The 72,089-nt window shown below is 39.5% G+C and overlaps 1 protein-coding gene across 1 annotated transcript; it reads right to left on the minus strand.

Moving 5' to 3' along the window:
• Positions 1 to 9,307: 9,307 nt before the first annotated feature.
• On the minus strand, positions 9,308 to 56,792 carry LOC118800550. The gene is made up of 13 exons (XM_036560814.1): positions 56,624 to 56,792; positions 44,696 to 44,755; positions 38,809 to 39,168; positions 36,213 to 36,569; positions 35,808 to 35,897; positions 34,234 to 34,399; positions 33,221 to 33,394; positions 29,377 to 29,550; positions 26,559 to 26,732; positions 25,505 to 25,678; positions 22,992 to 23,165; positions 22,672 to 22,712; positions 9,308 to 9,918 (listed from the first exon to the last, which is right to left on the minus strand). The coding sequence occupies exons 2-13, from the start codon at positions 44,751 to 44,753 to the stop codon at positions 9,914 to 9,916; spliced, it is 1,947 nt and encodes a 648-aa protein (XP_036416707.1). The 5' UTR covers positions 44,754 to 44,755; positions 56,624 to 56,792; the 3' UTR covers positions 9,308 to 9,913.
• Positions 56,793 to 72,089: the final 15,297 nt, after the last annotated feature.

Below are 72,089 nucleotides of genomic sequence, written 5' to 3' on the forward strand. Positions count from 1 at the left end.
TGACAATTTAACCTTTAAGTAAATTTAGTCTTTAAAAAAACAACTCAAGTAAAACTCCAAAAGGTATTACCTTGTTTTTCTGTGGATCGAGAGGTTTGCCATGGGGGCAGTGTGTACATATATTTGTGTACATATATTTTATTTATTTATTCATTATTGTTTAGTGAGGGCAAAGCTGGCAGGATAGATTCGAGCATTTTACTCTTCGGGGCTTCTGGTAGAACAGTTGGAATATTAGGCCAATCTGGGTCCCATCCACACTTTCTTTGTTTGGAGGTTTTTGTCTCATCTTTCTCTCTTTCCTCTGCCTTCTCCTCTCCTCTCCTCTCCCCCCCTGGCCTGAACATTTTCCTCTCCATGTTCTTCTCTATGTTCCCTCTCTGTCTATGTAGGTAAAAGTGCACAGGGGGAGGTGAGGGGGGCAGGAATGGGGCCATTGTGCTTCTTATTATGAGCTGAGCTGTAACACTTTCTATCTTGAAATTCTGCTCTCTGAAATCGTTAATGGAGTCAGAACGGAGAACCAAGTAACTATTATCCACAGCAACCCTGTTCATTTTTCAGATAACATCTTAACGTCGAAGCCACAAGTGCGAACATAGGAGAACGTTTCCAAACAGTTCCAGTTTCCTATTTGCCTTGATTTCTCCACTGACATGTGCCATCACTCACAAACAGTTTCAGGAGGTAGTTCTCTGTGAACCCACAGAGCAGCTGGAGGAAGGATTTCTGTTGAAATGGAAAGTTTACACAAAATCACTTTATTTAACTGTTCATAGAGAACAAGTTTGACACAAACATTGGAACTTGGAAGTGTGGAAGTGCAGCAACCGGACAGTCTGTAGCGGCACACTACATTAAATACTAGGTCAACGTTCATGTTCATGTGATGCGTATTGTTTGTGTGATGTTCATGTGGCTGAACCTGTTGGTGTGATTAAGGGAACTGATTCAGTTTTGTTACATTTTATTGCTGCTATTTTGCACATCCTTGATTTTAAACTTTGATGGGAAGAATATATTGTTTTATTTATCTTTTATATTAGCAGGAAAGTCCATTAAAACAGTGGGTTTTTAAATACGTTATTTATCTTTATTGTCTTCATTGAAAGTTAGCAAATGCATAAAACAACTTCAAGCTAAATGTAAAAGCTGATAGCTACATAGGAGTTATTTGGCAATTGAGCTATTCATAATCTGAATAATCAATTATTTGTTTCAATAGTCGATAGATTATTTGACTATCAAAATAGTCGTTTGTTGCAGCCCTAGATTAGATGATGGATTGTTTGAATTTTCCTTTTTGCCATGGCAGCCTAGATTTTGCTGTAGCGGGCAGCCATGGAGAAATGTTACCAGTGGAAACTCTGGGTATTTTACAGTTACATGTCAGAATTGTTGGCAGGGCTGTAACTAGGATCAGAATTTTAGTGAGGTCCATTTTGCGAAATGTGACCTACATCTCATAGTGAATTAGTTCACAGCTGAATATGAGAGTTACACCAACCATAAGTTTCTCCTTCATTTTTTTAACAAAATCATTGCTCCTTTTTACTCATCCATAACTGTAATGCACCTTTTCCTTTCATTGGTTCCCTCCCTCATCCCTCCATTCTTCCATGAACTGCTATTACTGTTCCGCAACTGATTTGACTCCATTACCCTGTTTAAGTATATTTAATTAATAACTTAACAGTTTATTTATATGTTTAGTTTCAGCTGAAAATACATATTAAAACCTTCAGTATATCATATCATAGCTTGAAATTGATTTTACTTCATTTGCCTCCCTTCTTCCTCTCTCTCTCTCTCTCTCTCTCTCTCTCTCTCTCTCTCTTTCTCTCTCTGTCTCTCTCTCTCTCTCTCCTGCATCTCTGTCCTCACTAATTACTGTAAAAGCACACACTAAACATGTTATAAAAGGCTGTCTGTGCTGAACACCAGCTAACGGGAAAGGCAGCTACTCATACAGTAAATGAGACAAACTACAGCCTAATCGGCTGCTGGTTTATTAATAATGTTAGCTACATTATAATATACCATCAATATGCTGGTTAACAGTGAACTTCCTCCCGTTGCCTGTAGTCTGTTATGTGTAGGTAACAAAATACATCTTTAATTTCTAATCTAATTGCTAATATAGCCGACTGTGAAGCCTGTAGCCTAAACTGAGCAGCTACTGGAGCCAGACTAAAGCATGCTGGTTTAGCCAGGAGCACTGTGAATGCTCCAAATAAAGAAAATATTAATGGAATTCGCATTTTACAAGCATAATATGTAAATTATGCTCACAAGCTCTTACATTTTTACCATAGCAGTGCTATATGTTAGCGTATAGCATGTGTGCGGCATACCTGAACATCTCAACAAGTCAAAGTTACTCTGGTACTCAGGGCAGAGTAGCGCCTCGTACAGAGATGAACAGAGAGAGTAGTTCAGTCTGTGGCCGAATCATAGCTGTCCCAAGGTCAGCTGAGAACGTCTCACTGCTCATTCGCTAGTTATGTTGTTTTTTTCCACACTGAATCTCTTAAAACCCTTTAGACATTTCCGAGGAACTCTGTGTCCTAACGCTAGTCATGACCATGACAGGTTGGGAAGCAGTGATTGGAGGGTTTAGAAAATAACACAGAGCTCGGCAGTTTTGATTGGCCATAATACAGTGACCGCGCTCACAGACAACAAATCACATTCCATCATCCCAGAAATGCAGCGTACTAAATATTCTGTCCCCATTTGATTGGGTGGCCTGTGACACTGTGGCTGCGGCCCTGAGTAGTTTGAATTGAGCCACATCCTCCAGAGTTAGACCCTCAGTTTTGTACTCTTCTCATCTCAAAGTTTTTCAGTGGGGTTTAGTTCTGGAGACTGGGATGGACATGTTAAAAGCTTGATTCTGGGGTCCTTTAACCATTTTTTTGTGAATGTAGACACATTCAGTATGGATCATTGTTGAAAGTTCCAACCCACAACCCAGTTTTAGCTATTGAACTACAGAGATTAATTGAATCTATGATCATGCGACTCCTAACAAGGTTCCCAGGGCTTTCTGAGAAACGACAGATTTTGGCCTTTTTTTCTACATACATACCTTGAAAGCAGACATGTACATGCAGGGTGCTGTAAGTCATTTTACGACTCATCAGTACATTACATATAAGAACTCAGAATTCACATGTAGGTTTTGGATAGTGAATAAAATGGTTATATTTATGTAGATATTGTGATACCTGGTTCCTATCAACACCACGGTTAAGAAATCCAAGTCAGTAAATTTCTGTATAATAAACCATTTCAAACAGGCACACACAGTTAGAGATGTGCAATCCAGCCCAAGTGAATTTGGCCTCCGTGTCAACTCAGATTTGTATTGGGTTATTACTAAATACAACCCTATTTCCAAAAACGTTGGGACGCTGTGCAGAATGTGAATAGAAATAAAATGCAATGATGTGCAAATCATGTAAACCATTTTTTAAAAGAAAGAGTTTTACTACATAGAGTAATATCCAAAAACACAGGTGGATTCACACAGAAGTTAAACCATATTACTGTTCAGAGTGTGGAAATACTTTTAGAGATGCATATGGTCTCAAAACACACCAGTGCATTACACAGGAGAGAAGCCGTATCACTGCTTAGACTGTGGGAAGAGTTTGAGGCCTTCAGATACTTTGAAGACACACAAGTGCATCAAGAGCAGTGATGGAAGTAGGCAGTAATGGGTGTACCCATAACGCCAATCCAGAGGAGAAAGTCTGGAGGAAATGTTACAGTGGCTCAGGTCCAAAAATGGTTAAAATTCCAAGTACATGAACTACATGAATTTATATATTTTCTTGTTCTGAATGCCAATTCTGGCCTACAGTTCATACACCCAATGAGGAGGTGTGGTACATCCCCCAACCCAGTTCCCAAAGTAGACTCAAACATTTTGCTCCCTTATTTAGTTTAATCGTTTAGTTTAATCAAAAGGATCCACATTATTAAATGAATTGTATTCTACAAAAAAAAAAAAATTGTGAGTAGTTAATTAATTTGCCAGTCTAACCTTTTTCTTTTATTGGGTTAAAAAAGTTGGGACTACTGTGTTTCATCACCTCTTCTTTAACAACACTCTATAAGCGTTCGGGGTCTCCTTTGTCGCATTTTATAATGGGCCAGATGTTATCAGTGGTGACAGATCTGGACTGCAGAGAGGTCAGTTTAGCACCCAGACCTTTTTACTACAAAGCCTTGCTGCTGTAATGCATGCAGAAAGTGGTTTGGCATTGCCTTGCTGAAATAATCAAGGCCTTCCCTGAAAAAGACGTTGTCTGGATGGCAGCATATGTTGCCAAAACATGCATATGTCATTCAGCATTAATGGTGCCTTCACAGATGTGCACGTCACCCATACCATGTGCACTAATGCACCCCTATACCATCATAAATACTGGCTTCTGAACTGTGCATTGAAAACAAGCTAAGTGGTCTTTAACCCTGAGGACACAGTGTCCATGATTTCCAAAAAGAACTGCAAATGTTGATTCATTGGACCACAGGACACTTTTCCACTTCCCCTTTGTCAATCTTAAATGAGCTCAGGCCCAGAGAAGGCGGTGGTGTTTCTGGATCCTTTTCATATGTGGTTTCTCAGTGTTCTTCAGAAGTGTTTCTGAGCCCATGCAGTGATTACCACTACAGAATCATGCTTGTTTTTAATGCAGTGCCGCCTGAGGGCCCAAAGATCACTATAACCAGCATAAAGATGCTACATTTATCTACAGTGAAAATGGTGGTTTGACTTGTGAGGGTTATTTTTCTAAAAGCGTTTTAAAAGCCCAGATGCTGCAGACTTGATCTCCACCATACTCTCTTATTTCCTTTGTGTGTTATTATTGAGAAAAATTTGTCAGATGAAATATTACAGTGATGGTCGTGAATAATGAGGAGACAGAGCTGAACGTGTGTCTGTTCATTAGAAGGAATAATGTTAGCACGCTCGGCTAAAGCGTTTGGAAAATGAAACTGAAAGTGGAGACTGCAATGCTCTGATAAACAGTCATAACATTATAAACATGAAGTTTATAGCGCTTTAGTTTTGTTTAAACCTTTTTAAATCGGTAACCGTAGCTAACGTTAGTTAGCTGTCTGGCTAACTAGCTTGATTACTTTGATTATTTGTTTACGTTTCAGCTGTGCACGAATGATCGATTACTAGGTAACAGACGTGACAGCTGATTGTTGACTTAGATCGAGTAAGTTAAGATTTCTTAACTTGAGAGTTAGACTGGGGAAATGCTAACGGGCTAATCCAGTAATATTCAGAGTTAGACAGGGGAACCGCTAATGGGCTAATGAGCTAATCCAGTAATATTCAGAGTTAGACAGGGGAACTGCTAATGGGCTAATGAGCTAATCCAGTAATATTCACAGAGTTAGACAGAGGAATCGCTAACGGGCTAATGAGCTAATCCAGTAATATTCATAGTCAGACATAGGAACTGCTAACGGGCTAATGAGCTAATCCAGTAATATTCAGAGTTTGACAGAGGAACCGCTAATGGGCTAATGAGCTAATGCAGTAATACTGAGAGTTTGACAGAGGAACTGCTAACAGGCTAACAGGCTAATCCAGTAATATTCAGAGTTAGACAGAGAAACCGCTAACGAGCTAATCCAGTAACGTTCATATTAAGGCAGAGGAACTGCTAACGAGCTAATCCAGTAATATTGAGAGTTAGACAGAGGAACCGCTAACAACCTAATCCAGTAATATTGAGAGTTAGACAGAGGAACCGCTAACAGCTAACGAGCTAATCCAGCAAAGTTCAGAGTTAGACAGAGGAACTGCTAATGGGCTAACGAGCTAATCCAGTAATATTCAGAGTTGGACAGGGGAACCGCTAAAGGGCTAATGAGCTAACGAGCTAACAAGATAATCCCGCTAGCTGTGAAATAACTTGTTAGCTATATCTTAACCCCCTAGCTGCGAAACAACTTGTTAGCTATATATTAACCCGCTAGCTGTGAAACAGCTTGCTAGCTATATATTAACTCGCTAGCTGTGAAACAGCTTGCTAGCTATATATTAACTCGCTAGCTGTGAAACAGCTTGCTAGCTATATCTTAACCCGCTAGCTGTGAAATAGCTTGTTAGCGCTATGCTAACCTGCTAGCTGTGAAATAGCTTGTTAGCTCTACACTAACCCGATAGCTGTTAAATAGCTTGTTAGCTCTACGCTAACCTGTTAGCTTTGTGATAGCTTGTTGGCTCTACGCTAATCCGTTAGCTGTGAAATAGCTTGTTAGCTCTATGCTAACCCGTTAGCTCTGTAATAGCTTGTTAGCTCTACACTAACCTGCTAGCTGTGAAATAGCTTGTTAGCTCTATGCTAACCTGTTAGCTGTGAAATAGCTTGTTAGCTATATGCTAACACACTAACTGTGAAATGGCTTGTTAGCTCTATGTTAACCTGCTAGCTGTGAAATAGCTTGTTAGCTCTTTGTTAACCCAGTAGCTGTGAAATAGCTTGTTAGCTCTTTGCTAACACACTAACTGTGAAATAGCTTGTTAGCTCTATGCTAACCTGTTAGCTGTGAAATAGCTTGTTAGCTCTATGCTAACCCGTTAGCTCTGTAATAGCTTGTTAGCTCTACACTAACCTGCTAGCTGTGAAATAGCTTGTTAGCTCTATGCTAACCTGTTAGCTGTGAAATAGCTTGTTAGCTATATGCTAACACACTAACTGTGAAATGGCTTGTTAGCTCTATGTTAACCTGCTAGCTGTGAAATAGCTTGTTAGCTCTTTGTTAACCCAGTAGCTGTGAAATAGCTTGTTAGCTCTTTGCTAACACACTAACTGTGAAATAGCTTGTTAGCTCTATGCTAACCTGTTAGCTGTGAAATAGCTTGTTAGCTCTATGCTAACCTGTTAGCTGTGAAATAGCTTGTTAGCTCTTTGCTAACCCGGTAGCTGTGAAATAGCTTGTTAGCTCTATGCTAACACACTAACTGTGAAATAGCTTGTTAGCTCTATGCTAACCTGCTAGCTGTGAAATAGCTTGTTAGCTCTATGCTAAACTGTTTTCCTCCTTTCAGTTTCACTTTAAGCTCAGTTTGTTTCGTCTATTCAGGTGTAAATAAATCATTTTTTTAATGATCAGGATTATGTGAGTTTAATCAGTTCTTTATTGATCTTCCACTGATTCTGTACATCATCTCCATCTGAATCACCTCCAAACCAGAGAAACACAGACTGAACTGCTTTATAAATGAGGCACAATACAGCACAGCCAATCAGAACACAGCTCATTTACATATATCAGTCTTAAAGGCACAGAAAAAATACAGACTGTTTAATTATAAAGAATAAAAAAAAGATAAAAAAATGATCATATAAAAATGAATAATTACTGTTTATACATAAAACCACACAAACACTATAAACAGAGCTCAGAGTGAAAAATACAAGAGTCGAATACAGAAAAGAGTAATAAAGAGAAAGAGAGAGAGACAGACAGAAAGAGAGAGAGAGAGAGAGAAAAGACAGAGAGAGAGAGAGAGAGAGACAGACAGAGAGAGAGAGACAGAGAGAGAGACAGAGAGACAGACAGAGAGAGTGTGTGTGTTTGTTCTGTGTGTGTGTGTGTGTGTTGTGTGATTTTCACTCAGGAGGTTATTTTATTTTAAACACACTGAGGAGCCAGAATAAACATAAAACCCAGCGCAGAGCGGTTCAGTGAATGTGGTTTTGAAAGTGTGTAGGTGTGTCAGTGTATGTGTATCAGAGGAGACTCTGTAGAAGGACAGAGAGCCAGCTGGACAGTCCACATACACTCCTACTGTCTCAGAGCTGGAGGGACGAGCAGAGAGATCAGTCTTGTTTTTATTGTGCCAGACAGAGTATCTGTTATTAGAGCAGATCAGAATCCAGGACTTTACATTCCCTCCAAACAGACAGTTAGCACTGTATCCTTTCCTGCTAATTGATTTATATGTTACTGCTATATAAACACTTCCGCTCCACTCAGCCTCCCAGTAACAGCGTCCAGTCAGACTCTCTCTACACAGAACCTGACTGTATGAATCAAATCTCTCTGGATGATCAGGATACGACTGTGAAGATCCTACATTCTCCACCTTTCTGTTCCCGTCAGACAGAAAGAGAGAACTGTGCGCTGTGTTTGGATCCAGAGTGAACTCACAGGAATCTGCACACAAGAAGACACATTAGAGCGAGTGTGTGTGTGTGTGAGACAGTGTGTGTGTATGTGTGTGTGTGTGTGTGTGTGTGTGTGTGTGTGTAAGTGTTTGTGTGAGCGTGTTGGTTTTTGTAGTTTACAAGGACCTTTCAGCTGATTCGATTTGTGCTAGTTTAGTCGTCACATTCAGAAACTCACAGCTAGTTCAAAAATAAAAGTGAGACTTCAGCTGTAATAAGACTGTCTTAAGCTCCTTTTAGCAACAGTCAATCAAATAAAGAGACTAAAATATTTCATATATGAAAAGAACAAAATAAAACTCTTATTTTTCTATAAAGAGTGGAGCCATCATGGAAAATGGCTGCCATGGAGCTGAGAAAGAGAACTGAATCCAGAAGAAGAGGCAGCAAATGTTACACCTGTTTATAAAGACAAAGATGGGTTTTGTGTGAAATATATAAATCCAGAAAAAGGTAATTTAATATTCATATTTAATTGGCTGTATGTATTTATTTGTTTGAGGTTAATGTGGTTTGATGTGGTCAGCATGTTCTCTGTTTTCTCTCGTAGACTGTGGAGTATTCAGCTGTGTCCATTCTGATAAGGGAGATTTTCTTTTGGATCACAGAGGAACTAATAACTAAACATGAACCTGAAAGGAGACAGAAAATCTATCATGATGTCCTGAAAGTGTTCATGTCTGAATTTCAATACAGTGGAAAGGTTTTTGGTATGAATGATATCACTCTCTCATTTAGCTGGACACTGGACAGCCACTTCATTAAGTCCACCTCCTTGTTTCTGCACTCAGGGTGACAAAGTATCAGAGAAACAGATGGACTACAGTCTGTAACTGTAGAACTACAGAGTGAAACTATGTGGTCAGTGGAGCTGACAAAGTGGACAGAGTGTAGAAACAAGGAGGTGGACTTAATGAAGTGTCTGGTCAGTGTAATATGTGAGGACATGTTGATGTGCAAATTTTTAAATGGTTTTCTGTTGTTTCTCTGGTTCTAGAACTAAAAATGATCTGTTATGCTTTGTTTATATGGTTCAGTGTTGATGCTGCTCTGGAAGACGACTCTCTCTGGAGACTTGATGAATGTTGTCCATGTTAGCCCAAAATGAACCACAGTAGTGGGAAAAACCCATCTGTGTTTATTTGCTATAAGGAGCATTAATATGGAGATGCAGGGTATTTAAAGATGAATATTCACTGTGAATGAAAACAAGATTAACTGATGTTTTCATTTATAGTCTTTTTTCTGAAACTTCCACATTGATTCTCATAATTATATATCTACAGATGGCAAACGAAAAAGACCAACTACAACCACAAGAACAGCGTCTAACGCAGCAAATCAGATCATGGTTGGAACCACATTTCTGAATTTTATTTCTGTTTCTGGAACATTGCTGAGACAGATGTTCTGGTCACAACTAACCCTCTGGTGACCGAGAAGGACCAGTTCCAGCCTGAGAAGCAGCTTCCACAAGTTCCAAGAGACGCAACACAAAAGGCAATTTAGAGAAACTGTGACTGTCAGAAAAATGTTATAGATGTTTTGTCAGAGTCACAGTGAATGGAAGTTCACTCACCGTTAAGTGTTCTATTAAAGGGCCCAAATCATGGAGAGCTGAATGTTCTTCACTCTTTTTAAATAAGAGCTGGATGTGGTGTTTGAACACTGTCAGAGTCGCTCCCAGACCATTCAGTCACTGGAAACTAAGCTGCAAAAACAGCCCTTTTTGAATTTGTTTTTTCTGTGATGTCATGAAAACCTACACATTTACATACATCCACCTATTCAGCCTACAGCAGTTTAGCCCCGCCCACACACACTGAAGTTATAAGAGTGTTTCAGCCTGGACTGCTTTTTGAATGAAGCACAATACAGTGCAGCCAATCAGAGCAGAGCTCATTTATATGAAGATTAAAAGCACAGAAGCAAAAACAGCCTGTTTATTTCAAAAGGATAAAGAGAGGCTCAAAAATGATCACTGAAAAATGAATGATGACTGTTTTTGATACATAAAACACACAAACATTATAAGTGAAGCTCAGAAGAAAAATAAAAAAAACAAGAAAAATGTAGAATAAAAAACAAGAAAAATGTAGAATTTGGGCCGTTTACATACCCAGCTGTCACTGTGTCTTAAGATGTCTTGACAGTATTTATAAGATGTCTTGAGACATTTTTTTATGCCAAGACATCTCAAGAACGTCTTAAGACGTATGACTGAAGACACTGTCTTTGTCTTGAGACATGAAAGTAAATGTCTTAAGACAAAGAAGTAATAATTTTGTGTGTCTTAAAGATGAGGCATGACTTAAGACATCACTTTGTCTTAAGACATAGAGATGTTGTGTCTTAAGACAGTTCAGTTGAGTCCAAAGAGTGGTCCATTGCAAAAAGTCCTGTGGTATGAGTGTGGTATTCCTGTGATACTGCCAAACTGAAAATTACTACTGAGGATTACCAGGATTACCACAGCACTGCCTAATGTAAAATATAATGAAAATATAACAAGAATGTCCTCAAGAAACGGCCTGCTGTAATCTTATGAGTTTTGTGTGATATTACTAAAAGAACATTCACTAAGTTTTTACTTGCTGTACTTTTGTGATTCTGTATGTTTTGTTTTTTGATTATTGCAGAAATGTGTTTACAATAGCAAAACAGCAAAAGAAAAATTCAATTCTTAAACCATTTACCTTACCTTAAAATGTTTAAACTCATTTCCTTATATCATTGAAGTTCATGGTAGAATAACTTTTAATTTATCTCCACTGGTAAATGTTACAATCACAGTCAGTCACAGCCTTTTGCTCATTTGCAGAAAACATGCTATGATTAAAACAACATTGATCTATTTTCAAATGTACAATTGTAACCAGATACAACAAGCTAGGAACCAAGATAAAACAACTTTGAACTAATAGGAAGTAAATGTACTCAACAGCTAAGCTGGGTACTTTAGAGATCACATACCCCAAAACTTAATGCAGAAAAAGCACTTGGTTTAAAAATCTCCAGGTATTTGGAAAACATGAACAATAATAAACAAATGTATTTGAGTAGTAATATATAGACCTATATTGTTTCACCACGTAAAATTACATAATAAACAGATTTTTGTTTAAATGTCCAGCTTCATACTTTGACTTTAGTATATTAAGACATGGCCTCCAGTGATGCTGTATAATAATCCTGTACAGCTGTCTTATGTATTTCAAGAGTTTGCAGTTTCCTACTCTGTGTCTAGATTAAAACAAACAAACAAACAAAAAGAAAACAGCACAGTTCATTCAGTACAGCAGAGACGCGAAACGGAAAAAAAGCTCTATGCGAGGACAAACAAAAGACTTGCGGGAGTTTCAGACCAATCAGAGCGCGCGACTCCGCCTCTTGTACGTTCGGGTTTGAAGCACGAGCGCCGTTCCTCCGTTTAAAGCCAAGCGCGACCGTTACAGCCGTTTACAGTGAGCGAGTCTCTCGGGTTGCTAACGCAGGCAGTTTATCGAGTTTGTTTAGCGAGTGTTAAACCTCGATAAGACTCTCTTACACTCTTTACTGAGACAGCGCCGCCTGCCGGGTGACGCTTTCAGCTCCCAGAAACGAGGATTTTCAGCTGCGTAGCTGACTGACGATAACTGACTGGACCGAGCGGAGTGGCGACTGGAGTTACGACTGCAACGGTCAGAATCTGCTTTTAAAAGGTGAGTAGTGACTAAATGAGATGAGTATCCTCACTAACAGTCAGCCGGAGTACACTTTTATTTCTGTAACGTTATTTCTGGGTGGATCTGCCGAGTGAAGACACCAGCGTTAGGTTTGCGTATGTAGTTAGCTAGCTAGCGGCTAAGCGGCGTGTCTGCGCCTCGCGGGTGCGTCAGATGTCGCTTAGCACCGCTCCAAATGAAAGACTGCCTCAGAAATAAACATAAGACTGATCACAGCGCAGCAGGGTCAGCACACTGAACAATACAACAATGAAACTGAACACAGTCCGTCAGTCTGTGTAGTTCAGAGAGGGTAGTAATGATCTTAATTTGCTCAGTTACATTTACTCTAGTAACATCTTGGTGGATTTGTACTTTCTAGAGTATTTTTAAAATATATTATTTGTGGTTTATATTAATAATCTATGTTTTACTTAGCTACATTTATTAGTAATATATAATGACCAGTTTGTTTTGTGTTTAAGTTCATTGTTATGCTTTGCTGTTATTGTTTTGCTGCATTTACCTCATGTGTCTGTTTTGTTTTAGATGTTTCTCATCAGAAATCATCTGAAGCTGAGCAACTGGTGAGACTCAAGTTTTAATTTTTTAAATAAAACTATATGAATGTCAGACAGATGTTTAGATTTGGTGGGTGTTCCAAACAAATATATTTCATGAAGTATTTATTGTAATACTAAAGAGCAGAATGTTTAGGTAAAGCTGGGTTAGAGTACTCAAATATCTGCGCTTTGTTCATTCAATTTATTAATATGTTATTTGCCACTACAGCTGTGTTCAAAATATCGATATGGCAATATCACCAACACTGTATCAATATTTATGAATTTACTTCTTCACAGTGCTTTAATGTGTAATACTGCAAGTCTCAGAGGGCTACAATTTATAGCATACAGCATGTGGTAAACATGATCTAATAGAGTTTAGCTCTTATTAATAATCATTTCATGTAATAATTCTCTGTGAGAGAGATTAGAGGCATTGAGCTCTTCAAACGTCTGGTTCTTGTCACTGCCACTATGAACAACTCTGACTCTGTTTTTCCACAATGGAACATTTTGTATCAAACTACTTTTTTGCATCTTAATGATGAAATTGTGCTTAAAAATCGTGTAATTCTCCTTTAACACAGCTTTTAACAGATACAGATATCAGTACTAAGCTCACTGCAAATGATCATTTCTGTCACGTGTTGATTTAGGCATGTTAGAGGATGAAAACAATAGAACTGTGAATTATCTAATCAACTTTGTTGTTTTTAATCCTTCTAAAGGACCATCCTCTCTTTGGGCCTCATCCAGTATGATGGCAGTCCATATCATTCTCAACACTCATTTGTGCTCTTACACAAGTGGCCTCATCCTGATGCTTCTTTCATTACACTGAACATCATTGTCTGAACATCAGCTATGCGTGTGAGCTGGGTGCCCGCTGGAGTTCATGCATAGGTATTATTTAAAGCCTTGTCACATTTCTTTGTGTACTAAATGCCTGAGTTGATTTTAGATGAGTAAAATTATGTATACTGTACATTATATTCTACTTATAAAGGGAATATATAACGCTTTCCCTTTTATTTACTGTGTTATGTAGCTTTTTGTGCGTGTAAGATACAAAGCTGAAAGTATATGCCAGAGGGAGAAACTCTTTCCCACAGAAACCACTTTTCTCAGCTGCCTGAGGGCTGGAGTTCCCCAGCCCTTTTCCTTTGTTACAAGATGATGTAATCCCATAACAAAATCCTTATTGCCCACCTACCAGTGAGCTTGGCATGCTCTCACACAACGCAACGCATCTACCGGAGGCCATGTATTGGCGGAACCGCTCTGGCACTTGATCAGTCAGAACCAAGTGAGCGAGCTAACTAATCTGAGCGTACTGGGCTCATCAGGAAGGAGGGGCTTAAAGACACAGGAGCTCTAACAGAGCGTTTCAGACAGAGGGTGAGTAGACATTTACAGTATGAGAAAAATAATGTGTTTCTGGAACACTGAAGCATGTAAATGTATTATAGTAGACCCCAAAAAAAAAATTATGAACATTGGAAATTAGCATAATAGGTCCCCTTTAAATTCAGCCTGCTTGTGTATGCAGATCCAAAAGTAATTTCACATTTATTGTCTTAAAATTGATTTTTCAACAGATGCATTTTCCTCATATCTCTGACAAATAAGACCAACACTGAGAAAAAACAGGAAGAAGCGATGGGTTGTGTATCTGACAGTTCTCTCACTCATCATGGATTTAACTCTAAAAGGAAAGATCGGTAACAGCATTAGCAGTGTGATATCAGTAATGTTAGTGTTAAGGCATTATGGCATGGACATATGCACATCGAGTTATCTGTGTCCTGTTTCCTGTGTCCACATATGTCCACATAAAATGTCCACAGCTTGGCTCTATTCCAGCTACCAGCACATCTGAGTCTGGTATTAATTGTTTGACAGCTGATCATTATCTGGCTCAGGTATGTTATGAGTGCTGCTGGGTTCAGACCTCTGTATTACTCTGTTGGTCAGTTTTTCAGTAGTCCATATGAATTCGTCTTAAAATTGTTTCCCATCATTTATAATTGTTCATAGTACTACATTGCTAGTAACTTTAGCATATCTTACATACGGAGTAACAGCAGACCTTAAAATCAGATTCATTGGTCGGAACTGTGTATTTATTGCAGTATATTTCAAATTTCTACACAAAGTCAGTTAACATGTTTTTCTCTGTAGAACATCAAGTGTGATGACGCTATTGTACTATGCATATACACAGTTGTAAAAACAATAAACTAACTGTAATCTATATATTTTGAAAGCTATGTAGGTGCTTTTTCATGGGCTATGCTTTGGATTGCAGAGTAAATTATTTGAATGTGGAAGTATTCTGAATTTTTAACAGATTAACAAGGAAATACAAAACTGTAAAATAGTGATTTTTCCATACCACTTTAAATCACATTACTGTAATTTATGCATACTTATTATTGTTCTTTGTTCTCCTTCTTATTATTATTTTAAAAGTTGATGAAATGATACGTTCATTAAAAATGAAGCAACTGTAAAATAGTAATTGTAAAAAAATGTATTTTTAACATATTTTTAAAACATTAAGAGTTAATTACTATATAAAGGTATTTAAAAGAACTGAATTAGATTTTTAAATTTTGCAGCAATGCTGTATTACAAAATAGTTGCAAAAGAGTCTTCCCTCATATTACCACCATGTTGAAGGCATGGTCTGAACTCACAAATATATTTTCCATAAGCTTTTCTAATGCAACAGAAACATTTAAAGGCGAATTCCACGTTTTTGTACACTTGATTCTGTCCTTGCTATGTAAACAAAGTCATTTAGTGGTTTCATATAAAATGGCTTATTGTAGAGAAAGTTACAGACTGGGAACCATGTGCCTATTATTATTATTATTATTACTTTTGTTGTTAAATTTGTTCTGAAATGTGTAAATGTAGTATGTACTAATGTATGTAATGTTTGTGTGTTTATAAAATAATATACAATATATATATATATATATTAAAATAAGTGATACCATTATGCATCCTACATAGAACAAAAAAATTAAATAATGAAAAAAATTTAATCACTAGAATTTTTGCTATAAATAATGTTATGTTTTAAAATTTCCTTAAAATATTTAAAAGTAAAAGATTTATTTTAAAAAAATGTAGGTCAAATTTAAAAATACGTATTATGCATCCTACATCTTGAGACATCTTGGGATGTTATTATTGCCAAGACATCTTAAGATCCGTGTCTATAGACATGTCTTAAAGACATGTCTTCATTTCTTAAGACATGCCTCAAGATGTCCTAAGACATCAAGTCTTCATAATGTGTCTTTAGACATGTCTTAAAACATCCCAAGACATGGTAATGGCTGGGTATGTAGTAAAAGAAAGGCGTGTGGAGTTCAGGAGGACAACTGCTTCTCGCTTGACAGACCCAGCTGTCAAAGTCATTACAGTGGACAGGACTGTTTGAGGTTCTATGCAATGCAGTGTGGTGCTCAAATCCAGAACTCCAGAATCTCAGATCAACACACTTGTGTAAACATGTGGCGACTCTCACAAATTCTTCATCTGGAAAAACAATGAACTGGATCAAGTTGCAGACTTTTTGGGACATTTTTGAACATAGAGTTTTACAGGCTTCCAGAAGAAAAACTCAGCTGCCTAAAATATCAAAACTTTTGCTGGCCATGGAAAAAGGGCATCTCCCTGATCTACAAGGCAAATCACTAATCACACTGAGATTGAAGGTATGTATCTGTGTATGCACTATATCGGTACTTATGTCGAAGCAAATATGTGTGGAGGACACATTTAATGCTTTCATGATGAAATTGTGAGATGGCAGTTATATATTTTCAGAGTGGAAACAAAACCTTGTCTCCTTTTTTTCTTTCATGATTTATAAATGTTCGCTGCTCTTTACATGACAAAATTTAATGATGGACTACTTGAATTTAAACACTGTTACATTAATGTACATTAAAAGTTTAAAGTGATTTTCCTCATCTCATAAAGTTACTATTTTGGAAATATAAGGTTTTGATCCAGCAGTGATGATGTAGTGCATGACTAATGTAACATGTAGAATATTGGTTGCAGATTTAGTTTTGCTTGCTGCTGCTTTAAGATAAAATCAACACAACTGATGACAGTGATGGAAGAGATCCTGAAAATGAAGCTGTGGATGATGTCATGAGCGTCCCAAGACAGACAGGTGAGTTTGTTTAACAGCAATAATGTATAATGATTGTTACATGGTTTGATTCTCTTTCAATCTAAAGATATAATTTTACATACATGATACTGTACATTTCATCCGGTTATCTCTTGATACTAACATTCTGCTTGGCAGTGTTGTTTGAACTCCCTGGCCACTTTATTAGGTACTGTTATCTGCCCCACTCACCACATAGATGCACTTCGTAGTTCCACAATTACTATTATCTGTTTTCCTACAAAATTTGTTAGCCCCCCCTTTACCATATTCCTCAGTGGTCAGGGCCCCCACAGATGTCAGAGAAGCAGAAAAATCAGCTTTCTGTAAGGTTTGTTAACTGTGCAGTAAAGACAATGTGCACCCATTGTTTTAATTTGTTGTAACAATTTCTATTCTCGATAATAGGCATGTCACAGTTATTACATATCGCCTGATTGCAATTATTTAAGCTGATCAGAGTTATTTTCCACAGTTGTTAGCTTTGTCACAACAAACACAATGTGATTTGGTTTGAAGCAAATACATGTAAATATAAAAAAGGAGAAAACACTTGGCATGTCATGGTCTCTCTCTCTCTCTCTGTATATATATATATATATATATATATATATATATATATATATACATCACACACATGACCTCACAGTCGTTGCATCACTGCACGGATTTGTTCAGTTCCATCAGCAGCACTGACTAGATAAGAAATCAAGTCACACAAATCGTTGAATACCTGCTGACGCATTCACTTATTGGGCTTTCTCATATTAAGATACAGCCATTTTGGAGTTCACACACAAATGATTAATGTCTGGTTTATACTTATTTAAAGGCTAAATATGCACTCTTAATGTTGTGTATATTTTAATTAATGCAGAAAATGCATTCAAGGAGATCAACAGAAATTAATTGCACTAAAGAGATAGTTCACTGAAAAATCTCATTCACCCAATTTTCCCTCTCACCCAAAACACAGCTTCTGAGCCAAGAGCTGTTTGGTGTCTGAAGTTACTAGCTTTAGCACTGGAGTTATGAGGCTAATTTAACTTGTTAGCTACATTAGCTTTATAGCTCCGGTTCTAGGCTTGGCTTATAAGATATGTACATTTATTTTCTGCTGTATAAAGGAGCATTCAGACCCCTTTTAAACTCTCTCACGCACACGTTTCATTGTTGTTTGTGAAGCACTGGGACTGAAAACTGTGTTAACCTGGTGTGTTTGCACATAAACACATCTCACAAGGTAGCTTTGTTGTTGAATACCGTGGTGAGTTAATCACCAGCAGAGAACCCCAACAAAGGAGAAGGATGTACAGCAGTGAGCAGTCAGTGTACATGTTTGATTTTAAGTAGAAGGAGAGAACATGGATGTAAACAGTCTGACTAAATTTGAATTTTTTTATTTGCTTAAACTATAAAATATAAATGTCTATTCTAGACTAACAGAGTAAACAGTGACTCAGCAAGAAGTTTGTAGATTTTGTTCCACAATAGTGTTCTCCTTGTTCTGTAGTCATTTGACCTCACAGCTGTGGTCTTGGGCAGGACGTTATATAATTATTAGCGTAGTAATGCTATACTCTATTCTCATATACATGTCAGAACCAGTTTACATGCTAAATGTAATTCGAATGCTACCAAATCCGCCCAATGACAGCTAGGATAGGCTCCAGCACCCCACCGTGACCCAGAAGGATAGGTGGTTTAGATGATGTGTGTGTGTGCTACCAAATCTGATTGGTCAAGTCACATTCTTATACTCTTATTCTGTCTTCTTTTTCTTTTTGTTTGTTTTAATGGTGTCCAGAATTGATGCTGCAAAGGAGGATGGGTCTTTAAGAAGACTGGTCAGTAATGACCATATAAAGCCAAACTGCAAGATGACAAAAATATGTGCAGATGGATCTCCACACCTGTGTCTGTGATTCATGACATCCAATCAGGTGATGAAATCAAGTATGATTATGGAGAAAGTGTCTGGATCTGGAGAACTCAGGTTTATAAAATAAAGGTATTTATCCTCAAATTACTGCCAAAGGCATTTTTGAGCTTTAAATCATGAATGTAATCTTTAGCGTTGCAAATTAGTGATATGATTAAGTTGAATGGAAATGTTTAGCCACACAAAATGTGCATAAATGTCTTAGATTAAACAATTGAGTGTAGTGTTTTTAGAAATGCATATTTAAGAACTACAATTTGATACTTTTAACTCGTTGATATGCATATTCCAGCACATTATGTAAATTATTTTATAATGAAGATTTTGATAATTCTTAGGTTTGGTTATTTCATCTGTAATGTGTAAAATCTCAGTTTTATTTTAATAAAAAATATCTTATAAATGTTTCTACAGGTAATGAATGAAATCACTTCTACTGTGGCAGCTATATTAGGTGGCAGTCCAGCATTCAGCTGTGACCAAGCAGGGAAGAAACAGGCACTGAAAGCCACTGAAGTGGTAAGTTGGTCATTCATTCTCTATTTTAAAATAAGCTCTAAATTTTTCAGTAACATTATTTTTATTAGAAATCAGTGATCCATTATATACTAAGGGCAAGGAAATGCAAGAAATGTTTGATATGAGCTTTGCGTTCAGTCAGTAATTGACGACTGAAATGATGGATTAGGTGTTTTCAAACCTTTTAGATAAAACAGCAAATCATCTTCATTAAGACCTTAACAAATCTTTCTGACATTGACAATGTTAGTACTTGTTGAGAAGCATTTCTAACTTTGCCCCAGTAAAGAATAGACAGCCAGTGTAAAGACATCCTGATTTAGTCCACTGGGGTTTGTATATGACTTTAACTATTGTACCTTTAGAAATAGCTGTAGGGAAGTTGTGTCCTACATTTTGGAACAGGAATAGTGTTACTAAGGGAGCTACAGGTTCAGCTAATTACAGGGAATTACAGGGATTTCAGTCATTCCTTAACTGTTACTGTAAAGCTCTACAACTACACATACTGCAGATTCATACGGGATTAAAATCACTCCACAATTATAAATGTCAGACTGTAAAACTACACACACTGCAGATTCATACTGGATTAAAATCACTCCACAATTATTACCATCCGACTGTAAAACTACACACACTGCAGGTTCATGTGTTGTGGCCTTTACGCTAAATACTTTTGTGTTGTGAACCCTTTCAGTTTCAGTATTTTAGTTTTAATTGCAAAAATAAATATTTACACCAAAGTTAGTGTTTAGTTATTATTCTTTTTTATGAAGAAAGTGATTAGATGTAATTTGACAAAGCTAATTTTATAAAAGGGGCATATTACTAAGAATAATTTATGAAATGTTTCCATAGGTAATGAAATAAATAGTCCTATTGTGGCAAATGTATCAGAAAGTAGCCCATCTTTTAAGTCCAGTCCTAGTCCACAAAGACGAGTTCTGCAAAGTACTTAAGAGGTAAGCTGCAATCTTGTCTTTTCTAGAAATTTGTGAAACAGTTTGAAGAGGTCTAGATTTTTGTTGTGAACAGCTTGTGTTTGGCTTTTGCCTTAATTCCCCAGCTGCTGCTGGAGTTTTTAAACACCTCAGTGTCACTGCTGGACTGAGAATAGTCCACCAACCAAAAATATCCAGCCGGCAGTGTCCTGTGACCACTGATGAAGGACAAGAGGATGACCAACACAAACTGTGCAGCAACAGATGAACTATCATTTCTGACCTTACATCTACAAGGTAGGAGTGTCTAATAGAGTGGACAGTGAGTGGACACAGTGTTTAAAAGCTCCAGCAGCACTGCTGTGTCTGACCCACTCTGACCAGCACAACACACACTAACACAACACCACCCCGTCAGTGTTACTGCAGTGCTGAGAATGATCCACCACCCAAATAGTACCTGCTTTTTGAGGGTCCTGTGGGGGTCCTGACCATTGAAGAACCAGGTAATTCTAGAAAAGTCTGTAATCAGTCTTACCATATACTACAGAGTGCACCTATACGGTAAGATGAGCTGATAAAATGGACAGTGAGTGTAGATACAAGGAGGTGATCATAATTAAGTGGTCAGTCAGTGTACATGTAGTGTAAGATATAAGAAAATACAAGTTTAAGCCAATTTAAAGGACAAAAAGTCTGTGAAACAGTAGATGAGCCAACATTGGAGTCAGGCAGTGCAGCATTATTTGAAGATGAGGTTGAGGGTGTAGGAGTGTTATAGAGGAATTGATGATGTCATTGTGTGTCATTGATGTGAGTGTGTGTATGTTTGTGTGCTTGAATACACTAAAACATACACTGTAATACACTGAAACACTTGCACATAATCACACACTACCTGGACACGCTTGTGAGACACTTGCACACTCTACTGAAACACACACACCACTGAAACACACACACACCACTGAAACACACATACACACCACTGAAACACACACATATACATTACTGAAACACACACCACTGAAACACATACACCACTGAAACACACACCACTGAAACACACATACACATCACTGAAACACATACACACCACTGAAACACACACACCACTGAAACACATACACACCTCTGAAACACGCACACTACTGAAACATAAACACACCGCTGAAACACCCACACCACTGAAACACACACACATCACTGAAACACATACACACCTCTGAAACACACACGCTCCTGAAACACGCACACATCACTGAAGCACACAAACACACCACTGAAACACACACACCACTGAAACACACACACCACTGAAACATAAACACACCTCTGAAACACGCACACATCACTGGAACACCCACACCACTGAAACACCCACACACCACTAAAACATACACACCACGGAAACATATACACACCTCTGAAACACACACACATCACTGAAACACACACACCACTGAAACACCCACACACCACTGAAACATACACACCACTAAAACATATACACACACCTCTGAAACACACGCTTTCTGCTCAGGGGTCGCATCTCCTTGCAGACTGAAGGGAGCCATCTTCCACTGACAGTCAGAAACTCTATGACCCCCTCTTTCATTTTGGAATGTGATTGATTCCTGTAGGCACCTCATGGTGGTAAAAATATGGTGCTTTGAAATCGGATGAATCTTTTTGAATCACCCCGTACTGTCTGGGTTTGATTTCATCCAGAGATACTGTTAAAATACATAAACAACCAAACACAACACACAAGACTAGTACTGAATATTGATGAAAATTTGTATTGCTCTTCACATTGTAACATCAGTCAGTGAACTTAAAGTTGAGGTGAGTTTCACTAACTGTGTGTTATTTCTAATTTCAGTGTGTAAGCTGAAAAAAAACTAATCAGCTTTTCAGTATTGTTGGCAATAGAGAGGATGTTTTCGTTTTTTTCTACTGCATCCTACAGTGTGTAGAACCATACAAGAACCATAGATACTTCTAGACAGATTCTTCACTGAACCGGAAGACCACACAAAGCCATTCATTCCTTCATAACTGTAGTTCAGTGTGGAGAAGAGCCTGCAGTGAGATAACGTACAACTCCACTGGAGTCATTATGTCAGCATCTAATTCTGCTTTTACAACAGTTTAAAGGCTAAAGACAGCATCAGAACCATGGGCCACCAGGACTTGTTGTTGGGACTATGAGAGTATTCCCAACAACAAATCCTGGTGGCTCATTGTTCTGATGAATTTTCATACAGGATGAATTATCCTATTTTTTTCCAGAAATCATTTTCTTTGTGCTGCTGAGCATGCTCTTATTTTGTGAAACTCTATCTTCCTGTTACAGTGAAATGACTTCCAGGCATGCTAAAAACTCTCATGCACACACCAGTGACTGCAGCCTCTGTACAATCATCCACACACACACACACATACACACTTGTTTCATAGGTGTGTGTATGTGCAAGTATTTCAGTGGCATGTGCAATTGTTTCAGTAGTGTGAGCGTGTGCAAGTGTTTTAGTGTATTTTACCCAAAATGGCCCCACATATTGTTAGTGTTGTGTGTTTGTACTTACATTTCTTTGGTCTGATTCTCATCTCACCCTCATGTTCCACTCTAAAGAATACAAACACAGATCAGTGAGAGATGTTTAGTGCAAAACTATTTCTCTCACTCTCTGTATGTGTGTATATATACATCTTTGTTTCTTCCTTTGCCACTTTCTGTCTTACTCTCTGTCTTTTTCTCTCTCTCCATGCTGTTCTCCTTGGTTACTCACAGTAAATTTTTAAAATTCAGTTTCTCTTTCTTTTTGTCTCTCTCACAAACACACTCTCACACACACACACACACACACACACACACACACACACCTGTGAACACAGCTGTTCATACCTGAGTGTTTTGAGTGAGCAGTGTGGATCCTCCTGTCTAGCAGAGAGCAGCTTCACGCCTGACCTTCCTGGGAGATTATAGCTCAGATCCAGTTCTTTCAGGTGTGAGGGGTTTGAACTCAGAGCTGAAGCCAGAGAAGAACAGCCTTCCTCTCTGACCATACATCCTGATAATCTGCAGAGTGCAGAAAAAGACAAACAGACTGAGAGAGAGAATGCACAGAACTTAGTAGACGTTTGAATAAATAAAAATGTAAAAGATGGAAATAAAAAGTAATATTTCTTAAAGATGACACATTTCTTTACTATTTTAACTTTATGTCTTTTAGAAATCAGGTCATCTAATACTCAATTAGCTAAGCTTTTCACAGTAACAGAAATTTTGACCAGGGATCCCCAGTCTTTTGCTTGCCACTGTAATAGCAAAGTAGAGTCATTTTAATATGCTCATTTTGTATCAGTTCAAGCTTTATTCCTGTTACAGCCTAAAGAAGATTACTAAGAATATTTTTAATGTTTACCTCTTGTTAATAAAAATGCACTTGATTTAAAAATCTGTACACTCAGGGAGTGTTTTAGTGTTCCTCACAGCTCTGTTATCCATGTGATCTTTAGCTGTTTCTACGTTTCACACTTTTTGCTGTTCAGCCTATTGTTTCCGCATGGGTTGAGTTAAATTCATTGGGTTTGTTATTATTGTACGTGAGAAGTTAATGACTGTTGACCATGTCAAGTCAACTTTAGTGGATTTGCTACTGATGGAGGCTGAAAGATGATTCAGTGATAAATAATCAGTGAGTAGGTTTCCAGTGAGTGATGTTAGTTCTCCTTGATTGCCAGTTCATCAGAATTGTTGTTTTGGTGATTGTTAGCACTTCAACAATTATTCTGCTGTTTCCTTGATGATATTTCTGTTGGTATGTCTCAGAATAGAGTGATGGGAGTAGTAAGATGGGCTGATTCAATGGTGCAATTAATTAAACAAACATTTGTTGGCAAAAGTGTTTGATTGGTGTGCAGCACCATATCACACGAGTTTAACTGTCAGGAGTGTCTAATGAGCAATGAGAGAAGATTTAGATCCTATGAATCCCATTTTATTATTTTTTTTCCAGTGCAGTGCATACTGTGAATAATTTTATACTATATTAGGTACAGGCTGGTGCTATTAGACATATCAAGTATTAGCAGTGGGAGTAATTAAGAGATCTTCTTCCCACTTCCTAGACTGTATGTATGTTGTTTAGTCTGATTTGGATGCTAAATAATACATTTTGGACAAAGGTTTATTCATAGAGGATACTTACTCCTTCTAAATTAAATTTGGTTATGCTTGACTTTTTAATTGTATGCTATTTTTTTAAAGTAATTATATCTTTAATGTCAAATCTTATTAGGCCCCACTATGGGCACTGCTAGGTAATTTAGCGCCCCCTTCCCAAACAAATGTATGTTATTATTTCAAATCATCTACAGTTTATTCTCATTTGCAATATCCTGTGATAGCAAGGCATGACCTGGGGGAGGCGCTGCTGCTGCTCTTTTGCAGTGCTGCCTCTGCTGTGCTACCAGCAATTGACTAACATTATTTAAAACGTGGAAACCCTGGCTTGTCCAATCACATCAGACCTCCTATGTTTTAAGCCAATCATATCAGACCCTGTAAGATCAAAAATCACTAAAATAAACATTGGAACTTGTTCAAAATCTATAATATACAGAGTGAAACAGTCAGCAGTGCAAGAGCAAATCTATCCACCCACAATATGGATGTGTGGTAAATTATGGTCAGTATAGCTGGCTGTCAGGTTTTTGCTCAGTTGCTTGTTAGCTAATGCTAGCTAATTTAGAGTTTAAATGATGCAAAGAAAAAATGGTTAGGTTAACACTTACATTGACAAAGTTGACAAACCAAATATTTTAACTCCACTTCATAGTGAAGTTAGAGTGTGAACAAGCAAGAGAGATAGAAATAAGATAACTTTTTATATTCTTTGCTTTGTATTTCTCTTCAGTATTTGGAATAAATGACTCCCAAATTTGTTATATATTGTTGTTTATAATAAGTTAATGTCAATGAAATGGCCATAGTGTTGATCATAACACAATTTTATATCCCTAAATTTCTTAATCTGTAGATGGAAATTGAGAGGCAGCAACTCTGTTGCAGGCCAGTAAGCTGGGATTTTTTTTTACCAGTTAAAACAAATATTAAAATAAAAAAAACTTAATTGATTGATCTCTCAAAATAGTCCCTAAAGATTGTTTAACTACTACTTTACTATTAAAACTACATTTAGACATTGTTACCCTCACCACTGCTATGAAGAAAAAATAAGTTTTGCTAGAATGGTGGATTTCACATTGAACGACATCTCATCAAATGAATAAAGAAGAAACTTAGAAATATCAGAGAAATCTCCCTTAAATACATTCAAACCCACATGTTGTTGTTGATATAAGCAAATAGCATCAAGCTTTAACATTTCATTCCAAAATGAAGAGAAAGCTGACCTGAGTGTCTCCAGTTTGCAGTGTAAACTCTTCAGTCCAGCAGACAGCAGCTCCACTCCTGAATCATGAAGCTCATTGTTACTGATGTCCAGCTCTTTTAGGGAGGAGGTTTCTGTTTGTAAAACTGATCCCAGATTTTCACAAGACTTTCCCCCAAAATGACACAAAGCTAGTCTGCAACAAGAGAGCATTACAAATCTTTTATTATGTGATTTTCTAATGACAGCTACAACTTTCAAATATTTTTATATTACTATGAAACAGAGATACAGTAGTATTCAAAAACCACAAATAAATAAATAATGACCCCTCTTTCTCTCTGTCTCTCTCTATGTGTGTGTATATGTGTATATATATATATATAGATAGATAGATAGAGAGATATAGATATAGATAGATAGATAGAGAGAGATATAGAGAGAAGCGGTGAATAGTTAATTCTGTTTGACGATATTGAATGTTTTACCTTTTACTCTATGAATGTTTTTTTTCTCTTTTTTGGAAATGTATGTATATATATATATATATATATATATATATATATATATATATATATATATATATATAATTTGAAGAAGCTAGTAAATAGGAAGCCAGTTTCAGCCTCACCAAACTTAAATCTAGAATCAAACAACTAAAATCCGTACTCAGTCTAGGTTTGAAATTTGCAATGAACTTCAGGTTAACTTTAACTTGAGGTCATATGTGCTAGCTGTGCTCTGTCCAATCAGTCATGTGATGCTTCTCCAGTGGTATGTGGGACTATTGCTAACTCAAAATAGTCCCTAAAGATTCTTTAACTACTACTTTATTATTAAAACTACATTTAGACTTTGTTACCCTCACCACTGCTATAAAGAAAAAACAGGTTTTACTAGAATGGTGGATTTCACATTGAACTCTGAATGACATCCCATCAACTGAATAAAGAAGAAATTTAGAAATAACTGTGGAATCCCCCTTAAATACATTTAAACCCACAGGTTGTTGTTGTTGAAATAAGCAAACAACATCAAGCTTTAATATTCCATTCCAAAATGAAGAGAAAGCTGACCTGAGTGTCTCCAGTTTACAGTGTGAACTCTTCAGTCCAGCAGAGAGCAGCTCCACTCCTGAATCGTGAAGCTCATTGTTACTGATGTCCAGCTCTTTTAGGGAGGAGGTTTCTGTTTGTAAAACTGATCCCAGATTTTCACAAGACTTTTCACCAAAATGACACAAAGCTAGTCTGCAACAAGAAAGCATCACAAATCTTTCATTACATGATTTCCAATGACAGCTACAACTTTCAAATATATTACTATGAAACAGAGATACAGTAGTATTCAAAAGCCACAAATAAATAAATAATGACCTCTCTCTCTCTCTCTCTCTCTCTCTATATATATATATATATAGTATCTCACAAAAGTGAGTACACCACTCACATTTCTGCAAATATTTTATAATATCTTTTCATGGGACGACACTATAGAAATGAAACTTGGATATAACTTAGAGTAGTCAGTGTACAACTTGTATAGCAGTATAGATTTACTGTCCTCTGAAAATAACTCAACACACAGCCATTAATGTCTAAATAGCTGCCAACACAAGTGAGTACACCTCACAGTGAACATGTGCAAATTGTGCCCAGTTGTATCGCTGTCCCTCCCTGGTGTCATGTGACTCGTTAGAGTTACAAGGTTCCAGGTGTGAATGGGGAGCAGGGCTGTTAAATTTGGTGTTTTGGGTACAATTCGCTCATACTGGCCACTGGATATTCAACATGGCACCTCATGGCAAAGAACTCTCTGAGGATGTGAGAAATAGAATTGTTGCTCTCCACAAAGATGGCCTAGGCTATAAGAAGATTGCTAACACCCTGCCACTGAGTCATGGTGGCCAAGGTCATACAGTGGTTTTCCAGGACATGTTCCACTCGGAACAGGCCTCGTCAGGGTCGACCAAAGAAGTTGAGTCCACGTGCTCAGTGTCATATCCAGAGGTTGGCTTCAAAAAATAGACGCATGAGTGCTGCCAGCATTGCTGCAGAGGTTGAAGAAGTGAGAGGTCAGGCTGTCAGTGTTCAGACCATACGCCGCACAATGAATTGACTCAGACAAGCAGTCCAAGGACATGGATTACTGGAACCATGTCCTGTGGTCTGTTGAGACCAAGATAAACTCGTTTGGCTCAGATGGTGTCCAGCATGTGTGGCGGCACCCTGGTGAGGAGTACCAAGACAACTGTCTCTTGCCTACGGTCAAGCATGGTGGTGGTATCATCATGGTCTGGAGCTGCATGAGTGCTGCCGGCACTGGAGAGCGGCGGTTCATTGAGGGAAACATGAATTCCAACATGTACTGTGACATTCTGAAGCAGAGCATGATCCCCTCCCTTTGGAAACTGCGCCACATGGCAGTTTTTCAACACGATAACGACCCCAAACACACCTCCAAGATGACAACTGCCTTGCTGAAGGTAAAGGTGATGGACTATGTCTCCAGACCTAAACGCAATTGAGCACCTGTGGGGCATCCTCAAGCGGAAGGTGGAGGAGCGCAAGGTGTTTTACATCCACCAGCTCCGTGATGTCATCATGGAGGAGTGGAAGAGGATTCCAGTAGCAACCTGTGCAGCTCTGGTGAATTCAATGCACAAGATGGTTAAGGAAATGCTAGATAATAATGGTGGTCACACAAAATATTGACACTTTGAGCACAATTTGGACATGTTCATTGTGAGGTGTACTCACTTGTGTTGCCAGCTATTTAGACATTAAAGACTGTGTGTTGAGTTATTTTCAGAGGACAATAAATCTATACTGCTATACAAGTTGTACACTGACTACTTTAAGTTATATCCAAGGTTCATTTCTATAGTGTTGTCCCATGAAAAGATATTATAAAATTATTTGCAGAAATGTGAGGGGTGTACTCACTTTTGTGAGATACTGTGTGTGTATATATATATATATATATATATATATATATATAATATGTAGAGAGAGAGAAGCAAGGATTAGTAAATTTTGTTTGACGATATTGAATGTTTTACCTTTTACTTTATGAATGTTTTTGGGGTTTTTTTCTCTTTTTTTGGAAATATTTTGTCATATTTTGCACTGCATAACGCACCACACATTTTAAATAGGAGACAAGCAGGTCAGTCTAGTGCCTGCACTGATTATGCAACCATGCTTTTGTAATATGTGCAGTATGTGGCTTGGCGTTGTCTTCATGAAATAAGCATGGATGTCCTTGAAAAAGATAGATGCATTTACAAAGCAGCATGTGTTGCTCCTAAATCTGTATATATTTTTCAGCATTAATGGTGCTTTCACAGATATGCAAGTTATCTATGGAATGGACACTAAATCAACTCCATAACTTGACAGACCCTGTCTTTTGAACTTTACACAGGTAACGATCTGGATGGTTCTTTAGTTCTTTGACCCAGAGAACACAGTGTCCATTATTTTCATTAACAATCTGAAAGGCTGACTTGTTGTACCACATCCTTTTGAGATGAGACTGATCCTAGAGAAGTCGGCAGCATGTCTGGATGTTGTTTACTTATAACTTCCACTGTGCAGAGTACAGCCTTAACTTGCATTTGTGGATGCAGCAACGAACAATGACAATGGTGTGCCTTTGTTTTTGCAACTTCCAGTACTGCCATTCATCATCTTTTCATCACCACACAAAATTAAATTAAGCTTAAATTAGCTTCTTATCCACAAAGTTGACATCCCATCAACTGAATAAGGAAGAAATTTAGAAATATCAGTGGAACCTCCCTTAAATACATTCAAACTCACATGTTGTTGGTGATATAAGCAAACAACATCAAGCTTTAATATTCCATTCCAAAATGAAGAGAAAGCGGACCTGAGTGTCTCCAGTTTACAGTGTGAACTCTTCAGTCCAGCAGACAGCAGCTCCACTCCTGAATCATGAAGCTCATTGTTACTGATGTCCAGCTCTTTTAGGGAGGAGGTTTCTGTTTGTAAAACTGATCCCAGATTTTCACAAGACTTTTCCGCAAAATGACACAAAGCTAGTCTGCAACAGAGATACAGTAGTATTCAAAAGCCACAAATAAATAAATAATGACCTCTCTTTCTCTCTGTCTCTCTCTCTCTCTAATATATATGTATGAATATATAATATATATATATATATATATATATATATATATATATATATATATATATATGTATATATATAGTTAGATAGTTAGATAGATATAGATATAGAGAAAAGCGGTGATTAGTTAATTCTTTTTTTGGAAATATATATATATATATGCTTATTACAGACATGATGCCTGTGACACGCCCCAAAAAACAGATATAAAAGCATGTTTATCACTGTGTTACATCGCCTTTTCTTTTAAAAGCACTTAATAAATTTGTTTGAAGACACAGATTGAACCAGTTGTAAAAGTGCAATTTCTTGCCATTTCTCAGGTATACAAGTCTGTACCTGCACAACCATATAGGGCCTTTGTTGTCATATTTTGCACTGCATAACACACCACACATTTTAAATAGGAGATGAGCAGGTCAGCCTAGCACCTGCACTCTGATTATGCAACCATGCTTTTGTAATATGTGCAGTATGTGGCTTGGCGTTGTCTTCATGAAATAAGCATGGATGTCCTTGAAAAAGACAGATGCGTTTACAAAGCAGCACATACAGTTTACAGTTTACTCTATAAACCATCAACTTTACCAAAGCAATCTAGGTCCACGACAAGCTGTAATGTATATTCTGAATCAGTGGCATAACAAAAAGTAACCAAATATATATACCCTGTCACATATGCCATTTGTCTTTGGTGTCCTAAAAGTGTCCGTAGATTTTCTATGCATAGTTGCACTTTGCCTGTCTGATAGCTCAGGACAGGTTTGCTGTGCTGACAGTTGCCTTGTCATCCGACCCAAAGTCATCTACAACTTCTGTTTAGCATGTGTGCTGATGATCTTAAAGGAAGTCACATCATCTATGCACTAATGTAGCCAGTCACGGATGCTGTATATTCCTCAAAATCAGTTGAAGTGTTATATGCAGCCCCCTCCCTGAACATGGTCCAGTCTGTATGCCCAAACCGGTCCTGAAGCGCTGAGATGGTTTAGCTGTTATACTAGTGCAGATGCCTCTCTTATGTTTTCGACACTTTTTCTCCCAGCTAGCAACACCATCCAAGGTGTGGTTTCACAAAGCAGCTTGAGGTTCATGTAGCACCTCCAACAGTCTATCGGATACTGCAGTTGAATTCTGTTTTCTAATGACAAGCAGGGTGTGGCAATGATATTCATGTACATGTTCACCAGTGTTTCTGATGCACATCTTTGGCAAATTTGTTTTGCAAAACTGACTACCAGAAACAAAACCACCATATGTTCAGCCCTAAAGGTGCCACCATCTTGGATAAAAAAATATCATAGCTAATTACAGTAATAATACAGTAATAAAACATGGCTATTGCTCAGTAGAAAAAATAAGAACATACTGAATACTGATGGTTATAGGAACCGAGCAGTTGCCACTGACTCATCTCTATACTGACATACAGTATATTCAACAGTCAAACAGAATGTGTTTTGTAACTTTCATTTCTTTGTGCACTTTTGTGGTCAAAGATGTTTTGTTATATTTATGTATAAACATATAATGTAACATAATCATGAATAAATTAAAATCTATTCAGGGAATAAATGATACTAAGCCCACACTAAACCTACTTAAGAAATATCCAAATTATGCTTGTTATTGTTACATTTATAAAGGGCTGGTTTCCCAGACAAAAAAACCTTAGCTGGGTGTGTAAAGATCTGGTCCTCAGCCCAGTTCACTGTATATTCTGGCAGATCATCACTCAGTATTTTTTAAATTAACCTGTAAAACGTGCAGTTACTTTACTATTTAATATAAAGATTTATACATAAACAAAACATGCAATTCAGTGTTGCTGATTAGGTGTTATGAACCATAAAAAAAAACACAAAATAAGAAAGACGCAACTCTAGCAAAACTCTAATGATTTTATTCCGACATTGGAAATTTGTTTGCGACAGTGAAATCGCTTTAAGAGTCTCGTGGTGTGAGGCCAGCATTACTCTCTGACTGTTTGCCTTCTGACTTTGTTTTGTGTCCTTTGACACCTTTTAGCTTCACCTATAGATTTGCTTCTGGTACACTTTGTAACAACTTCACCAGGTGTAAATAGAAATTGGGCTGTAATTTTGTTTTGGGGTTTGCCTCTGTTTTTGTGTCATCCAGGGTGGCAGGCTATCTATTTGTGTTTTTGTTTATTCTTTTTTGTATTGGACAAACCCAAAGTCTAACTGGTTTCTACTTCTGGGTCTGTGTACCTTCTGTTCATTTGATGTTCGTTTTAAAAACCAGTATGGGTCAATTCTCATTTCTGGTTCTGTTATTGTTAGTGGAATCAAGAAATAGCTTCGTTTTACAGTTTCACAAACTAATCATAAAATCAAATAACAAACAAACAAACAAACAGCAATGGAGTAAAGGGTCATATTCTAATCATCCAAATTTACAGGCTTGTCTTTCAGTTATAATGACCAGTAATGTTGCCTCTTGGTGAAGGAGACTCAGGAGAGACTGTCGTTCTGCTAGAGAAATGCTCTTTATTGACACCTGCAGAAAAGGCTCAAACAGGGCAGCCCGTTAGCAATGAAGGTGACCTCTGTTCCCTCCGCTTCATCGTGGACACTTAACCCAACATCCAGGTTATCACCCCTGAAAAATGTTGAATTCCCTCGTTTGATTCAGGCCATCGTAAAAAAACACACAGAAGCGAACTGAACACAGAGTCCTGAGCACAGAGACCCCCGACACAGCTCTAACACACCTCTAAAGCTCCTTTCCACCAAAAACCGGAGGCAGTGTACTCTATGAACCAACATGGATCACAGGACAGCGCACATGGCGGGAGTTGTGTTGAGTTTTAGTGCAGTTTTTATAATAGAAAAAAGTCAACAAACACATATAAAACGTTATATAGCCTACCACAATGCCAGATCTAGGCTGACCTTTTCAACACTCATACTCAATGTCCCTGTCCTCATCATTTCTTAACCGCGACAGCCTGAATTCTGAGCTCGATCATGGGTGCACTCTGCACGTTTATTGTTGGTTAATGTAAATCAGTTAAAATCAACCCTTTATTTCATTGCTGTTTGTTTGTTATTTGATTTTATGATTAGTCTGTGAAACTGTAAAATGAAGTTATTTTTTGTTTTTCGACTAACAGTAACAGAATAAAAAACGAGAACTGACCCATTTGCCATTTTTCAATACGGGATTTTGAAATGAAAATCAAATGAACAGAAGGTAAACTGACCCCTTCTTGTCCACAATTACCTTCTCACCATACTTTCAAGCATTTTTTTCTGTCTGCAAGTGCTTATCAACCACTGGTAGATGAATACTCTTTGACCTTGGTCTGTGTGACTCCCTGCACATTACACTGGCATTATTAAAATGAAATCTTTTTCCTTCTTAACATGCATATCCATATCCTTCTTAAATTATAATAAATGTTGACAAATATGCGGTACAACAACTATTTTATTACTACATGGCATTCAGTTTCATTAGAAAAAATCCTGTCTGAAATATGTATATAACAAAATACATACTTGCATACTTCTATAATGCTGAAATAGAATAGCAAAATGTCATCAAATTTGGGAATTCTGACCTGAGTATCTCCAGTTTACAGTGTGAACTCTTCAGTCCAGCAGAGAGCAGCTCTACACTTGAATCCTGTAGCTTATTGTTACTGAGGTCCAGCTCTTTCAGAGAGGAGTTTTCTGTTTGTAGAGCTGCACTCAAAGTTTTAATGGACTGTACAGAAAGGTTACATCCAGCAAATCTACAGAAAAGAAGAAATGAAAGTAAGTAAAATATTTGTTTCAGAAAATGTGTTTGAATTTGTAATTGTCTGAACAATAAAATTTAAAACTTCAATTCTTCCAGTCTTGTACTGCTCTGACTTTATTTTCTTGAATTCACTGAGCAAGAAATCCTGGACCAGCTTTGGAGTTAACCAATATAATGTAACACACATACTGTTTTTAGTGCTGCTTTCTTAAGTAGCACATATGTGTCTTCTATCTAAACCAAGTTTGATCTGTTTCTCAAAATTTTTCTTTCTTAATACTGTTAAATATTTTCCACAAGCTATATATAAACAAATACTCACAAAAAACAATACATATAAGCTGTTAAAACTCTTGTTTTTTACAGTTTCCAATGCCAAGAGAGAAGTAGAGATAGCCAAAGTCTTTTATTCATTTATGATAAAACTGGATTTCTACCCAATATAGAAAATTTTCAACATTAAAAACGAGTACAGTGTTGTCTCAAAAAGCCTAATAGAATTTTGTCTCCTCACTGTTATCAAATATTGGTTTGAAATATCAGTCAAATGTGAGTATCTGTCTGATGGCAATGCATTTTTTAATATATGTAATATTTGTATGCAATCAAATATTTTGTTTTCTACTTGTAGATTAATCAAGGATCCACAAATATGAAACCAAAGCTCCAAATAAGAAAAAAGACCCAATACTCAGACAAGTCTGGATTGTTTTCCTTTCTCTTTTTATATAGTATCTCCTTAGACCACTTAGACTAGTCTGAAATTTCATGTTGTTCATAGGTCATAACAGCAAAAATATTGGCTTAATAATGTCTATGTTAAACACTCACTTAGCCTTTCTGCAGTTTGTCATAGCTGGGATGAGTCTTCTGTAACCCTCCTCTGATGTGTTGTATTTCTTCAGGTCCAACTCTTCACGCACATATTGTGATTTAAGACACATGTAGGCTACAGCTGAGCATTGTGTAGGAGAGCGTTTCCTTTTTGAGAATTTATCTGAAATCAAAGAGAAACAGTGGTAGGCTTTCATTTGCTACTATCATTTTGTGACCAAATCTGTTTGAACGAATAAGTCTTTGTCACATGAGGAACCTGGATAAGATTTTTTTTTCTTTAATTAATATTTATCAGCTATGTACTTCTAATAACTTTGGTCAATGGTTTGTAATTTAAATAAATGCCACTAATATTGGCCAGCAATACTGAAAAACACTATTCAGTTACCTCACACAAGAACATTTTTCTCCCTGTTCTTCATCTTGTAAAGTAGAATTATTGATTCGGTTTAAACTAGTGTATTATCACAATGTACCTCTGCATAAAAATTAACCATTTAGCAGCTGTACTGCAATGTTCATCACTAGCATATCACAGCTGAAGGAAAACTAGCTTCACTGTTCATACAGTGGCATTCTGGATTCCTCAAAGGTGAAGTATATGTGTGTTGTACAGACCAGAATGCTTGATCCCTAGAGTGAGTGGGTCTGGCAGCTGTTGTACTGTGGGGTGGGGGGGGGGGGTATTTTGTTGACATAGTTTGTCCCACTTTGACCCTTACAAGGAATGGTCACTGTAAATCAAAGTTATTCTGACCAATCACCTTTATCTATAATGAAATTCTATGTTGGGCGGCACGGTGGCGCAGTGGGTAGTGCTGTCGCCTCACAGCAAGAATGGCCTGGGTTCGATTCCCGGCCGGGTGACCAGGGTCATTTCTGTGTGGAGTTTGCATGTTCTCCCCGTGTCTGCGTGGGTTTTCTCCGGGTACTCCGGTTTCCTCCCACAGTCCAAAGACATGCCGTCAGACCAATTGGACATGCTGAATTGCCCTTAGGTGTGAGTGAGTGTGTGAATGTGTATGTCTGTCTGTCTGCCCTGCGATGGACTGGCGACCTGTCCAGGGTGTATCCTGCCTTCCGCCCAATGACAGCTGGGATAGGCTCCAGCACCCCACCGCGACCCAGAAGGATAAGCGGTTTAGATGATGAATGAATGAATGAATGAATGAAATTCTATGTTGATTAGAGTGGTCTCTTCTAAGACAACAGTGCCACATACTTGTTTAAAAATTATGTTAATCACATGTTATGGTCTTTGCAGTCACCAGAGCTCTCCACCACCATCACTTAAAGGCCAGCTGAGGCAATATCTTTTGCAAGAATGGTGTTCCATCCTTCAAGTACAGGTCCAGAGACTTGTAGAATCAAGCCACTTTGAAGCTGTTCTGGGAGCTCATAGTGACCTAACACCTGATACACTGTTTTAACTTCAATTTGTGACTCGTCTGTTGTTAGCCAGAAGTCATGAAACATGTACACATTATCTTTCCTGTGCATGCATGATGATCCGATGTTCTTTTTAAAAATTAAATGTTATTACAGATAGTTATTAATATAAAACTTACCTTTCAAGATGCAAGCTGTTAAGGCACTTAATATAACAGCAAAAACAAAAAAGCAGATGATAGCAATTTTCCAGGCGTGAAAACCTTGTTCTGAAATACAAACCAAATAAAAAATTACAGCAGACATCACATTTACTTAATTTGCCCTTCTGCGATATATTAAGATTAATAACATTAAAATGAAATGACTTTGGGCTGTCACCATTAACTGTGATATGACACTGTGACAATGTCTTACATGCCAAATGCTTCCCAAATTTAAATAGTTTAAAATTTAGCTTGTAAGGAGTTGAAAAACTATAATGGTAGTTACTATACAGCTAAGTGCTACGGAGATGATTAAATATGTGATGCAAAATAGTTAATTCATAAGTAATTATAGATTAAAATTGTGCTGGCTCATACCTTTAACTTCAACATAAAGAGGTATATCAGCAAACCAGGACCTGTACCGAATTAAGCATTTGTAAGCTCCCTCATTCGAAGGTTGCACTGCTGAGAGTTTCAGTGAAGTGTTTCCTTTCTGCAGTTCTGCTTTAAATATAGCTGTCCTCCCTCTGTAAGACACCATCTGATCATCATTTCTGTCTCCATGATCTTCATAGAGATGCACTAGATTGTCAGTATCAGTCCGATCTGTTCGGATCCACTCCACCATCATGTCCTCAGCACTGATGCTGGGTATGAGAGAACAGGGCAGAACCAGATCTTCACCAGCTTCAACAACAAGAGGAGCAGCTGGGCCAACTACTTTTAAATGTACTGAAATAAAAAGGAAAACTGTAAGTCAAGAAAGTATTTAATTTTGAACAGTTTTTCCCCATTGTTTTTAGAAAAAAACAACTTTCAATGTAGCGCAAATCCCCTCTATTGCACACCATCTTTCCTGATTCATAAAGACCACCTGCTGCAAACAGCAAGAGTACCAATTTTAAAGAATGCTCTAAATCTTTGTTACACTAATCTCTGTCTGCTATCTGTATCATAAGGTCAGTTTCCATATACAGGACAGATATTGATTATAACAGAAGTGAATGTGAGGCTGGTGCAGTTACTGAATTATGTTAGTAAACATTTCTACAAAACAAGTGTTTTTGTAAATCAAGCTAAAATTATTTTAGAGATGAGACTAGTATTCCAGACTTTGGTTACCAGTGTACAGTAAATATAAAAAGTCTACACACCCTTGATAAAATGCCAGGTTTTTGTCATGTAAAAAAATCAGACCAAGGTGAATCATTTCAGATTTACTTCCACCTTCAATGTGACCCATCATCTGTACAATTCCATTGAAAAAAACTGAAATCATTTAGAGGGGAAAATAAAAATAAAGAACTAAAATAATGTGGTTGCATAAATATGCACACCCTTAAACTAATACTTTGTTGTAGTACCCTTTGACTTTATGACAGCATTCAGTCTTTTTGGGTAGGAGTCTGTTAGCATAGCACATCTCGACTTGGGAATCTTTGCCCACTCTTCCTTGCAAAAGCGCTTCAAATCTATCATATTGCGAGGGTATTTCCTGTGTACAGCCCTCTTCAGGTCTACCCACAGATTTTCAATGGGATTAAGGTCTGGGCTCTGGCTGGGCCATTCCAAAACTTTGATCTTCTGGTGAAGCCATTGTTTTGTTGATTTGGAGGCTGTTTTGGGTCATTGTTGTACTGAAAGGTGAAGTTCCTCTTTATCTTCAGCTTTTTAGCAGAGGCCTGAGGGTTTTGTGCCAAAATTGACTGATATTTGGAACTGTTCATAATTCCCACCACCTTAACTAAAGTCCCAATTCCAGCTGCAGAAAAACAGTCCCAAAGCATAATGCAGCCTCCACCATGCTTCACTGTGGGTATGGTGTTCTTTTGGTGATGCACAGTGTTGGCTTTGTGCCAAACATACCTTTTGGAATTATGGCAAAAAGGTTCAACAACCTTGGTCTCATCAGACCATGACACGTTTTCCCACATACTTTTGGCAGACTTGATGTAGGTTTTGGCAAACCATAGCCATGCTTGGATGTTTTTCTTTGTTAGAAAAGGCTTCCATCCTGCTACCCGACCCGACAGCCCAGACATATGAAAAATACGGGAGATTGTTGTCACATGCATGACACAACCAGTACTTGCCAGAAATTCCTGCAGCTCCTTTAATGTTGCTCTAGGACTCTTGGTAGCCTCCCGGACCAATTTTCTTCTTGTTTCATCAATTTTTGAGGGATGTCCAGTTCCTGGTAATGTTGCTGTTGTACCAAATTTAATCCGTTTCTTGATGTCCGTCTTCACTATGTTCCATGTTATATCTAATTTTGTACCACGGCTTTTGCTGGAAAATGAAAACTGAAAAATTTAATCCATTTCTTGATGACCGTCTTCACTGTGTTCCATGTTATATCTAATTTTGTACCACGGCTTTTGCTGGAAAACGCAACTAAGAAAATGTCAGGAAAATCCTACTAGAACAGCTGAACCTTATATGGGGTTATTCAGAACCACTTTAAATGATAGCAGCTGTGTACTGACTACTATTTAACATGAGTTTAAATGTGATTGCCTAACTCTGAACACAACCACATCCCCATTTATAAGAGGATGTTCACACTTATGCAACCACATTATTTTAGTTCTGTTATTTTTATTTTTTCCATCTAAATAATTTCAGTTTGGTTTTCAATGGAATTGTACAGATGATGGGTCATACTGAAGGTGGAAATAAATCTGAAATGATTTATCTTGGACTGATTTTTTTACATGACAAAAACCTGGCATTTTATCAAGGGTGTGTAGACTTTTTATATCCACTGTAGTTCAAATTAATTAAACAACCAGCCTAATTGTTCATAGACAGCAAATAATAAAACAAAACTTATTTTGACTCTTTTTCTCTTTCCTATTGTTTTCCAATTTAAAAGGCCACATTGCACTAAATTGCCTTAATGATAAAGAAAATTAATGATACCAAAAAACTCTTTTATTTATTGAAGTATTAAAAATGGCATTGCCCTTACCTTTAACCTGAACAAGATGAACAGTGATGTCATCATACCAGGATGCTGATTTTACTAAACACTTGTAAACTCCCTCATCAGAAGTCTGGACCACTGAGAGTTTCAGTGAGGTGTTGCCCTTCTGCAGTTCTTCTTTAAATAGAGCTGTTCTTCCTCTGTAAGACTTAATCTGGTCATAATATCTGTCTGCATGACCTTCATAGAGATGCACTAGATTGTCAGTATCAGTCCGATCTGTTCTGATCCACTCCACCATCATATCCTCAGCACTAATGTTGGGTTGGAGAGAACAGGGCAGAACCAGATCTTCACCAGCTTCAGCAACAAGAGGAGCAGCTGGGCCAACTACCTTAAAGTTTTCTGCAATGAGCAAAAAAATGGATATAATAAAATAATTATGCAGTTACATGTTTATATCACTAACACAGGACTTCACATTAGGTCTAGTCACAGTTGCATTTGCTGGGTAATTTTCCCAAAAATTACATTTTCAATAGTATTCACAGTGTTGAGGGCATCACTGACTTCCAGGGTGAATAATTTTGTGCGCAAAATTTCGTGTCGAGTTCAAATTCAATTAACTTTGACACATGCATTCTCATGTATTTTCATTCTCAATTAATTTGGCTACTTCTATTGCAGTAGTGCGTTAGGACCACTAGAGCCAAGGGACATCAAGTCCGAGTCAAGATCAAGACATCTAGTAGTCAAGATCATGTGAATATTTTGGTTCAATCATGATCGCATGATCACGTCTGCGGTAAAAGTTTGGTCAGTTTAATTAACTCAAGATGGATAATAAACCTGAGACTGCAGACAAATGATGACTATTCTCATTTTCAGTGAAGGAAATGCTTAGACTGTATGATAAAATGTGTGAAGCAGTAATGACTACTGTCATCATCACAAGGAGCTTTTTCAGGAATTAAATATATATTTTAGGATTTTGTAGGCCTATATAGAAAAAAATATTTTAAAACATAGCTGCAAACGCATATAGAAAAAGTCAGTGACACTGTTCAGCCTTACAGTGTATAGAAATGTGCTTGGAGTTCTGATGTAGGTAGCAATTAGTATTTGAAGGCCATGATCACAATATATGCTCAGAATGTCCCTCCCCAGTATAATGATATAAACTATATGTACCACCTTGGGAAATTTGAATTCAATTTTTTATTTGCTCCCTACAACTTTTCTAATGCTACAAAACTGTGTGTTATTCTCCAAGAAATGTGTTGATGTTTAGTGTTTCAATGTTGTTTTTCGATTAAAAAAAAAAAACATTTTTTGTATTTAATTTTTCAGTCATCTGCTCCTTAACTTCTGATCAGCAGAGGAGAGCGGATGATGTGAAGGGGGGGATAGCTGTGAGTAAGACGATTACCAGTGCCATGTCAGGGCCACAATGAAAAAAAGAGAGAACAAAACAAAGGGTACCCAATTTTATTTTCCCCCTTCTTTCATTCTCAGATTTTCTGGCTAAATATTCAACAGTATAAGTGTGTGGACACACAGCATCTCAGAGTGGAATATATATTTCTGTACTCTTAAAATGTAGTTAATTTTATATTTATATTTTAAGTTTTAATTAGCTCTGTATTTTTGTTTTCTATAAGGGAACAGGGTGATGTAGAGGAAGCCTAATTTAACTAAATTTGGTGACTTGCGGTGGGTTATAAGCATCTGTACATTATAATGAACTTCTATTGAACAGATAACTTTCATTTAAAGCAATAAAACCTGTTTTTTTGTTTGTTTGTTGTTGTTTTTTTCAAATTTTAAAGTGCTATAAAGTTCAGAGTGGGTACTTATTATTTCATATGCAAGTTTCACAAAACATTAGTTGGAGTTGTCATATCATAGTCACTAATTATATACATAGACACTTAATAATCCAGTCATAATCAGATTTCTGCAGTTATCTGATTAATTAATTGGTTGCGTAAACAGTACACTGTGATTTCTAAGACTGGAGTAAGTCTAGAAATCAAATTAAGAAATCTGATAAAGAGCTGGATTTTGACACAGTGATTGGATTTCACAGCGCATGTGTCCTTTTTTTGGATTTCATTCAGATTCGTCATCCTGTGCATGCATGAAAACATTTACCACAGCATCCACAGCACCAACAAAATACTTTTGGAGCGATGCTGAAACCAACTACATGCTTGAAGAAATTAAGGATATAAATGTTCATCTTCTAGATGATGTATGTTCATATTTTCTGCTGTAGTGACTCAATGTTCTTTAAAAAAAAAGTGCTGTGGCAAGAAGCATTTTAATATAAGCAGAGCAGAGTGAATAAAACCCAAGGTGACCTACAAAGCGTTTTTAGTTGAACATTGTTTAGAAATTAAAGAACTTACCTTAACCCCAGTAAAGAGATCAGGAGTTGAGGGTGTTACAAATATAAATAGTATATTCCAATATAATAATAATATTCCATTCACTAGCTTGGTGTAATGTTAGGATCTGTCAGTGTAACCATCAGTTGTTGATGGGACACTTATTATTGTTACACTGTACCACCATACCAGCACTGTACTTCAGCAGAGTCTTGATAACGTCTCTGACTTTCATGAAAAGTTAATGTTGATGTTAATACATCATTTTGCACTGGAACTGTAAATGCAGAAATAAATAATATTTTGCTAAAAAGTAGCAGTAGTTAGTAGTAGTATGAAGTGAAAACCATTTCGGTGAAAATTTGTGAGTGTTAATCAATAAGAAGTCAATAACATTAGCTATCATAGCTAAGTTAGCTGGAAAGCTAATTAGCCACACATTCACGCAGCGACCAACAGTGGTCATGTTTGTATTCAACTAACATCAACGTCTTTACATTATACGTGTTAGAAATCGAACATGAAGTCTCTGAAAAAGTGGTAATCATTGTAGTGTTGCATGTATAACGTAGATGGCAGTAGTGTTTGTTTATTACATGTTTGTAATACTCTGTGTAGCTGTACTTGCTTATGATAAATAGCATTATTAGTGTTTGATTAAAGCACAGTTTTATTTTTTTGTTATTCAGCTTTCATTCAAAGTGAGTTACCATGAACAAGAGGAACAACAAGGAAAGAAGAGATGACTGGACATTAAACTTTAGGACTGGAGGAAAGAGGGAGAAAATGAGAGGAGAGCTAAGCAGAGCAGGTGTCTCTCCTGCTGTATTTGGACAACCAAGTGTACTTGTAAGTAAATAAAACAGTTTCCTAATCTTTGGTCACAATATCTGGGCCTGTTGTCATAAACAGTGCCTAGTTTTCTGTTTATATGATTTGGTTATGGTTTACTTTATTAATTAGACATTATTTTTTATCATCTGATGTTTAAATCAGCAATTATAGAATGGAAATCGATTTTAAAGTGTGGTTGAGGCACACTGTTCAAAGCCATAATAAAATACACAATACACAAATCTGACCAAACACGTAAATTAAATTTTACATTAATGTGAAGTTGTCGCCACTTTAAGGACAGCAATTCGTTCAAGGTCATATAATGCTGATTTTACTCTGCTTCATGTTGTGGTGAAACACAATGACTCTCATGACTTATTTGTTCAGAATGTGACCAGACAGAGATAAAACAAGACATACAGCCAGGTCCATATGTATTTGGACAGTGACACAATTTTTGCGATTTTGCCTCTGTACACCACCACAATGGAATCTGCAGTCAAAATATTATTGTTATTAATTATTATTATTATTAAGTGTAGACTGTCAGCCTTTAGGAGTTTAGCAAGAATATTGTATTAACTCTTTAGGTGTTACAACCATTTTTACACCGTCCTTCCATTTCCACGGGCTCAAAAGTAATTAGAGAAGCTAATATAATTATAAATACAAGGATTATTTTTACAATCTTTGCAGTCAGTGACTGCCTGAAGTCTGGAATCCACGGATGTCACCAAATGCTGAGTTTCCTCCCTTGAGATGCCTTGCCAGGTCTTTAATGCAGTCACCTTCAGTTGCTTGTGGATCTTTGGCCTTCATTTTTTTCTTCAGTAAGTGAAAAGCATGCTCAGTTGGGTTGAGGTCAGGTGACTGACACCATTTTTAAACATTCCATTTCTTTGCCTTCTGAAGCTCTTGGAATTCTTTCACATTGTGTTTTGGGTCATTACCCATCTGTACTGTGAAGCACCATCCTCTCAGTTTTGCAACAATTGACTGAATCTGAGCAAAAGGTATCTATACACTTCAGAATTCATTCTCCTACTTCCATCAGCAGTCTGAGCATCAGTAAACACCAGTGACCCAGTTCAATTGGCAGCCATACATGCCAATGCCATAACACTACCTCCACTAGGTTTCACAGATGAAGTGGTATGCTTCAGATCATGAGCCCTTACTTTCCTTCACAATACTCTTCCTTTATCATCATTCTGGAACAAGTTCATCTTGGTTTCATCTGTCCAAAGAATCTTGTCCCAGAACTGAGCAGGCTTTTTAGATGTTTTCTAGCTTTTCAGTTCTTGAGTATTACCAGTGGTTTGCATCTTGAGGTAAACCCTCTGTCTTTACATACATGAAGGGGTCTTTTGATTGATCACAGATCACAGCATGTTAAACATCTCTGCACCTTATTACACTACCTCATGTCCAGAAATGAGTGCTGTGTCGGTGCAGCACTGTCCTGTCTGTTTACTGTGTCTAATGTATGTTTAACTTATCAAGTTTATTGTATTGTTTTTAGTTTAACTTTTTGTTTGCACACTTATGTCTGCACGTTTGCACTTTGGACTCTTTTTTCCATGTTGTACCATGTTGTTCCTGGAGTAACGTAATTTCACTCCACTGTGTACTTGTACATAGATGGAAGGACAATAAAAGCCTCTTGACTTGACTTGACTTGATCCTCTAGAATGTCCTTGACTTGACTAGATGTTGTGAAGTTGTCTTCCATGGTCTTCCAGGCCTTTTGGTGTTGCTGAGCTTGCCAGTGCATTCCTTCTTTATGAGAATGTACCAAATTGTTGATCTGGCCACTCTTAAAGATTCTCTTATCTCTCTGATAAGCTTGTTTTATTTTTTCAGCCTAATGATGGCCCCCTTCACTTCACCTCTTTGAACTGCATATTGAGAGCTCTCATGAATAGCTAACAAGTCTGAAGCAACTCCAGAACTTTTATCTCATTAGTTTATCATGAAATAATGAGGAAAGAGGACCTGCTATTCCATGAAACTGCTTATCAGTCAACAGTCCAATTAATATGAAAATGGAGGGACTATGTAAAAAATGTCTGTAATTCCTAAACAGTTAATGCAGTATATTTGTTAAACCTCAAAATCAAAATCAAAGCTGAAAGTCTACACTTCAGTCATATGTTGACTGCTGTAATTTCACTTAAGTAAAATGAGTAAATCACTCCTTTGATCTTCAAATGGTTGAGTATTTTGGACTTATATAATAATGGTACCAACTCAATACAATTAAGTAATTCTAACTTATATTTACTTCCTTTACACAATTTTGGCCTCTCGAGTTCAGCTAACTCAGTTTCTTTCATTTCAATGCATAAATGTCCTGACATGTTGTGCATATGACAAATAAACTTGAAACTTGAAACTTCTTCCATATAGTGAATGGAAGAACAATTTTGACAAGAATGCCTTAAACATTTTAACTTAGTACTTTTCTGGACCATCTCGCCCAATGCTGACAGTTCAGAACCACATTCAGCAAGTGCGGTCATAGCAGCTCAGCTTGCTCAGCACTGATCTGCAGTCAGTACTGACTGAGAGTAGATGAATTGAGAGTATTGTACATAAAGTTAACTTTATCACTTCTCTTAGTCTGATTCTCTCTGTCTATGTTTCTGTCTCCTCTGGGTCTCTCACTCACTCTCTCTCTCACACACACACACATACACACTTACCTGATGTGGTCTCCATAAAGCCAGAGAAAATCAGTATTGCCACACAAAGAAACTTCATTCCTGGAAGACATGGTTTTAAAGAATTAAGCATGTTTTTCATACTTTTACTTTTATAAAGTTGACCTTCATGGTTGTTTTAAAAGGCAGACTGTACATGTGGATACTCACTTATGTTCCTCAAACTCTCAAAAACCACCTGTTTACACAATTATCTGATAAGCCAAACACATCTTAGAGAGTTTATAGATACTTTTCTATAACACACACTCTCAACATACTCTCAGAGAGGTTCATTACAGGCAAGTCATCACCAGCAATCCAGTTCAGGCTTTTAAACTCAGAAACTCTTATAAACTTTCTACATGTATCTGGAAGAGCTCCGAAGGAATGATCTGAAGGAATGGACAGTATTGCTGCATCACTGAGGTTTAAGGGTTAATAAAGTCCTTATCTCAAAAGCCAGACTTTTAACCGTCTTTGGAGAGACTGGTACATTTCATATCTGAACATGTCCAAGAACCGCCTTCTTTGATAGGAAAGGGTCATTTCACTGACATGCAACAAAACCAACCACAGAATGTTGTTTTGTGTTTTGTGAAAGGGCAAGCAATTTTATGCTTTGTTTGATGTTAGATGTGTGTTTGGCTACACAGTCATGTGTATATAGAGTACATGAGGGGGCTAAGTACACATCCCTGGGGAGCCCCTGTGCCCAGAGTCAGTGTGGAAGAGAAGCTGTTTCCTACTTTCACCACCTGGGTTCTTCTTGTCAGGAAGTCCAGTATCCAGTTGTAGAGATGAGAGTTTAGACGCAAATTTATGAGCTTAGAAATGAGTTTGTCAGGGATGATCGTGGTGAATGCTGAGCTGTAATCTATGAACATCATTCTTACGTATGTGTTCTTTCTGTCCAGGTGTGTGAGGGCAGTGTGTATTGTTAATGCAATGTCATCGTCTGTAGATCTGTTGGAGTATGCAAATTGGTGAGTGTCCATGGCGGCTGGAAGTGTTGAACAGATGCAAGCTTTGACCAGCCGCTCGAAGCACTTCATAACTGTTGATGTCAGTGCAACAGGGCAGCAGTCATTCAGGCAGGCGATAGCTGTTTTTTTGGGGACTGGACCAATTATGGTTTCATTAAAGCACGTGGGAATCACTGACAGTCTTAGGGAGAGGTTAAAGATAGCCGTGAAAACCTCAGCCAGCTGGTTGGCACATACTCTAAGCACTCAGGACCAGGTGCCTTGCATGGGTTAACTGCCTTGACGGATCTCACCACCTCAGACAAGGGAATGGTTAGAGTGCAGCTCTCCTGATCTACTGGGAGTTTTTCAGAAGGGGAGGTGTTATTTGCCTCAAAACAAGCTTAATGTGCAGTTAGCTCATCTGCAAGTGAGATGGACGAGCCCCTATCACAGATCATACCTCCTTTGTAGTCAGCAATAGTGCACAGTCCACTCCACATATGTCTGACATCAGAGGCGAGGTAGTTAGATTCCACTCTGTCCCATTAGTTCCTTTTGGCCAGCATCATGGTCCTCAGAAGGTCATATCTGGCCTTCTTGTAGCTAGTCAATTCACCAGAGTTGTAGGCAGCGGCTCAAGCTCTTAGTATGGTTTGAACCTCAGCATTGATCCAGGGTTTCTGGTTGGGAAATGTTCTGACATTGATTTTTGGTACAATGTCATCGGTTAATTTCCTGTAGCTTGTGATGGAGTCAGTGTATTCACTGATGTCAGTGCCAGCTGCATCACGGAACATCTTCCAGTTTGTAGATTCAAAGCAGTCCTGAAGTGTGAAGATGGCCTCCTCACTCCATTGATAGACTGATCTGAGAACTGGTTTTGCCTGTTTAAGTCTTTGTCGGCATGCGGACAGGCGAAGAATGGAGGTGTGATCAGCTTTGCCAAAGGCAGGTTTGTAACTGTCCTTGAGTGCAGTGTAGCAGTGGTCAAGAGCCTGTTCTCCTCAGGTGGGAAATTTTATATGCTGATAGTATTTGGGCAGAACCTTCTTCAGGTTTGCCCTGTTAAAATCCCCAACCAGAACAAAAACATCTTCAAGGTGTTCTCAAGTCCATTAATGGTATTGTACAAAACATCCAATGCATGTGACTTATCTGCCTGAGGAGGGATGTAGACCATAGTGAAGATGACTGAGCTGAGGTCTCTGCGCAGAAAAAAAACCCACTAGAACCACTACATCTGGCCCCCATCGAGAGTTCACCGTAACACATACCCCGCTGCCTCTGCCCTTCCAGAGTTCTGTCCTGAAGGTAGGTGGAGAAGAGGGCCGGTGAGATGCCTTTGTTTGGTATTGCCGTGGACAGCCACATCTCTGTGAGCGCTTGATCTGTGTGTTCAGCTCATCTACAACCCCATTTCCAAAAAAGCTGGGATGCTGAGCAGAATGTAAATAAAAATAGAATGCAATTATATGCAAATCATGAAATCCCTATATATTTAAATGAAAATACTGTAAAGACAACATATCAAATGTTGAAACTGAGAAATGTTAATGTTTTTTGAAAAATATGTGTCCATTTTGGATTTGATGCCAACAACACATTCTAAAAAAGCTAGGACGGGGCATGTTTACCACTGTGTTTCATCACCTCTTCTTTTAACAAACTCTGTAAGTGTTTGGGAACTGAGGAGACCAGTTGCTGTAGTTTTGAAAGAGATATATTTTCCCATTCTGGCTTAACATAGGATTTCTGCTGCTCAACAGTTCGGGGTCTCCTTTGTCGTTTTTTTCATTTCGTAATGCGTCAAATATTTTCAGTCGGTGACAGGTCTGGACTACAGGCAGGCCAGTTTAGCACCTGGACTCGTTTAAAACGGAGCAATGCTGTTGTAATACATGCAGAATGTGGTTTGGCATTGTCTTACTGAAATAAGCAAGGCCTTCCCTGAAAAAGACGTTGTCTGGATAGCAGCATATTTGGTCAAAACATGTATATATTGTTCCGTATTAATGATGGCTTCACAGATGTGCATGTCACCCATGCGATATGCACTATTCCCCCACATATCATCATGTATACTGGCTTTTGAACTGTGCACTGATTACAAGCTGAGTGGTCTTTAGACTGGAGGACACAGTGTCCATGATTTCCAAAAAGAATTTTAAATTTTGATTTGTTGGACCACAGGACACTTTTCCACTTCACCTCAATCAATCTTAAATAAGCTCAGGCCCAAAGAAGGTGGCAGTGTTTCTGGATCCTGATTATATATGATTTCTTCTTTGAGTTTTAATTTGCATTTGTGGATGCAGTGACGAATTGTGTTCACAGACAGTGGTTTTCGTAAGTGTTCCTGAGCTTATGCAGTGATTTCCTTTACAGAAATTCCTTTACAGTCTGTTTTTTATGCAATGCCGCCTGATGGCCTGAATATCATGGCCAGCAAATACAGGTTTTCGGCCTTGTGCCTTGCATACAGAGATTTCTCTGGATTCTCTGAATCTTTTAACGTTATTATGTACTGTTGATGATGAAAAGCAAAAGTTCTACTAGTCTTTTTACCAGACTTTTGTTGCCCCTGTTCCAACTTTTTTGGAACGTGTTGTTGGCATCAAATTCAAAATGGGCATATATTTTTAGAAAAACAATAATTTACAACATTACAACTTAAACATTTTGCATTTTGTTTTTATTTACATTTTGCACTGCGTCCCAACTTTTTTGGAAATGGGGTTGTATTTTGTTCTCCAGCGATTGAACATTTGCAAGCAGAATAATAGGAAGCGGAGGGTTGAAGCACCTTTTCCTAATCCTGCATAATATCCCGGCACATCTGCCCCTCTTGCACGTCTTCACAAATAGGACAACATAACACAAAAAACTGTAGAATTTACCCTGAACTCTCACCATTGCGGCCTTTCTACAGTGCACTGGAACTGAAACCAATCTACCTTCTCAAGCTAAACTGGAGCAGGACGTTTCAGAGTGAGAAGCTTTTACTTTTTTAGCTCTCTGTGGGTAGTGTGAGGGCGAGGCAAGCTTGCCAGTAGGCGGGCAATAAGGATTGTGCTGCGAGATTTCGCTACCTTGTAACAGAGAAAAGGGCTGGAATTCCTACAAGGTCTCTAAAGGAAAGACAAAAACCAGAAAAGCAAAATAGATTCCCTTTAAAAGAGTGTACTGAGCTTGACTGTCTAATAAAAGGTCAAACTGAGTTCCAAGGTTTAGGAACAGAATAACAGAAAAAGTCTCTCCACATTTTCTGTATTTTACACAAAGTATGTGCAGAAGGCAAATCTAAGATCACATGTTGAAATGTAAACAGACAATACACAGGTATGCAAGTGTTTAGGACATTTAGATCTTTAAAAACTAGTTAAATAACTTCAAAAGAACTTTAGAAAGTGGAGTACGTTCAAAACTTGGTTTACATAAGCTCTCTTTTTGTTTCTGTAAAGATCTGCCCTGTTGCACTCTGTACTTTGTACAAGTTGTAGAGGATGCATAGTTTTTCCTGTTTTGTTTCTAATATTCTGTTCATACATGAAGAGAAATAATGCATTACTATATTGATAGTATTAAGAATTGGAAATTGTGTGTACATGTTTCAGGGAGTGGTTATATTGTTCATAGTTCAGCTCAGGTCCATTACAGAAAATGCACATTTCATCTCCATCTACATTTTATCAGACAAAAACATGAGAGAGATTGAGAGAGAGAGAGATTGAGAGAGAGAGAGAGAGAGAGAGAGAGAGAGAGAGAGAGAGAGACTTTTTTTGACTTTTGAGGGTCCTTTATTGAACCAGCACTTTCTTTAAAACAGTCATCCATCACAAAGTGTCATCTTAGGCTATATTAAAATAAATTAATTGATTAAATAAAAATAAGACAAACACTTTATAAATAGATAAAAACAGGAAAACAAATAAAACTCAGTCCGGCTCATCTGAGCTCAGGAAGCAGAGCTCACCCTCGCACACGGAGCACACGGCCCCACCACAGCACCACATCGCCTCAAAGGCCTCCACATCACACATGCTTTTATAATAATTAAAATCAATTAAAATCCTTGATCTCACCAGCCTAGAGAGAATCCTTGTGGCCTCACAGTCAGTACCATGCGCCACCTTGTTCTTACGACTGATATATATCGCCATTTTCGCCTGCCCAAGGATGAAGTTAATCAGTTGGCATTTGGATTTCTCTCTTCTGACGTATTTAAAACCAAGGATAAAAGTCTGGAGTGTAAAAGTCACATTAAGAGACCTAAAAACATTCTTTAAAACTTCAAACAAAGAGCAAAGCCTAAAACAGTCCATAAAAGCATGAAACACAGTTTCTCTCTGGGGACAAAAAGGACACTGTGGTAAAATCTCAGGATTTAAAACAGAAATAAAAGCGTTGACTGAGACAATACCATGTAAAATCCTCCACTGCAGGTTAGCTACTTTTTTAGTCAATGGTGGTTTATACAGTGCTCTCCACTCTGGCTTCACATCATCACTCAGATTAAAAACATCACGCCATGGAGTGTCAGTTCTATTGTGCAGTCTTTTCTTATTCAGTACCTTCACACAGGCTCTGTACAGCAGCTTACCAGACACTGTCCTCAAGTTCATTCTAGACTCCCCCTCACACTCCAGAAGGGGGCCTTCACAGTCCTGTAGGTCCGGCGTGATAGTGATGTCTGGGAATGGGTCATGCTCCGTAGGACTGACCACCCCTGCACTGTAGTCCCTCACCTGCTCGCGTTCCTCAGGAGAGAGAGCTGTCCTCCATCCCTCGAGCAGCTGAGCCACAACTCACAGAGATCTCATCCCCAGCCTCGCAGCCACGTCCTCCACCCGAGTGAGCTCTGGTCCGGCGACGTCCACCAGCCGGCGGAGGGTTGTGACTCCCGATGACAACAAGACTCTAGTCAGTGCAGGGGTGATCGTGCCCTCCAAGTCCAGTCGTGTGCCGTTGAAAAGAGGCTCCTCCAACAGCCAGTGCAAAGCGGAGCCAGCCTGTTTATTTACATTAAAAAAGTCCCAGATTTTAAAAAGTCCTCAATAAAAAACAGGCAACCCAGCAATGTCCAGTGTTTTTGTGCTCATTAAAAACAATGCTCTGTCCAACCCCAGACCACCTACTGTGCGTAATATTGTGCATGATACCGCCCTCCAAACCAGCTCACTGGGACCAGCAAGAAGTCTCTGGATGAACTGGAGTCAGAAGGCAGCGGCCCTGCTAGCCAAGTGGACGAGTCCTTGCCCCCCTTCCTCTTTTGGCAGATGTAGAACTCCCTGCGGAATCCAGTGCAGTCGATCCCAGAAGAAGTCCACTAGCACGGCTTGCAGGTTCGCCAGCAGATTCGGTGGGGGGTCCACGCAGGCCAGTTTATGCCAGAGCGATGATGCAGCGAGGTTGTTGATAACAAGCACCCTTCCCCGATAGGACATCTGGGGGACTAACCATTTCCACTTACTGAGGCGTCCTTTAATCTTTTCAACCATGCCATCCCAGTTCTGTGCACTACAGATACTGTCCCCCAGATACACCCCCAAATATTTAAAACCACCCCTTCTCCACATCAACCCATCTGGAAGCGCGGGTTCCCCACCATCCCAGTCACCAACTAAAACTGCTTCACTTGGTCCAGTTTACTTTTGCAGACAATAAAACCCTAAAATCATTTAAAATTCCAGCTAAAACATCCACATCAGTCTGGGTACTTGCTATCACAACAAGGTCGTCTGCATACGCTGAGACACACAGTGGAGTAGAACAGCCAGGTATAGACAAACCGGAGATGCAGTCTCTCAGTTTGCACAACAGAGGTTCAATAGCTAAAGAGTACAACATGCCAGACAGAGCACAGCCCTGCCTAATACCTCTGTGCACTTTAAAAGGAGCACATAAACCACCATTAACTTTGAGTACACTCTCAATGTCACTGTACAAAACCTTGATCATGGCTATAAAACCTGGATTGAAACCAAAGTTCTCCAGAACTTTCCACAGATAGCCATGTTCAACCCGGTCAAATGCCTTTTCCTGATCCAAAAAAATAAGACCAGTCTTTAAGCCCAATAGTCTGGAGACTTCCAAAACATCATGAATTAGATATACATTGTCAAAAATCGACCTTCCAGGCACACAGTACGTCTGGTCAAGGTGAACCACCTGCTCCATCACCTTCCCCAGTCTCGAGGCTAACGTTTTTGAAAGCAGCTTGCAGTCAGTGCACAACAGAGAGACGGGGCGCCAGTTCTTCAGTTCAGCTAGGTCCCCCTACTTGGGTAGCAGGGTTAGAACGGCCCTCCGACAGCTCAGCGGAAGCTTCCCTTCCCTTATGCTGTTCTGGAGGACATCCAGCACATCCTGCCCCAACACTGACCAAAACGCTTTGTAAAATTCAACAGGGAGACCATCAATACCTGGCGCCCGACCATTCTCCATGCCTTGAAGAGCCTCATACAGCTCCCCCAGAGAGATATCGGCATCCAGCACTGCAGCAGACTCTCGCATGAGCTGGCTGTGGTCACGGAAGAATCCTCCTCCACCTCTCGTGCCTCTGCCCACTCGCTCTCGTATAGCTTTGAGAAAAAGCTGATTGTCTGCTGGCGAATTTCAGAAGGCTCAGATAAGAGATCCCCTGATTCTGTACGCACAGCATACATAAACCTTTTCTGTCCATTTCTGCGCTCGAGACCGAAGAAGAACTTTGAAGGAGCATCCATTTCCGATACGCACTGGAAATGTGAGTGGACCAGCGCCCCCTGTGCTGTTATGCCTAAAAGGTCAGCCAATGCAGTCTTTTTAGTTTTCAGAGCTTCAATATGCCCCCGATTTCCTGTGGCCTCTGCTAAACCCTGGAGCGCCACTATTTCAGTCTCCAGAGCTTTGAGAGATCTGGCTATGTCCCTTGTGACATTTAGAGTGTACTGCTGACAGAATACTTTAATTTGTATTTTAGCTATGTCCCACCACTGCAGCAGGGAGCTAAAAGATGTTTTCATTGAGCTAAAAACATCCCAAAAAAAAGTAAAAGACTCTCTAAAATTGGCATCCTGTAAAAGCGCAGTGTTAAAATGCCAGTATGCACTCTGCGGCTTAACGTTACATTTCCTCATTGTGCACTGGACCATACAATGATCTGAAAAACCAACTGGGGAGATAAGACAGCGTGTAAAAGCAGAAAGTTGATACCTAAAACCATAAAATCGATCCAGCCTTGCCAATGAGAGTGTGTTATCTCTTGAATGTGCCCAGGTATACTGTCTCTGCCCTCCATGGAAGTTCCTCCAGACATCACACAAGTCATGGGTCTCCAGCATCTCACACAATCTCTTACGGGACGCAGCATGCGGTTCCATGTGGTTCCTGTCCATGCTGTCTGCTGTACAGTTAAAATCCCCACCCAGTATTAAAAACTCATCAGACCCACAACCTGCAATTACGGTGTCCAGAGTCTCCAAAAAGGACATCCTGTCCAACCCCCCAGTTGGGGCGTAAACACAAATAAAAACAAAAACAGTGTTCTCAAAACACGCTGTCACTTTTAAAAGTCTGCCATTTAAAATTTCATCCACTGAATAAGAATAAGGAGTAAAATTCTGTGATAAAAGAACAGCCACCCCACCACTGGAAGAAGAGTTATGACTTAAAAAGGCAAGCCCCTCCCACTCTTTAGCCCAGTCTGCAGCGTTACTGACGTCACTATGCATTTCCTGTACAAATATTACATCAAGTCTCTTCTGCTTCACCAACTCATATAGCTTTGCTCTTTTTCCACAGTCTCTCGCCCCATTAATGTTCAGACTCGCCACTCTGACATCACCCATTAAAAAATAAAATAGATAAAAAACACTAAAAACAGAGGCCATTCTGAACCAGGGAGGGCAGGAAGTGTCAGATCTCATCCTCAGTGCTCACTTTATTAAGTCTGGTCAGGATCTTCTTCAGCCTGTAGACTTCTAAAGCGGTGAGGGACCCTTCCCTCCTAAAATGCCTGACGTCATGAATGAACTGTGAACTGTTTGGGAAATGCTCTTCAACACGTACACCCTTTTGGCCTTTAGTGACCCGCAAGAACTTTCTTATATCATCAACAGTATAGAGTACAGCCATGTTCTCTTCCTGCGAGCACACCGACCAGCCCGAGTCAGACAGAGAGCCTTCGCTCTCAGACTCCACCTCATTCACTGCACTGCTGTCTGTTTTGGCCTGTTTAGTCCCCTTCCCTCGGTTCCGCTTCTTTCTTTTATTAGGAACTTTAAAAACAGTCTCCTCTACCATTTCCACCTCCACTGCAGCCTCCACTGCTGTACCAGCTAGACTGACCTCAGTCCCGCTGTCCCTTACCTGGTTATCTTGCTCCCCCGGGTCAGGAATCCCCCACTCCTGCTCCTCACCACCAGGCTCGTCCACAGCGGGCTCCTCCGCGGTTAGCGCCGCCGGGCAAGGCTCGTCCGCGGTCGGCGCAACCCCAGCAGACATTTCCGAGGCCGGCACGGCCACAGCCGGCTCTTCCCCCGCAGGTGCCGGGTCCAGCGCAGCCGGCCGAGCAGCAGCCGCAGGGGGGACGGCCACCGCGGGCTCAGCCGCGGCAGGCCCCGGCCGCTCCGCGCTCCCGGCATCATTCGCGTTAGCACCGAGTTTTTCAGGGCAGGCTCGGACGAGATGTCCGGTCTGGCCGCACCTGAAGCACTTCATGTTGGTGTCAGATGACACAAACACCGTGTACTCAAACCCCTCCACTCTGAACTTCAGCACCAGGTCCAGCTCGTCCTCACCATCTCTCAGCACCATGAACACCAACCTCCTGAACGACAGCAGGTGCTTCACCAGGGGCGATTTACAGCCGAGGGGGATCTTTTTTATGGGGGAGACAAGTTTCCCAAACCGGGACAGCTCCTGAGCGATCAGCTCGTCAGAGATAAACGGGGGGACGTTGGACAGAATGATCTTTTTGGAGGGAGTACTGAGGGGCAGAACAGACACGAACTGATCATTAATCACAAGTCCACTCTGCACCAGTTCGTTGGCTTTGTCCACAGTGGACAGAAACATCACCACAGCGCTGTTCATGCGCGAAGCAGACACAACATTATTGTACCCAACGACGCTCCCCGCCGCCAAACAGCACTCCTCCACACTCGCGCGGCACTCTACTTTCACACCATGCCGGCGAGACAGGCTTTCATACAGCCTGGGGCTTTGGGACGCCATGCTCCCAGCAAATCGCCGGTAACAGACGCCCCGCACACACCCTACCACACCTCACTCACACACACACACTCACTCACTCAAACAAACTACAGATACAGACGGACAACGACACAACAACAGAGAAAAGAAGTTTGGCAAAACGCCAACCACTCGCACTCACGCTCACCGCGCTCCGCTCACTCTACCGCTCACACCCGCGCAGAGAGACAGAGAGAGAGAGAGAGAGAGAGAGCTCTGCTTTTCCACAAATAACTGCGTAACTTCAGAGTTCCACAAAAAGTATATTCCAGTTTAGTCAGCAGTGCTGTGTACTCATTTGTTTCAGTGCTGTGTGTTCAGTTGTTTAGTCAGCAGTGCTGTGTGTTCAGTAGTTTGATCTGTAGTGCTGTGTGTTCAGTAGTTTGATCTGCTGTGCTGTGTGGTCAGTAGCTTGATCAGCAGCGCTGTGTGGTCAGTAGTTTGATCAGCAGTGCTGTGTGGTCAGTACTTTGATCAGCAATGCTGTGTGGTCTGTAGTCTGATCAGCAGTGCAGTGTGGTCTGTAGTTTGATCAGCAATGCTGTGTGGTCAGTAGTTTCATCTGCAGTGCTGTGTGGTCAGTAGTTTCATCTGCAGTGCTGCATGGTCAGTTCTTTGATCAGCGATGCTGTGTGGTCTGTAGTTTGATCAGCGATGCTGTGTGGTCAGTAGTTTGATCAGCGATGCTGTGTGGTCTGTAGTTTGATCAGCGATGCTGTGTGGTCAGTTGTTTGATCAGCAGTGCTGTGTGGTCAGTAGTTTGATCAGCGATGATCTGTGTGTGTGTCAGTGTGTGTGTGAGAGAGAGAAAGATAGAGTGTGTGTGTGTCTCAGTGAGTGTGGAAGAGAAAGAGAGAGAGAGAGAGTGTGTGTGTGTAAGTGAGAGAGAGAGAGACAGAGAGTGTGTGTTTCTGTGTGTAAGTGAGAGAGAGAGAGAGAGAGTGTGTGTGTGTGTGTTTGAGTGTGTAAGTGAGTGAGAGAGAGAGAGAGAGAGTGTGTGTGTGTGTGTGTGTGTGTGTGTGTGTGTGTGTTTGAGTGTGTAAGTGAGTGAGAGAGAGAGAGAGAGAGAGAGAGAGAGAGAGAGAGACACTTTCCTTGTGGTTACAGGCATTGGTATGAGTCTTGTTGGACAGCATTTCAATCTGAAAGAACCTTTAGCTGCAGTAAAAGTTGTAAATGTGCTGCAGTGATTTTGTCCATCAAGTTCTCCAAATGCTAATGATTCACTGAACAGAATAATGGGATTGCTCACTCCAAAAAAGGACGCGAATCATGTAGGTTTTAATATTTCTTCGTCAGTTGAAAGCACTGCATGTCTAAACAACTGCAGCACTACTGAAAACCACCTGCGGCAGTGACTGTCACTTTAAAGGGGTCAACAATGTTTTCTGGTCAGTAGTTTCAGCTCTACTTGTGCTGATGCAAACCACTGATATTCTACAAAACGTCATTTTAAAATATATTAAAGTTTATATTTCCCTTCCACCATCACAGAAGATCTCTAACAAATGTGCAGTCTTCTTATTAAAGCTTACACAGACTCAGCACTGAACATTCAGCAACCGTACAAAGAGCAAAGAAACACAGTGTGAAACATTACATAACTGAGGAAACACAACAAAAGAATCCATCGATCAGAAGTGTAAAACATCTCTCTAACCGGTTTGAAAGTCTGTTTCACACTGAAGGTCAAATGCACAAACAGTAAAAACAGAAATAATAAAGTTACCTGTTTCTGAGGTCAGAGTTCAGAGTCTTTCAGAGTCTTTAGGTAGAAAAGTTCAGCTCCGTCTTTATCAGGATCTCCAGTCCTACAGCAGAGACACACATCAGCTCATTTATGATAATACGATCTGTAGTTTCTCACTACAGACTGGTTTATTAAATCACACATATGTACACACACCTGTACACACACTCAATCACAGTCCAGACTGAATGATAATCTGACAACTTCCTTTTCTTTAGAAAGAGAAAACCAGTTGGAGCACATTTTACTCTCATTATATTAAAAGTGTATCTGAGGTCAAATCAAACTCTTCAAACGTGTATTTGAGTATAAAACTTCATACTGATGTGTAAATCCTCAGTGCTTTGAGTTTATATGTGTAAAGTCAGTAAACACTGAATAGACTGTAAATGATCCAGAAATCCAGACAGACAGCAGTGCTGCTGTTCTAATGGTCTCATTATTAACTACATCATCCATGTACAGTCAGATTAAACAGGTTCTAATGTTCCACTCATACATGAAGAGAAACACAGCATGAAGCTCAGTGACAGAGTTACTGCAGGAGAACTTCAGGAAGTTACTGTGTTTCTGTTCAGGTTCACAACTCAATGTGTGTCTCAATGATTTCATTAGAAAAACATGAACTACTTCCAGATTCCAAACAACAACAAACCACATTCCACACACAGGAGTGACTGAACACAGTAATACTGAGAGAGAGAGAGAGAGAGAGAGAGAGAGAGACAGAGGGGGGGGGGAGAGAGAGAGAGAGAGAGAGAGAGAGAGACAGACAGACAGACAGAGAGAGAATGCTAGGCAGTTATCTTTAAGCACTGATCACATTAAGTACACATCTACAAAATGCTCAGAAAAGCACATTGTAAATCTCTAGGTGCAGGTGTGTGTGTGTGTGTGTTGTTGGCAGTAGTGTGCTCACATTCTTTGGCTCCAGTTTAGCTTCTAACCAAAAACCAAACTGGTTTAACAGCTCAAACTTCCAGAAAAGAATATATTCCAATTTGGTCAGTGGTGCTCTGTGGTGAAGAATCCAAGCCCTAACTGTACCAGGGGAACAAGCCTGATGTCTGGAGAAGTTTTATTCATTTGCGTACAGGTACCAGACACCTAGCCAGTGAGTAAGACTATGGGCTGATGCAGCTTTATAGCTGGACTGATGCCAAGATTAGGCCCAGCCTATACATGACAAGTGACAGGTGTGACAGACATGACCATGTAGGGATAAACAAGAATAGACAGAAGAATGTTCTAAATACATTCACAGAACAGGCACACAATACAGAATACAATGACATATAACACAACACTAAACACATTACAGAGCAGTACATTTATACATTCCCCCCTTAGAACATACTCTAAAATGTATGTTCTCACAGTGTAATCAATCTGTCCTTTCCTCTTACGGAGAAATGTGGCCAGTATTTCCCCCTTTCTATACATCCTAAAGACAGGTCTCTTTCCCTTCAGTTCATGCACAGGCAAATGGGGATATAAAGTGTTTCCATGTTCATAAAGAACGTCTACGCTGGTGTAGTTTAGTCATTAAGCACTTAAAGTAATTTGAGGCAAGAGTAAATAACAATAGCTACTATTTTTATAGCCATGAACTATAAAGTTGTAATTAGTATTGCCAACTCGTATACTGCCAGCCAACAATCCGGAAGCTATCAGCATCTGGATTATAACAGGCGGATCTATTTGACTTCAGACATCTAACAATAGGCAACGACCAGTTATCATCACTTATACCGTCTACCATCATTTGCTATTATTCTCATGGTTTCAGAAGTGAACTGATCTGTACATAAAGCTTGTGCAGAAATATTAGACCTTGAGAAGGCATGACAACCATCTCCTCCTAAGGTATAATTTTGTGCTTACAGAATGGCCTGAGCACAGACCATGTTGTGGTCACAAACATCCTCCATCATGCCTGCGAAAGCTATTGTCAGAATGCTTATGAAAACTACAGGTTTCATCATTCTTTATTCCTTTTTTGTAATAAATAAAACAAGTTTATTATGCAGCTTGTCACAGTGGTAGCTGTCTTTTCTTCCAGAACAGAGGGAGCACACATTGATGTGTCCAAACAGCTTGCAGGGCAGAGTCAGTGGACCTATATATGCTTTGATGTCAGTTGGTCGACCACCAATCAGGAACCCGTCTAATGTCCTGTTTCTTCGCCCCTGTCTCAGGTCTGCTCTGGGCATATCCTAAAAACAAAACACATAGACACAGCGGCAGTATCATGTGTTTCTTACACAAACCGTTTCGTATACCCTTAGGTAACTTTTTGATTTTAGCCCTTGTAATCAAAATCTTCTTTCCCTACCTAACACGGGTCCTGGCCTCTGGTGGGAGTAGGGGAGCGCTAGCCGCAAAGGGGAATTAGAAAAATCTTCACTCTGAGGATAACCCCCATGATCTAAATATCACAGTTCCTCCTCAGAGCATCTCCCAACCAGAGTCACCCATTCTATCCCTGTGCTAGCCATCACCATCAGGTGGTGGTACCCATGTATCCATTTTTTTCTTGACATTTTAGAGCAGAGAATGTGGTAAGGAGGACTTGATATGGACCTTTTCATTTTGGCCCTAATGGCTGAGTGTTATGCACCTTAAACGTTTGTCCTCAGACAATAGGGTGACCCCCCTTTGTAAGTTCTTATGCATCCAACACCTGTTTCTGAGCAACAGCTTCAGATAAAGGCTGGAAGTATTGAAGTAAAACTATCAGACATAATGTTTGTCTGCAGCTTTCATAACAAGCCGTAATCATGGCATTTGCCATGACAAGACATTAGCTTTTAAAATCTTTAGCAAGAACACAGGTGATCCGGCAATCTACCTGTAGCTATTTCTACATACTGCTTTGCGACAGTCCACCCTGTGTGTCATCTGTCGTCATACTGGACCATCAGAGAACATGATCCATAAAAATTTGGAGCAACAGCTAAACCATGCATAAAGGTTGCCTGGATTGCTCTCAGGCAAGGTGACAGTCCAAGCATTACCGTGTCTATTTTAGCAGAGTAATAAAACATAGACTTCTCTTTGTCACCATGAGTTTGAGTTAAACAGCTAGACACAAACCCTAGTGATTCTGAAACATTCAGTGTGAACGGTAGTTCCATGTTCGCTAGACCTAGGGCTCTGCATAATGCAGGTTTAAGAGAATGAAAACTTTTAACTGATCATCAGCTGAAACTCAGTTTTCTGATTTTTCATTTTAGTTAGATCATATAGTGGTTGAGCAGATTTTTCGTAAACCTTCATTCAAGGTTGTCAATAACTGCACAACCTCACAAAAGATTGCAGCTGTGCTAACGTATCAAGTAATAAAATAGCACACACTGTGGCACAACAGTCAGATAAAATTGACTCCTGAGCCTGTAAAACCAGTTGTCCTAAATACTGAACAGAGGATTGATTATTCTTGGCCTTTTTTAGTTTAATTTGAATGTTTTGTGTCCTAACAAATGTAGGTATTCTAACAAATCTAGCAAGTCATGTTCATGTGTGACACCCTTAAAAAAAAAAAAAGAAAACAAAGAAAAAGTATGTTTCTGTTTTGATAATGATACAAGAAAAGAAAAAAAGTATGTTCAAAGAAGAAAAGAAAGAAAAAGCGTGTTTCTAACTGTTCTGATACTGATAAAACACTGCATTTCTCTATATGAGACATTATTGTGTGATTGATTGGTCGAGCCTGTCATTGATGTGCAATTAGTTCGGACTGAGCGCGGGAACCTAGAGAATGCACGTTTAGCTTGCCTCACTTATAAAGTGATGCAGCTGTGAGCAGCACGCTTCGTGTCCTGTGTTTGCTCTAAAACTAATATTCTCTATCATTCCCCCTCTCAGGTACGAAATACTTAAAGAAAATTCCAAGTATGGTGTTTAAAGAAGCGTCCTAGTTTGTGAAATCTTGTTTGACTGTGGTTTTAATAGCAAACTTTCGTCTTTATGTGACGTTTCTAAAATGCAAGTCACTAGCTCAGCTCACTGACCTGGTGCTCTGATAAAAGCTAAAGGAGAAAAATAAGCTACCCAGCTTCATTCTAAGGAGTTAAATGCTCATTTAACAAGAGACTTGTGTAAGTTTTATTCATTTTCACTGTTCGTATTTTGTATGGAAACTACTTTACTGTTCTTTAGTAATTTAAACTGAGCTATACTTATGGAACGAGTAATGCTAAAAGGCTAAGTAGCTCAGCTAAACAATGCGAAGTGCCTGTTGTTTATTGTTAAGCCTGTTTTGATGGCTAGATTTGCTGCTCTAGTTTGTGTTCAAAATGTGACTGATATAGAGCTAAATTGAGAAATATGGAGTTCAACAGCTTTAAGTACCAAGTTAATTAGGTACTATTGTTCTGTGTAAGTGAAGGCTGTGGGAAATATGGGGAAAGTATAAAAATTTGCCTACTTGTGATTGTGCTAAGCTAAAAGTGAGTTTAAAAGCTAAAAGTGAACTAGTTGAGAGCTTCTGTATTTAATTTGCATATTCCTTTCCTTTGAAAAGTTGTGAAGTGAATGTATGTGTATGTGTGTGTGTTAGCTCAGCACATGAACAGTGTATGCTTTTCTAATGCGCTATAAAGAGAGTTTAATGTAATAAATCCTAATTCTATGCATAATATCAAACAACTTATAAAGTGATGCAGCTGTGAGCAGTACACTTCGTGTCCTGTGTTTGCTCTAAAACTAATATTCTCTATCATTCCCCCTCTCAGGGGCATAACACATGTTCCTCTGCATTTTAAGAAGCTATCAAAATTTTGTCTATATATAGGTGAGGGACTTTGGTTAGGAAACAACACACTTTGTCTAACTAAAGCCTCTGACAATGCTGCATTATTAATTTTATACTGCTTGGTATTCAGACAAGGAAAACCCAGTCAGGTTGACATGTTCAACCTTTAGTAAGCCACAAACTGCAGGAGATTTGACCCATTCAGGCATAAAAATTAAAACTATAAAACCTTGCCCCATGAGCTGATTGATGACACATAATGCCACCATGACAACACAGGACAACCATAAAACTTGCACAGACCCCAGTACAGGGCAGAGGTCAGTGCTATTTTGGGCTTTTAAACACTCCTTCTGTTGGATCTGAAACTCGACCCTGAGCTTTCCAGGGATGTCACTGTATCAGACAAGGTTGATCTAGGCTTATTTTAAAGCTTGCATCAAACCTTTCCTTATGTTTATACTTCCACAGGCCTATTTTGCCTTGGAGGCAGCATGCATTATGACCATGCTCTGCGAGTTTGCTCTCTATGTGTTTGCCAGAATTACATATGTAGCTTCTCATCTAGGGACCATATTTTATCTGAATGAACAGACACTTTCCTTTCATGGTATTTGTCCAAACTAGATGAGTCTATATGTTTATATAACTGTTCATCCACTCTGACAATGAAAACATTATCAGACCAATCAGGTACCTCCCTACCACCCCTCTGTGTGGTAGACTTCTCTCCTGCCATGGGCTTACGGCAACAGGCCAAAATACAGGCCTAAACACACTACCGCGGTCTTCCCCTCTGTTCCGTCAACGAGAGGAGGATAAACTACTGGTTTTAGGGTTTGCTTCGAAATGGGCACTCACCTACAGCATAGAGATCAGATGTCCACGGCACCACTTGAAGAATCCAAACCCCAACTGTACCAGGGGAACCAGCCTGATGTCTGGAGAAGTGAGGTTTTATTCGTTTGCGTGCAGGACAACCTAGCTATACATGACAAGTGACAGGTGTGACAGTACAGACACACACAATGCTGAACATAATGACATATAACACAACACTAAACACATTACAGTGCAGTACATTTATACAGTGGTCAGTAGTTGGATTAGTGGTGCTGTGTGGGCTGTAGCTCAATCAGTGACACTGGTTGGTCAGTAGTTCAATCAGTGGTGATGTGTGGTCAGTAGTTCAATCAGTGGTGCTGTGTGGTCAGTAGTTTAATTGCACAAAAACCTTGTATCTATTTTGGTCATTTTTTAGTTTTTCGGAGATACATAGTTTTGTTCTGATAGTGATAAAATGCTGTATGATTCACTGAACAGAATTATGGGATTGCTTATTCGAAAAATGATGCATGCAGGGACACACATGAGGTGTTTTAGTGATCATGTTTTTAACTGAAAGCCCTAAAAATCTGCTGTAAAACTACTGAAAACCAACCTGGCTGCTACACTGATCTCTGAGTGGGGCTGTACTGAGCTCAACAATGTTTTTTTGGTCAGTAGTTTGAAAAGACAGTCAGGATTAATGTGATGGCTATACAGACTCACTTTTGTTGTCTGGTAACAAAGCACTGCTATTCTACACAGGGTAATTTAAAATATAAAAGGTAATTGTAGATAATTATACACAGTCTCCCTACCACTGTATCAGAATATCCCTTACACATCATCAGAGGCCCTTTAACCTGCTCGTGGGACCTATGAGTCTATTTGGACACAGCATCCAAAACATGAAGCTACCTTCTTATTGCCTGGTTCTTTTTCAAATGCTATGTGTGGCACCATTTAAGGTGGAATGGAAACTTTGAATAAGAAGTTGGTGAACAGGAAGCCAGTTTCCACCTCCCTCATACTTTTTGGCTCAAAAACAGGAAGTCTGAGAAGAGTTTGTTAGTTGATACCAAACATGATGAACAAAATGTAGCATAATTGATGTTTGAAAAACTTATTCCGTTAAAACCATACAAGTTCGGTAAGTTTGAATATAAAAATCTAAACATATCCTGAACTTAAGATGAAGCAGTCTGTGCTATAGCTGTTCTGCATCCAATCTGTCATGTGATGCTTCTCCAGCGCTTTGTGGTGGTGAGTTTACTTGGTAAACTGGTCGCCAAAACAACTGAAGTCTATGACAAGCTGTTGCCTATTGTTTGACCAAGTGGCAGACATACATTTTTGGGAAGGCCTGTGAAATGTGCGTGGGCTAACTTACACATGCAATTTCCAAATGCGCTAATGTCCCGCAATGTCACAACGTCACCCTTCCTAATCCAACACTTCTGCTCTATGGTAATACAAAACAATAAAAATCAACCAGAATATAGGATTCACGTAAACACAACCAACACTGCAGCACCCTTCACTATAAAGCATGCGTCCCAGGGGCCCTGGGCTTCAGCCCATGCTTTAAATCGCCCCTGTATATCATCTCTTTCAGAACAAAACCTTGTATCTCTTTTGTTGTTGTTGTTTTTGTTTTTTTTGTTTTTTTTTTACAGAATCTGGAAATGCCAGCTGCTCTTTAGAATGTGTTAAAATTTCATGATGATTTGATGAATAGAAAATTATTGGAAATGCTATTCTGTTGACTTCCATTCAAAGATAAGTAGATTTTTTTCCTTCTTCTGTAAACTATTTTAATAAACAATGATTACCATAATTTTATTTGCTGCCTCCAACTCCAGTCAGTGCTGTGAGACTTTAACTGTATTGTACAGAGACAGTCATAAATGGATAAATATATTTAAAAGATCCCTGAAGGGAAACTGGAGTGCAAATTGAAAGCAACCTTGAATAAATACAGAATGCAGATAAATAGGTTAAAGAAAAATATACACAGTGCAAAGAAACACACTGTGAAAAATTACATGAATAAAAGTAAAGGTCAAAACTGGAAAACACAAGACTTGTTTATTTTACTCACATTTCACATTTCATCAACTGATCAAACTGAATGAACTGAAAACATCACTCTCTCTAACCTGAGTTCAGTTTGAGAGTCTGTTTCACAAGGTCAAAAACAAGCAGAAAATCAGTAATAATATCCATTAAAACATGAAAGCAGAGTTACCTGTTTCTGAGGTCAGAGTTCAGAGTCTTTCAGAGTCTTCAGGTAGAAGTTCAGCTCCGTCTTTATCAGGATCTCCAGTCCTACAGCAGAGACACACATCAGCTCATATATGATAATACGATCTGTAGTTTCTCACAGTCGACCAGTTTATTATATCACACTCCTGAACACACTCAGCTTCTCTACTGGAGTTTAGACTGAATGATAAACTAGCTGTAACTTCCATTTCCTCAGAAAGAGGAAACCAGTGGGAGCACATTCAGCCAAATTAGAGTGTATCTGATATCAAATCTTAACAAGACTGGGCAAGCAGCGTTTAGAAGGCTGCCATCATCTACACTGCATTAGTCACATAAGCGTCTATGATACCGGATTTATTTATAAACTAAACTATTAGTGTGTTCCATTCTGAAGGCAGCTGCCTAACTAGTCACTGCCTTCTAAGGCAGCTGCCTAACTAGTCACTGCCTTCAAAGGCGGCTCTCTAGTTGGGCAGCATTTTAACCTAAAAGGAACCTTAGTAGGCATCGCATTCAGGGCAGAGCTTCAGAGCCATCATACGTCAGAACTTTCACTGCGCTGTTCACGTTTTATCTGTTAACACTCACCTCCGACTAAAGGGGGGTCATCTCAGTGTAAAAGGACGGCTCTGAATCTGCAGCAGCTGTTTTCCTGCATCGACACTGTTGTGGACATTTGTATATGAAGAACCGGCTGATTTAAGGAGTCACATCTATCGTTATAAACTCGACTCAGCGGCCCAGATAAACACAGATAATCGAGACTATCAGTTTATAAATCATTTCAGTTCATTCCATCCTCATCCACCTTAATGAACCTGCTTTACTTCTAACACACAAAGGATAAACAGTAATGTTACGTGTAATTTTGTACAAAATGCACAAGGATCCTACACAATCTGTTAAGCAGCTAATATGCATTTTATTTTATACATACTCATCTGATTTATGAGCTCCTAGTCTGAATGAGTCAACATTCACCTCACACTGCTGTGACTGTGGTAAGTAAAGCAATACAACACAAGCGGAGCAGCAATCATCTGTAGTATGTATTTAAAAACGGTTTATTTCTATACTTCTACATCAGTTAAAGTGTTTTTCGTCGTTCAGGGAGATCGTCAGTCTGTAGTGCTGGTCCCGCTGTGTTTCCCCCAAAACACGCTCGGCCAGTCCAGCTGCTTTCGGTCCTTCAGCGCAGTTTCCTCCCTGTGGCCGCTCCTCTACCTCAGCCCCTGAGACAGCACCTCTCCTCCGCTGTAGTGTTCCTTCCTGAGGACAGAAGAAAACCCCTGAGTACTGACGCTAAACGAAACTAAACAGTACTAAACAGTGAACAGCCAGTATGTTGAACCGGACTCTCTCGTTTTGAAGACCTACAAACACAAATATGTTCAATACTTTACACAAATACAACAGTTAATCAAAACAGTAAAGACAGAAGAGAAGAAATAACTTACATTTGTAAACTCTTCGGTTGGCAAAAAACGGCCGCCATGTTGATCAGACCAGAGCAATGGAACTCTCAGCAGGTGAACAGTATTGTGGGATTGTCTTCACTGAGAAGGATACACACGATCTTAGAAGGCAGCTGCCTTATGCTGCCTTCCGATTGGAACACACCATTTTTGTACTGGATGGAAAATTCCAGAGGTGTAAGAAACAAATTACATTTACTCTCGTTGTTGTACTTGAGTACAGTTTTTCCCTGTAATGGCACTTTTTGGAGTAGAATTAAATCATAGTACTTCTACTTTTACTTTAGTTAATTTTTAATGAAATACTTTTACTTCGCTACTTTTATTTATAATAACGGTACACAGTAAAAATAACCTTTATGTAAAGATAACTGTTCATGTTTCAGACACTGCAGTGTTATAATGGGCTACTTTACATCAGTTATCAGTTCTACTGGAGGCATGTAAGATTCAGCTGTTGAGCAGTTAATGTTGATGTGTTCAGTATTTAATCAATAGTTAATAAAGAATCCAAAATTAGTAAATATTTCTTCAGTAGATGTGTAATTATTGTCTAATGAATAATGATGTACACTAATAATAAGTTTGCTATTACCTACTGAGTATTTATTCATAGTTTATAGTAGTGACTTATGCAGCATCATCAATTCTCAAGATGAGTCAAAACTTTTAATCACTTAGCAACTGTCTAAGAGCTCGAACTCCATCCTCAGTATTTAGGATCCATGAGTTAATCAACTCTATACTCCACCAGAGGGCAGTATAAAACCTGTGTTTGACATTTTGGTCTAGTCTGTTTTGTTGTGGAATTTCCTCAAAATAGACAAGCAAAAATTAAATACAGAACAAACTGGTGTGTAAATCTGGAATTTTCTATCTCATAATCAGCTAAACATCTTCAGTTCATAGTCAAACACTCAGTGGAGTTTGGGTTAGTCATACAGTTATGAAAATACAATATTGTGTTGTTTCCCGCAGCTGTTTACAGTTATATTCCAGAGCACCTTCTGATCATGTTCAGCAGGCCTAATCAATAATCTAGATTTTTTAAAATATGGATCTATTTACACACAAAGAGCCAATTTCTCACACATGGATTAAGCCTAGTCATAGACTAAACTGCCAAAGTGCCAATGATGAACCACTGAAAAAATTATTTTTAATCTAGTCTTGGGCTGAACCTGTAAAGTGCTAATCCTGGTTTTAATATGTGTGTTTATGTGACGAGTCAACAGAATTCAGACGCTCGCGGATAAAAGGTGCAACAGTCGTTTTATTATAGTCAGGCAAAGCCGTGGTCAGAAAACAGGCGTGGGTCTAATCCAGAATAAATATCCAGATCACAATTGTGATAATAATACCAGGCAGACGAGAACAAAGGGAATAAGCCAAAATCGTGGTCAAAAACAAGCCAAAAGGTCAAAAACACAGATCCACAAACAATAGGCAGCAGTACAAAGGGGTTCAGCAAAAAAACAAGGTCAGGGAAACAAAGCACAGGTCCTACGAAATCACGAGCCTCCTTAAACTAAATCTGCGCTCTTTTACTTGATGTTGTTTCTGATGTGACAGACATCCCCTTAGCTCGTTAGTGTGGACTGCAGTAGCCCCACATGAGGAATTCAGTCACTGGAAGAATAAAAAATTCTCCTGGCCATCACTGAGTTTCAAACTGGGCAATCCAAACTAAAGCCAGGGCTGAACCTGTTGGGGAAGGAGGGGGTCTGTGAATTCAGGTCGTTTCTGCTTATGAGCCGCGTGGTGGCGCTAACTAAGCGCCTGCTGTTCACGCGTTTACCTGACGGCGAAAAGAAAACCCTTAAACGCCGCTCTGGACGGCGTTTTTAAACACAGTGCGCGCTTTATACGCCGTCAAAACCCTGATGAGTTCTGACCCTCTCGGCTTGCCATAGTTGAGCCAGGTTATTTTACGTGACGTGCTCTAAAAAGAGAAAACTGACAATAAATGTTGTTGAAATATTACTGAATTGTACTTTATTTGATTCAGCATTCAGTACAGATGTGGATATGACTACTTCAGTAAACAGTATATGGCACTGAATCATAGTTAGTTAGACATTATGATGTTCCGGAGCTTTGCTTGAGGAATTTTTCTTTGACTGGACCTCATTGAATTTTAATTAAAGACCTCTGTTTCTCTGTTTTCTGCTCTTCATCTTCAACTTACTTTCGGTTTATCTTCTTTAACTTCAGCTCTTCCTGTTTCTCTGTTTCCTGTTTCTTTGGTGGGTATAAACCACCTCACCTGTGTCTCCTGACTCATCACACAGTGCATGTCGCCCTCTACTGTAAGAAATGTGAACTCCCAGAAAGGTCACTCCCACAGAGACCTTCACCACCCTAATCCAGATAATCCAGCTGATCAGCTCAGCAGGACACATTTACTGTAGCTGAAGATGTAAACAGAGCTCCGTCCACTACAGTCTGACCAGGAAGGGCATCTGGAGCTCATCATCACAGCAGCTCAAAGTCCTCATTGGTGGAACAAGTTACCGCCCTGCATTCGTCCTGCAGGATCTCCACCTTTAGAGAAGCTGTTTAAACTGAGCTCTTCTGAGACACTGAGTCATTTGAACTGTTCCACTCATGATCTTCCTCCCTGCTCACCGTCTCATTCTGCATCATCATGGTTTGGACTGTGTCTCTTCTCACTGGGTTCTGCTGAAATGTGCTCTTGTTGATCTGCTCTTAGTGGATCATGGAGCTTTTAGTCTCACACTGAAAGTTCCTCTTTCCCCTCTACAGCCGTCTGCTCTGCTCCTCAGACCAACTCATGCAGCTCCTGTATCACAGCTGCTTCTCGTCACAGTTGTAAGTTTGGACTGTAACTGCTTCACTTGAGCTGCTTCAGATCAAATCATCTGTCAGATGACTGTAAATGTAAAATCAGCTGATGAACTGATTGATGACGACTGAAGAGAATAATATTTGCACTGTTGACTTTGTGAATCACTGAATGGATGAATTTGTTGTTTCCCATCACAGAAACAGCTCGATAACCTTTTCACATCACTGAACATGCGATTTAAATAAAACAACCCTGAACAGAGAAACTTCACACTGTCATCACCTTTACAGAGTGGAAATGGAATAAGCTCTACAACAGCTTATAACAGTGTTATAAACCCTCTTCAGCTCCTTCTAGTCTGAGATGTTTGTCCTGAGTTTTGTTGAAGACTGTAAGAGTGGAGAATGAATGGTGGAGTTCACTTCCTGCAAGACTTCAGAATGAATGAATGAATGAATGAACAAATAAATAAATAAATAAATAAGTAAACAAACAAAAAATAGCAGAACAGAAAAACAAACAAACAAATAGCAGAAAGAGAAAATAAATAAATAAAAAAATAAATAGCAAAAAAGTAAAAAATAAATATATACATTTGGGACATAGGACAATAAGTAAATAAATAAATAATCTACAATAAAATAAACTAAGAAATAAATAAATAGCAGAAAAAATTATAAATAAATAATCATGACACAAAAAAACAGTGAATAAATGAAAATAAATATATAAATAAAAAATAAGCAGCTGAAAAGTAAAAATAAATAAATAAATGTGGGACAAAAAAATAAATAAGTAAATAAATAAAGCCGATAATGAATAAATTAAGAAACAACTAAGTAGCAGAAAACATAAATAAATAAATACATACATAAATAAACAAATGAATAAATAAATGAATAAATAAATAAATAAACAGTTCAGTAGTTAATGTTATTTATGCAGCTGTAAACTGTTGCTGTCTTTGTTTGATGCAATCTGGCTGCGGCTCCAAAATAAGAATATCTAAAATAATGATCCCTTCCTGGATCGGGGCCTTGTCGTGGCGGAAGGGCTTGTGTGGTCTAGGGATCTTCAGAGCTAAGTCGTCGGGAGCAACATGCTCCTGGTAGGGTCTCCCAGGGCGAACAGGTCTGGAGTGAAGACCCAGACTAACTCGATCCAAAAACCTCCATGAAAAACGGACGCAAAACATCGTGTACCCTGCCCGGGAGAGGGTCACTGGGACCTACCCCTGGAGCCAGGCCTGGGGGTAGCGTCCCTCGGCGAGCGCCTGGTGGCCGGGCAGCCCACGTAACCCGGCCGGGCTCAGCCCGAAGAGGCAACGTGGGGGGACCATGTGGGCCCACCACCCGCAAGGTCCAGCATGGGGGAGTGGTGCAGTGCCGTACAGGCAGTGGGAGATTGCAGGGGGGCCCTTGGTGGCCTAGGCCCCTGCGGCAGAAACTGGCTCTTGGTACGTGGAACGTAACCTCACTGGGGGGGAAGGAGCCGGAGCTTGTGCGGGAGGTTGAGAGGTACCAACTAGATATAGTTGGGCTCACCTCCACCCACAGTATCGGCTCTGGAACCAAACTCCTGGATAGGGGTTGGTCCCTCTCCTACTCCGGGGTTGCACAAGGTGAGAGGCGCCGGGCGGGTGTGGGGATACTCACGAGTCCCCGGCTGGCGGCAGTACAGTTGGAGTTTGTCCCGGTGGACGAGAGGGTCGCCTCAATGCGTATTAAAATCGCAGAGAGGAAAACTCTGACTGTTGTGTGTGCTTATGCACCAAACAACAGGTCGGAGTATTCGGCCTTCTTGGAGCAAGTGGGCGGGGTTCTGGAAAGGGTCCCAACTACAGACTCCATAGTCTTACTGGGAGACTTCAATGCTCATGTTGGCAATGACTGGGAGACCTGGAGAGGCGTGATTGGGAAGAACGGCCTGCCCGATCTAAACCCGAATGGTGAATTGTTATTGGACTTCTGTGCCAGGCATGGATTGTCCATAATGAACACCAAGTTCGAACACAAGGATGTTCATAAGTGTACATGGTACCAGAGCTCCTTGGGTCAAAGGTCAATGATCGACTTTGTTGTCGTTTCATCTGACTTGGGACCATATGTTCTGGACACTCGGGTGAAGAGAGGTGCTGAGCTGTCAACTGATCACCATCTGGTGGTGAGTTGGATCAGATGGCAGGGAAGACTGAGGGTTAGACCCGGTAGGCCCAAGCGAATAGTGAGGGTGTGCTGGGAACGACTGTCGGAGGCCCCTGTTCGGAATGATTTTAACTCCCACCTCCGGGAGAGCTTTTCTCATGTCCCGGAGGAGGTAGGGGACATAGAGTCTGAATGGACCCTGTTCAAAACCTCCATTGTGGAAGCTGCCAGGCGCAGCTGTGGCCAAAAGCTTGTCGGTGCCTGTCATGGCGGTAACCCAAGAACCCCCTGGTGGACACCGGTGGTGAGGGAGGCCGTCAAGCTGAAGAAAGAGGCCTTTAGGGACTGGATGGCCCGAAGGACTCCCGATTCAGCAGATAGGTACCGACATGCAAAAAAGGTGGCAGCTGCAACTGTGGCAGAAGCAAAATCCAGGGCGTGGGAGGAGTTTGGTGAGGCCATGGAAAAAGACTTTTGGTCGGCCTCGAGGAGGTTCTGGTCCTCCGGGAGTATGGGGTGCCGGGGTTACTACTCCGGGCCATTCAATCTCTGTACGCCCGGAGTGAGAGCTGTGTTCGTATACTCGGCATTAAGTCGGACTCTTTCAGTGTTAGCGTTGGACTCCGCCAGGGTTGTGCCCTGTCTCCACTCCTGTTTGTGATATTCATGGACAGGGTGTCAAGGCGTAGCCGGGGTCAGGAGGGCATTATGTGTGGAGGCCGGAGGGTGGCGTCTCTGCTATTTGCAGATGATGTTGTTCTTTTGGCTGGATCACATGGATGCCTCCAGCGCACACTGGAGCGGTTTGCAGCTGAGTGTGAAGCGGTTGGTATGCGGATCAGCACCTCCAAGTCTGAGTCCATGGTCTTAGCCCGGAAAAGGATGGTATGCCCATTCCAGGTAGGGGGAAAGGACCTGCCCCAGGTGGAGGAGTTTAAGTATCTCGGGGTCTTGTTCACGAGTGATGGGAAGAAGGATCGTGAGATCGACCGCAGGCTGGGACAAGCGGCAGCAGTAATGCGGTCGCTGTACCGGACTGTAGTGGTGAAGAGGGAGCTGAGCCGTAAGGCGAAGCTCTCTGTTTACCGATCGGTCTACATCCCGACCCTCACCTATGGTCATGAGCTGTGGGTAATGACCGAAAGAATGAGATCGCGAATACAAGCGG

This window comes from Colossoma macropomum, unplaced genomic scaffold (genome assembly GCF_904425465.1).
Source record: "Colossoma macropomum unplaced genomic scaffold, Colossoma_macropomum, whole genome shotgun sequence".
Taxonomy (NCBI): Eukaryota; Metazoa; Chordata; class Actinopteri; order Characiformes; family Serrasalmidae; genus Colossoma; species Colossoma macropomum.

What these genes read in the sequence shown, in the direction of transcription:
- LOC118800550 (XM_036560814.1), bottom strand. Translation starts at nt 44,753, where the DNA reads ATGAAGTTTCTTTGTGTGGCAATACTGATTTTCTCTGGCTTTATGGAG. An exon ending in AACAGCTTGCATCTTGAAAG is followed by an intron (nt 34,400 to 35,807) that starts GTAAGTTTTATA and finishes CTTTGATTTCAG; the next exon opens with ATAAATTCTCAAAAAGGAAA. An exon ending in TGTAAACTGGAGATACTCAG is followed by an intron (nt 29,551 to 33,220) that starts GTCAGAATTCCC and finishes TCTCTGTTGCAG; the next exon opens with ACTAGCTTTGTGTCATTTTG.